The 70634-nt window shown below is 40.5% G+C and overlaps 1 protein-coding gene and 1 non-coding gene across 11 annotated transcripts; one reads left to right on the forward strand and one right to left on the reverse strand.

Moving 5' to 3' along the window:
* Nucleotides 1-1304: 1304 nt before the first annotated feature.
* ZFX (zinc finger protein X-linked) lies at nt 1305-56446 on the reverse strand. Of its 10 annotated transcripts, XM_081792815.1 has the most exons (9): nt 55763-56292; nt 38915-39066; nt 32895-32983; nt 29459-30028; nt 7776-7925; nt 7413-7556; nt 6892-7041; nt 6217-6357; nt 1305-5372 (listed from the first exon to the last, which is right to left on the reverse strand). In XM_081792815.1, exons 3-9 carry the CDS (start codon nt 32953-32955, stop codon nt 4189-4191), a joined length of 2400 nt encoding a protein of 799 aa, XP_081648941.1. In that variant the 5' UTR covers nt 32956-32983; nt 38915-39066; nt 55763-56292; the 3' UTR covers nt 1305-4188. The 10 variants fall into 10 exon arrangements, with proteins under 10 accessions (XP_081648941.1, XP_081648947.1, XP_081648942.1 ...); XM_081792821.1 differs by lacking the exons at nt 38915-39066; nt 55763-56292 and adding an exon at nt 56316-56446 and having other exon boundaries at nt 29459-29959; XM_081792816.1 differs by lacking the exons at nt 38915-39066; nt 55763-56292 and adding an exon at nt 56316-56445.
* Nucleotides 56447-68923: 12477 nt separating this feature from the next.
* LOC145714727 (U6 spliceosomal RNA) lies at nt 68924-69025 on the forward strand. The gene has a single exon (XR_014136944.1). It is a non-coding gene; the product is annotated as a U6 spliceosomal RNA (small nuclear RNA).
* Nucleotides 69026-70634: the final 1609 nt, after the last annotated feature.

Genomic DNA, 70634 nt, shown 5'->3' on the forward strand with positions numbered 1-70634 from the left:
GTGTGTGTGAGAGAGATCGCCTTGCCCTACCACACAAAATGTTGCACCAGGAATCCTTCCAGCTCCTCAAGTGCTCTAAAATGTTTTCCCCAACTTGAACGTGCATCAGAATCACTCAGAGGGCACAGTAAGACACAGATCACTGGGTCTCGAGCTCCGTTTCCCGATTCGGTGGGTGTGGTGCGCGGCTGAGAACTTTTATCCTTAACCAAGTCCCGAGTGATTATGATGCTGTCAGTGCTGCCAGACCACACTTCAAAAACCACTGCTCTAAAACATCACCCCTTTAGGATTTTGACCAGTCACGCTTTTCCCAGAGAACAGAGCAGTACATTATGCGACCGCTTGGGATCAGACTGGTAAGATGTTGGCTACCAGGCATTCCATTACCACTAAGTTTTTCACACGCCACGGTTTTGCGTGACTTATGGATCTGGACAGTGACACCATGTTCTCTTGACCATTTACCTCAAGTTCTAATTATTTACTATTTCAACTATCAGGCAAACACTTGTACCTACAATAGTTGGAAGATCTGAAGGATCTCGTCTCTAAAAAGAAAGATGGCTTGCGACGCCTGGGTGGCTGTCGGTCGGTTAAGCGTCCGACTACAGGTCAGGTCACGATCTCACGGCTCATGGGCTCTGTGCTGACAACTCGGAGCCTGCAGCCCGCTTCGGATTCTGTGTCTCCTCTCTCTGCTCCTCCCCTGCTCGTGCTCTGTCTCCCTCTCAAAAATAAACGTTAACAAAATTAAAATAAATAAAATAAAAAATAAAAATCAAAGACGGCTCAAATCCATCTGTCACTCTCTTTGAACTCCTGGTAGCTTTTACCTAACATCTGATTTTCACATGACAGTGGCCGTTCTCTAGTACCTTAGCGTCTACTAACTAAAGCACTCCAAACTTGACACAAAGGTGTCACTCGAGAGCAGGGCTTCTCTGCTGTGGAGGTGAGGACAACACCCAGGGATTAAATGTGCTGTGGGTTGATGCTGCAATGAACTTTAAGTGCTCTCAAAAACAACTTTATGCAGGGCAAATTCACGTCAGGGGAACCGGAGAATGCTAATAAAACAAATCCCTTATGAAGATAAAAGAAAAAAAAAAAAAAAGAACTTCAAGGACATGCTCATCAAAGGACTCACCAATCACCTCTTAAGTTCTCTGCTATATGACTTGCAAATTCGCAGGGCTCAACTAGTATGAGTATTTGCACTGAGTCACAAAATTCAAAGCAATCAAGCATTTTGCATTCCACTGTTACGTAAAAGGAATTAAGAAATGGGGAAATGAAAATAATCCACTGCTTTTGATGTTTATTAGGTTTACAAAAACTGTACATTTTTTTCCTTAAGAAAAAGCATTAACTTAGTACTGGTATCAAATAGACTAAACATCCATTAACAGGAAAATATTCTGATTTTTATTTTTGCACGTTATTCTCAAGTACACAATTACAATAATGTCACACATCCCTATATGATTTTCTTTTTATGTATTTTACTTTTTTTACAAAGTGTACAGAGGGAGGGACATACAATATTTAATAGGATATTTCTACAGAACAATAACTTATATTATGTCCTTGTAAAAATCTGTACCTCTTTAAAACATTTAACTGAAACATCCATTTTTTTTAGCTTTGCTAATCAAAATTGTTTTAAGAATTAAAACTAGGTTGTAACTAATGTCAGTACATAACAGTGACTACAAGTTCATTTTCTCTTTATACAGACAAATACATCTTATCATATTCACTTGACCAAACCCTTAAATACCTTTTAAAGGTTTCAATATTGTGCTTTAAAAAGAAAATAGCTGTGTATGATTCCAGACTATGTAAGAGAAATATAAAGTGTGTACAGTGTTGTGTTCTTTATCTTTCAGTTTATTTAAAAAAATATAGTTAAATGACCAATTCTTCATATTTTCTGTACTAATTTTACAGCATGTTTTAAAGTTAATAACTTTCCACTTTCACTTAAGTGTTTTCTTTTACATGACTTCTGGGAAAAAGAAATTAAGGGAGATTTTAAAGGTTCTCACAAAAAAACAGACAGAGCTTTCAAGAATAGTACTGCAGGGCAATGAATCACACAATTGTAAGTTACGCTTAAAAAAAAAAAAAAAAAAAAAGAATGTTTATGGGGCCAAGAGAGCACAGGAGCTCCCGCTGGGATAGGCCCATGCCTTGGCTTTAACTGGCATTCAGGTTGGAGTTCATACCAGCCTAAAGCACTTGATTTCCAAGTGGATGAAATCAATCTAGCACTTCAGAGGCTTGCCAAACACCAAATATTTAGATTTCTAACCCTATAAATAGAATTCTTGAATACAAGTATCAATGGCAAAGAGAAAGATGAAAGGTTAAACCCGAACAGCACAAAGGGGAAGGAGCACCATCATGAAGTGGCAAGGCAGCTATCAGGTGGGAAGCAAAGTCCTTACTAAATCTCCTACAGCGTGCCGGATACTCACATGCTGACATCCCATCTAAAGGACCCCAAAAACTGTTCTGCATTTTCCAAGATCCATCTTCGCATGATCCAATTCTAAGTAACTGACTTCAGTGTATGCGCTTCTGAACTGATTCAGAACTGTTTAAAAAATACCAACTCTCAAAGAAAAACAAAACCGTGAAAGACTTGGGGATGTTCCAAATAAGGCCTCAGATTTTCCTCACGCACTTAAACACACCTTTATCTTCTAACCAAAGCCAATTTGAGTGTTCAGGTTTTTAAAGTTTGCTAACTGTAACTAAGACGTAACAGAGCAGGCTGGACCTGCCAAGCGGAAGTCATCATTAGCACCCAATCTCTGGGACACGGAGCTGTGGCTTCCTTAATCCCCCTTCACTGGGTGACAGACACAGAGTTCCCTCAAGAGTTTCTCTGAGAGAACGGAGGGAGTTCTGCCTGGATGCTCATTAGCTTTTCAGAAAAATATAAAGGCATGGAGCTGAAGTTGTATGAAAACATTCTATCTAGAAACATCGTAACGTCTATTTTTCAATTACCAAAGATATTTAAAAGAAAATACCTTTAACTCTTTAAAAATACTAGTGTCCTTATTTTCCTTCTAATTCTTCACCTGAGTAGTCTCTCTGAAGAGCATGATTTACAAAATGCTCTCTCATGCATCCCTGCATCTTTCGTGTTATTGTAAATTTAATACTTTTCATTATAGATCTTAAACAACTACTACTGGGGTTGTGTGTATAAATATGTAAAATAAGCAATACACACAGATACATGTTCTCTATATATGTGCATATATATAATTCAGGGTACATTTACATATATAAAGTCGCAAAAGATCCTACAAGCCACGAATTACCTCAAGGAGATTCCAAAATGCAGTCCTCGATAATCTCATTTGTAACACACAACCATTCCGAGACAGAGCAGCACAGACGGAATAATCAAAATACAACATGATCAAGCCAAATTTGTCAAGGAAGTTTTCTAGAAGTCTGCTATGCTGACAAAAGATGTAAATACACCAAAGAAAGCCCCCCCCCCCCCCCCTGCAAAAAGTACAGCTTGTCTGCTCAACGAAATGAAAAGTAAAGACGAACCCAGCCACTGTTCTTTCCTCAGCAATGCCCGGGTGGCAAAAGCTCAAATGGAAACTTTCACTGTCATGTGGTCTGAGAAGAGCAAGCAAGACAAGTCAAGGACTTCCATGTTAGGATAATTAGACCTGACTGTAAAATCTCCCGTTTATGTTAATAGATGTCTCTGACAATTTTATTGTGAGAAATTCATGGGGAAAAAAAAAATGAGTCAACACGAATACTTTCAGAGTTACCAATCTAAAGTTACCTTAACTTTAAGTTAAATGGTCTTAGAAGAGTACCATCAAGGTAAGCAAGGTAAATATTTAAATAAATATAAAACTTGTAAGATAGAAAAATCCAGTATAGCATCAAGGATTACTTTATTAAAAGCAACTTATTTGTTGCTGCTTTCCCCCATTTATTAAACAAACTGAATAGAATTCAGAACACACTATTAAACAAAATGTAAAAAAAAAAACCAACAAAACTCAACTAGAAGCAATAATTCTATTTGTACACAGCATAAATCAATATACAGTATTGTATGTGAACGAGACTGACTGGCTTTAAAATGAGATTTCTGCTTCAAGGCCAACATCTCCATAAATGTCTGTAGAAGGACTATCAGGGCAGGCCAACCTCCTTATGATGTCGCATTATGTGCTGGTTCTTTTCTGAAGGTCGTCGGAACCCCTTCTTGCAGTACTCACAACGGTGAGGATAGTCTTTCGTATGAATGGAGATAACGTGCCGTTTAAAGCCCGAGGCGTCTGTAGTGCTATACTCACAGTACTCACACTGGTACACTTTCCTGCCACTGTGTGTCTTCATATGCTTTTTAAGCTCGTTCTGTTGCCTAAATCCCTTTCTACATCTCTTACACCGAAACGGAAGATCTTTTGTGTGAACTGAGAGAATATGGCGACTTAGAACAAATGGATCTGCAATCTTAAAGTCACAATGTCTACACTGGTGCATTTTTTTACCCTTGTGGGCAGCCACGTGTTTCTTGAGTTCAGAAGGCCTGTGAAAGCCTTTATCACACATGTCACACTTGTGGGGGTAGTCCTTCGTATGGACTGAAATTATGTGTCGTTTCAAGTCGCTCGAGTTCGAACTCTTGTGGTCACAGTGCAAACACTGGTGTGTTTTGCTTTCTTGGTGGATAAGAGCATGTTGCTGCACCTCTTTGGTATCTGAGAAAGTCAGAAGACAGATGTCACACTTGAATGGCATCTCTTTACTATGCTTAGTTTTTACATGCGTTTTCAAGTTAGAAGAGTCTGCAGACCTATATTCGCAGTACTGGCACTGGTACGGCTTCTCCCCAGTATGGATTCGCATGTGCTTCTTGAGCTCTGACGGGTGACGAAAACCTTTACCGCACTCCACGCAAATATGAGGAAAGTTCTTGCTGTGGACCGCCAAAAGGTGGCGATTCAGTAAGCCTTGTTCAGCTGTCTCGTATTCACAGAATTTACACTTGTGCATTTTGTTGGCTCCTTTCTCCTTATGCACCATTTTGTGAGTAAACAAAGCCCCAGCGTGAGAGAAATGCTTCCCACACTCATCGCATTCGATGGCCTTCTCGGCCTTGCTGGTCAGCTTGTGGCTCTCCAGGTGGTTGTGTAAACTTATCTTCTTGTTGGTAGTGTAATCACAGTCAGTACAGCGGTACTTCTTCTTGGTAAGGTGTTCGGGATGGTTTTTCATGTGCCTTTTCAAAAAACCTCTGGACTTAAATTTTTTCCCACAAATCATGCAGGGATAGACAGTCAAGGGATGTCCATCAGGGCCAATAATTATTGCTAAGAAAGGAAAAGAAAGGAACATGAGTGATCAAACCAAGTTCTGTTTTGGTTTCTTCAAGCATTCAAAGTGTGCGTTCTGAACATCATTAAGCAAGTGTTCCTACGTTAAGCTATTGGCTACTTAACATTCCTTCTGCCAGTTTTCAACGTAAGAGAGACAGCAACCTGGTCATAAAGAGAACCCTGGTCTGAAAACTTCATTCAGGCTGACTGTACCAACCTCAGTCCCTCCAGTTTGAAAAATCAATCAATAAATATGTGACTCCTACCAACTAACGACTGAAGCTATATCGCTCGGTAGAAAATTATTTTGAAAAATAAAGTGTCGTAATCACAATTCCTGCTTTGCCGATTCCAAAAAACGTAATTTTGTGTCAACTTACAGTAGAGCTTAAACCCACCTATGAGAAATTTCATATGCAAATTGCCATACACAAATAGACAGGAATAGGTCACATGAACTCGAGTACCCGTCCTCCTGCTCTATAAAGTATGCCTACTTTATGCTAACAGAATCAGATTCTTTGTAGTCATTGAGTTTTTAAAAGAGTTAATGCCTGCGACATATTTGAGGGATTTCTTCTCATTTCCACATAAAAATCACCCACGTTTTGAATTTTTTTCCCATCCATGTTCGATCCATTCCTTGTTTCTTTTTCTCCCAGGAAATCATTCATGAATATCACTGAATTCTTAAAATTATATTTTCAAATTCAGTACACAGAAGCTACAATGTGGTCTAGCAGCTAGAATGCCATCACAACACCTCCGTGGACACACGCTAGGGTTTCATCTGAGAGCTCGCAAAGCACGCTGCGCTGTGGAACTCATGTGCCCTCACCTGTTTGGTACTGCCTGGAATCAGGTCTTCTCCTTTTCTTTGGTTTTTGTTTAGCCAGTCTGCCGAGCCCAGCAGACTCATCTATGTGCAAGAGGGCACTTGCAGTGCCATTCCGGGTTTCAATTCCATCAGAATTATTACCTAACAATGCGCATTAAAAAACAAAATTATACAGTATTATAAATTATAAAAAATTAGGGATTCTTTATTAACTATAACAATGAAAAGTAAGCCATGATACTCATGAATGACAGAGAGTCCCCATTCTAGGTAATGGGTTGTATGACCACGTTCATTATAGTGAGACGGTAGGAAATGCCTAGCTTCCAGATCTAAAAAACACAGGTCAGCATTGTGCCCCATGGACTCCCCTGTCGTCTCCCCAAACTGCAAAGTCATGGGCCAGATACAATCAAGAGGAAAAGTTTCGGCTGGAAAGCCTGTGCACTTCTTGCAGTACTCCCTTCTACGTAATAAACACATGAAGGAAATTCCTGTTAGAAATAAAGACAAAAAGTAGACTTTATAATCTTCCTCTACTTGTGCTCAAATCAAATAACCCTTACAGGGCACTGGTATTTCGTATTTCGGAACCCTAGGACAACAGGCACCGTTTCCAGGCATGGAGTCATGTTCACGAGCCAACGGCGTCCAAGGAGCTGCTGAGCGACTTACCGTAAGCTGCCGCCCACGCTATTGGCATGAAGGTCTTGATTTCGTTGTCGTCCATCTGCTGCTCGTGCACGGCGGCGGCCGCCGCGGCAGCAGCGTCCTCCTCTCCCACGATCACTTCCATATAAACTTCATCAGCGATTTCAGCAACATCTGAATAGGAAGTGATATAAACCTTTGTGACCGTGTTTACAGAGATGGCAGGGGAGACGTCTGTACTCAGATTCGGTGAAGAGGCAGGTAGAAAGGCCCAAACGTTACACACCTAGAACACAGCTTCCACACAGTCGTGAGCGGTCAACAGATACTTGCTGAATGAACCCTCCTCCATTCCTTGGCTTTCACCCTAACCTGTTTTTAAAGCAACATTCGAAGTGTACGTAGAGTCGCTGATACTGCCCCTGGGATACGGCAGCATAATAATCTGTACAGTAACGCTACTCGTTTCCTTCAAATTCTGACCAGATTTAAAGAGGGCGCTACAGAAACAAAATTTTTCTCCCACAAAAAGGGCACCTACTTACTTAAATCTTCGTCTTCTTGCTGAGAGTCGTTGACAGTCATATAAACCATCTTTTCCCTTGGCACACGAATACTGCTATTCTGATCAAGTAATTCAACTCCGTGGTCATTCTCAGGTTCACTCTCCACAATGTCTACGGTGCCACCTATCAGGGAAGACGACAGCTCCGAGAATTTATCTGAAAACTTCATTTCCATCCGGGTGACTTACTACATTTTACAGACTTTTCTCCCCCTACATGGAAATCCTTGCTTAAAAGTTATCTTCCGAATAGGTTTCAAAGGTTCTCAATCCAGACCACCCAAAAGTCATCGGGTTGAAGCGGCTGATCGGGATGCAGGTTATGCTGAAACTTTCCTCTTACCTAAGTCATCCTCTCCAGGGTCGGCTTTAAAAATGTACACCTTGATGACTTCAGGGCAAGTGCCATCCACTTTACAAGGATCGATTTCCGACTCTGCATCCATGGTCATTCCAGAGGAACCATCGTGTTCTATTTTGCCAGCATCATCCACTGAAAACGCAGGGAATGCATTACAAATAACAATAGCAGATACTTAAATAAAACGTTACTGTTTTTAAAAGTCTTTTTTACGAATACAATCTCTAACATGAGTCATATGAAACTGGATAATTTTCCCTAGACAAGTAGACACGCGGGCACGGTGGGAAATGTGGCTGCCTGCTAAGCCAAAGCTGGGGTCACGGAGGGCCTTGTGCAACCAGGCAGAGGAGCTCAGAGACTTGACAGTGGTAGGCCAGAGGTTTCTCAATCGGGTCAGATGTCAGTATCTCTTAGGGAACTTAAAAACACAGGCCCCAGCCCAGAGGCACTACAGAATCAGAATCTAGGGGTGAAGCCAGGTATGTGGGCAGATTTAGAGATTCTGATCAGAGACTTTTAAGCAGAGCAGCGACAAGGGCACAGCACCATTTTTGCTACACCGCGCTGGCCTTTAGAAAAGTGGATGCAAAGGGATCAAGACAAAGCAAGGATACCACTTGTGAGTCTATAGCAATAAGGCAGGCAAAGGATGACGAGGCCTCGAATCAGGACAGAAGCAGATGGGGAAGAGGGCTGGACATGAGCCCTGTCTCAGAACTGAAACGGCAGGACTTAAGACCCAAAACTGAACATGACAGAGGAGCCAAGGATAACTATGGGGTTTCTGATTTAGGTGACTGAGTGACTGGAGGAGGAAACGTCAAGAAGGACCTCTCTTCCTGCATGATTAATTAATTTAAGGTCCGGGAGGTAACATCCCTAAAAGCTCTCAGAGCTGGTGCCTGCCCCTATCCTTTTACATTCCCAGCACCCTCTGCTTGTTTCTCGCAGAGTATGCAGTTCACTGTATTCACTCTCAGGGATCTTCCCCCATCCCTCCGACTGACAGAGCGGAACCTGCCATTTCATTATTCAGTCTTTCAGGACCGAGTCTGGTGATGGTGGATGCTCAGAATACTGATGAACCAATGATTCAGTCGACGAGATGTGTGAGGTCAGTTGCTGAATATTGGGAGTCTGAAAGGCTGAAGGCTGACACAGATTTGGAGCCACCAAGTCCGTGTCAACTAGCCCTGAGATCACACGGTGAGGACCTGCAGTGTGAGCGGAGAGGGGCAAGGATATCCTGAGGAACATCACGGTTTAAGGGAGGGACCAGAAGAGTTCACAAAGGAATCCGAGAAGGGAAAGCCGGAGAGGTTGGTGGAAGATCACAAAGGAAGCTAGGGAGTTATAAATTCCAAGAAGCCTAGTGAGGCCCATGGCAATAACGCAGCGTGCGCACGACTGAAGGAGGAAGGTCTGTACTGACCACAGCAACCCGGAAGTCACTCCTGCTCCCGGTGAAAAACAGTGTAGTGAAGGCTAGATGGGGTCAGATTAAAGTGGAAGGTGTGCATTTCTTCAAGAAGTCTCATTCTAAAACGGAGAACAAAGGGGCACTAACTAGAATGGGTTTCAGGGTCGAGGACTTTTCTGTTTAATTAATAAAAATACCCAAGCATATTCAGTCTGTGGGAGCAAGTACAAGAAGCTGAAGCCAGAGGACACGGCAAAACTTGTGGATCAAGATCTTAGAGGAAAAAGGGAAGATGAAACTGGAGGCAAAGATGAAGAAATTTCCCTTAGACTGGGGGAGCAACATGTTATCCTCTTGAAACTCGAGGCGGTAAACATGGATGCAAACGGTACGTTTGGGGGAAGGTACGTTAAGAGGGAAGGCTGTAGTGTCGGAAGCTGGAGGAGTTCAAGGCTGATGGCTCCAACTGTGGATATGAAACTGCAGGCAAGGGCTGCAGTTATCAGTGAGAAGATGGCAGACTGGGTGAAGAGCTTAGTAAGTTTGAGAAAATGAGCTGATCCGGGACAAGCTTCACAATATGAAGGTTCAAAGAGATCAGCTGGTTAAGCTCTTCGTGGTTTAAAAAAATAAAGAGGGGCACCTGGGTGCCTCAGTCGGTTAAACATCTGACTCTTGATTTTGGCTCAGGTCATGATGTCACTGTCCTGAGATGGAACCCTGAGCAGGGCTCTGCACTGGGCATGGGGCCTGCTTAGGATCCTCTCTCTCTGCCCACCACTCTCTAAAAACAAAAACAAAAGACAGCAACAAAAAAACTCCCAAAACCAAAACCACAAAAACAAAGAAAGGTTCCCTGAACTCTGCACATAACTACCTAAATTCCAGTATCTTGACTATGCTTTATAAAAATGGTTTGGAGGGAGAAAGATTTGGCATTAAGACCTTATTTCTGGCCTGGTATGTATTTACCCTTTTTCAAAGCTAAATATTTTTATGACATACCCAGCTGACTGAGCCAAGGCTATTTTCTTAAAGGGAGCTTTAGAATTTCAAACTGAGGTAGCATTAGAAGGATGAAGATCTCACCAAACTCATAGGAGAGTCCTGAGTAAATCTGTTACATCTTCAGAGAAATCATCTCTGAACCCTTTGATGCTGTTAACGAAGCTTGCCCTTCGTGTGTCAAAACTGATTTTAACAGGTACTGGAAAATCAAATGTCCTTGTGTTTACAAAAAACAAGGTCAGGCTGTTTTGCACAGGTTAGTTTGTTGGTATTCACAAGATAAGATGTTTGATGACTGAGAAATCTAATCATTTTGGAACTTGCAAAATGTCATGTATTTAATTTACCTATAATCCGGAGTAAAAGACCTTTCTGTTTGCTTTCATAAATGTGTGGGAAAACACATTTGAAATATACAGGCTCACCTGAGCCAAGCAAAGCTATTCTATTATCAAACAAAAGCAGAATTCACCTTCAGATTTTCACCTTGAGAATCTATCCCACTAACTCAACTTAGGAAATTATTCTGAATATGAAATATTACAGAAGTGATTTGTTAAAAATAAAAAAAAAAAAAAAAGGCCCACGTCGATGGTTCTGTTAACTACTCAAACTTTCCCTGTGATTTTAGAGCTACCATTAAAAATGCATTTCTAAAACCAGACAAAGGTGCCTTTGATAAAACTGAGTCATCATACGTATGATTTCTGCCTAAGTGCCTTCTTCTAATGTGGTAATGAAGGACTAGAGCTTTGGTACTAGGCCAAAAGAGAAGAGCATAATTTCTGGAAATTAAGACTACTTCTAATAATAACTACCATTGGCATGACATTTTGCTATTTCCTCATCATTTGTATGTACTGTTATTTTGATTCTTACCTTTTCCAGATAGAGAAAAAAAGACTCGGAGATGGCATGTGACTTGCCCAAAGTCAGTGAGCTAATGAGTGAGGGATGAGAGAAGAGGCGCCTATCTTTAGAACCCGGACCTTCATTTTCATCTTCTGATTCTTTTAAGACATGTATGTTTACTATATAAAATTTAGAATTACAACAAAACAAAATGCCAATAGTCCCACCAACCAGTTCCCATCACTATGTTAGTAGATTTTCTTGGCAGTTTTTCTAGTTTTGTTAAAGCAAAATTGGCATCACAGTTTCCTCAAGCCTTACATAAGAATAATCTTTACATCTCATCCGACATTTTAAACTTCAAAACTGAGAAACATGTGACTTATCGACAATCTCATTAGTAACAACAAAACTATAGCAAAATGTAGGCAGTATTTTATACTGCCTCAAAGGAGCGTCAGTAAAATCTCTCAGAGACCGAAAATCGAGGATGTTTATGTGCAATGTTAATAAATAGTATGGTGTCTAAAAACACAGTTCGTTAAGATTTCAGAAACCCAGTACTTTCTGGAAAAGAAAAATTACTGGGGTGGGCGGGGGAGTACACTACTTCAAGTCAACTGTTAAACGAATGTTGATCTAATTAAAAAAAATCCCCCAAACTAAACTGATAAACAATCTACATAGCAAGGAAGGATGGTGGTTGTGACGGAGAACGGGAACATTTATGGACCCTGGACCTCATGGCAAGCATGATGATAGGCCCTTAAAATGTCCCATTTACTCCTCACAAAAACCTTACGAAATAGGTAATACTGCTTTGTCATTCTCACCTAAGTTTCTAGACAAATTTCATTACGATATTTGCCAAAATAGAAAAACTTGTGATACTGGATTGCAGCGGAATTGCATTTTGTACAAATGAACATAAGAAAAAAAGATCTCTTCACCATTTGATCTCTCTCTTCCTACGTTTCCTACCAAATACCCCTAGACACAGCCCTTAGTCAGCTTCCCTAAAATGAAGATCCAGTCCCCTTACTCTCTAGCCTACAATGGCACCCCATTTCCTACCAAATAAATTACAAACTGCACAGTCTAGCCACTGACCTCTGAGCAAAGCAAAGTGCCTTCTGCCTTCAGTCTCATCTCCCCCAGGAGCCCCGAGACAACCTCAAGTGCCCTGAACTTAGACAATACGTTATTTTTCTATTTCCATTCCTTTATGCTTCTTGTTCTGTGCTATATATATAATTTCTTGTAGAAATTATACAGCTTACTATTTAAGAAAAGTATTTTTAAAATACAAAAGGAAATAGGGGCGTCTAGCTGGCTCAGTTGGAAGAGCATGTGACTCGTGATCTTGGGGTTCTGAGTTCAAGCCCCACGCTGGGTGTAGAGATTACTTAAAAATACAACCTTAAAAGGAAATAAAAATGTGACCAAATCCCACCACCTAGTGGGGCACCTGGGTGGATCACGTCAGTTAAGTGCCCTACTCTTGATCTCAGCTCAGGTCTTCATCTCAGGGTAGTAAGGTTGGGCTCTGCGCTGGGTGTGGAGCCTACTTAAAAAAAAAAAAAAAAAATCCTACCACCTAGTATTATCAATTTACAGATCATTCTTTAGACATTTCCCTATGCATATTTATAAATAAAAGGAAGAGCGAACGGATATTTTAATGAAAATTGGATACTGTAATATGCCCTTTTTTATTAAATTTTGGAGAGAGCGCGCACAGGACCAAGTGGAGGAGAGGGGCAGAGGGGGGTGGGGGAGGGAGGGAGGGAGGGAGGGGGAGAGAGAGAGAGAGAGAGAGAGAGAGAGAGAGAGAGAGAGAGAATATCCCAAGCAGGCTCCATGCTCAGAGCAGACCCCCACATGGGGCTCAATCTCACGACCCTGGGATCATGACCCCAGTCGAAATCAAGAGTCGGAGGTTCGAGGGACTAAGCCACCCAGGCGCCCTTTTAACGTGGCATTTTTAAATAAAAATTATTACAATTTACTTGAAATCAACACCAAGACAAATCTAATTCCACGGTCTATCCATTCCCTTGCTCTCCCATCCCTTGCCCTACCCCTTCCTTTCATTTCATCATAGTGGCTTGGCAGAACCACAATCTAGCCTAATTGCAATTTTCCTCTACGCCTCTCCACCAGCACCTATGCAGCTAAATCTGACCAGAAACACACATGCACTCTCCCATGCATGCACGCACTCTGGTTTCACTTTAAATTCATGACCCTGAACCTGAAGCAAACCTCTCCTGCTACCTTCCCTCCTGTTTTCTAAGTCTGTCTCCTCAAATCTCTAATTTCACCTCCCCATTCTCGCTCTCAGTTCATCTTCTTACTTCACTGAGAACTGAAACAACTGGAAGATCCACTAACAGATCTACCCACCTACCCGGAACTAAACCCGGCATGTTCCCATAGACAACTCACCTGTATTCCCAGCTAAAGCCTGCCCCCCTCTCCCCCACACCTTCTGCTGGATCACTTTTATCAGCATATAAACAAACTATTCTTTGTCCCCCTTTAAAGCAAAAACTCTGGATCCCATTTCTCTAATTCTTGTTATTCCATATCCTCTAAACTCACTTCAGCCGGGACCATGACTTGACCAGAAGTGTTCATCAAGGTCACCCGTTCTCTGCATTCATTTGACTCTACTTCACTTTCCTCACTTGGCTTCTAGGACACAAGCTCTCTGGTTTCCTCCTCCTTCACTGGCCATACCTCCTCAATCCTTTTCAGGGGCTTCCTCTTGGCCTCTTAATGTCGTAAACCTCAGGACTCAGTCTTGGGTCTTGGTTTATTTACAATCACTCCTTTGGCAATGTCACTGTTTTATAGCTTAAATTTCACCTATATGCCAACAACTCCCAATTTTGCATCTCCACTCTAGTCCTAACTCCCAAACTCAGATTTGTACGTGTCAAGTCTCTGCTCAAATGTCACCTTCTTAGCAAACCCTGGCCACATTTGCAACCCCAAATCCTCCTTATACTCTTTTCTTCTCCCATTAAGGTATCACTTATACCATATCACTTATTTATGTCAGTGTACCTCTGCTAGAATATAATCTCCAGGAGGGGAAGGCACGGACATCTGTTTCGTTCATTGATGTATCCCAAGTGCCTACAATACAGTCTGACATACAGTACAGATACAACATTCATTTCTTAAATATATGAATGCTGATCTTCGAGTAAATGTTTTGCCATTATACGAGTTCTTAACCTTCTAAAGATAATATACTACAAAAACATTTAGAGTCATATTTTGCTTATAATACATGAATCAATTTTAAAGCCAGTATCTGCTGTCATCCTACTATGAAAGATGTGGAAATTAACACACTGACATACCTCCACTTCCCAAATATTTTATAGCTTGGTACTAAGTGAATGCCAATACTCACTACCAATCCTTTTATCAGTTTCTCCATTCTACGGTTCTAGTGACTGACCCTTCAGTTTGCTAGATTCATTACCAAATAGGGTGGGCTGTCAAGAAGGGCTAATGGATACTACAGTTCCTGAGTTCTTGAATACATGAAAATGTCAGTCCGTGGCCTTTACTTGAAGAACAAATTGGCTGGCTATAAAATTCTTAAGTTACATTTTCTCAGAACTTTGTAGAGTTGTTCCACTGTCATCACACACTGAGTACTTCTGTGTGCATGTCATTATACTCTTTATCCTTAAAGTTCACTAAACGTCACTACTGATTATGACTTGCTAGTTTTATCATTCTGTTAATTCCTTGAAACAAGAAAGATCTGATCTTTATTTTAGGAAAATTCGCTAAAAGATTCTAATCTTTATGTTAGGAAAATTTCTTCCATTGTAAATATTTTTGTATTTCACTGGTTGTTCCCTTCTTTCAGAATTTCACTTGTGTCTGGCTCCTTTACCCGTCTCCCGTATCTAGCCATCTTCTCCACATTTTTGTATCCTTTTTTTCCTTAACCATTTCATTATTGTGATTTCCTAAAGCTGGGTCCTCTGCCCATGCTTATTTACTGAGATATATTTATTCTTATAGTTGCTTCTATGGTGGCTTTTATCTTGATCATATTTTTATTTTTCTCTTTAACTTCTTTCTGATTAGTTTACTTTCTATCTGCCTCATACTGTCTTGTAATATATTCTTTGAACTTCTGCATCACTTCTTTGACTTTTAAAAAAGAGAACATGTTTTTTGTAATTTCATTGAGCCTATACAGACCAGTGCTAACCAATAAAACGTTCTGCGATGATGGAAATGTTCTACATCCATATGTGCACTAGCCACATGTGATTATTGAGCACTTGAAATGTGGTTGGTGCAACTTAGGAACTGTATACTTAATTTTATTTAATTTTCACTTAATTAAACTTAATGAGCCACATGTGGCTAATGACTACCATATTGGAACACACAGGTTCAGACAGATGTTGGGGTATACACTTTCTGTGTTTGAAATTTCAGAGATTCTTCTTGCAATATATTAAATAGAAGTATTTCAGAGAGCTGAAGAACATGATTCTTTAGATTCAAAGGGCTCACCATGCATGAAAACATAATGCATGAAAAAGACCTACACCAAACTAAGCACAACTGTGTGGTATTTCATACCAGTAGGGATAAAGAGAAGGTCTTTAAAGCTTTCAGAAGAAAAAGAAACACCGACAAAAGAATGAGAGTCAAAATGGCATCAGGCTCCTAAACTGTAACACTGGATGCTAGGTGACAGTGAAACATGGCATCACACGATCTCGGGGAAAATTCTTTTTAACCTAGAAGTCTGTACCTAACCAAATGATCAGTCAAGTATAAGGTAGAATAAAACTTTTTTTAGTATACAATCTATACTCCTTAAGAAGTTATTTCAATATGTGGTCTATTACAATAAGAGAGTAAGTCAAGAACAAAGGTGGCATGGGGATCCAGAAAACAGTGGATTAATCTCAGGAAATGAGAAGGACATTTTCAGAAAAACGTCTGCATGACATTAAGCCTAGAAAGCAACTACTTCAGAATGGAGCTGAACGAGAAAAAGCTTCGAGAGGAAAATCACTGGGAGAAGGAGGACTCAAAGAAAAAAAACCTAAGAGGATGGAGAAGTAGGTCAAACTTAAGGATATATTTCTTAGAAGGCACAAACAATTCAGAAGGAAATCCCACGCTAGAGGACAGAATCAGTCTCTAAGACAGTCTAATTAAGTTTGAAACCTATAAACCTATGGACCAGTACCCACAGGGAAGACAAGGATTCAGTCACAAAATCCCAGCCTTCCAGAACTAGAAGCTACCTGTAAATCTTGGAACAGGTTAATGTGAAAGAAAAATAAAGACAATTTCACTTCCTAAATAATTTACTTCAAGGGACAGACAGTCTGAATACACAAATCTTTTCCCAAGTTTTAACAGGATCCCCAGGCGTGAATGTTAGGATTAACATCAAGGAGGGAAATCGGGCCTTTTAAGAAGAGCTGCAGTCAGTATTGCTGTGGAAGAAAGAAGGAATTTGGTTCTCTGAATCAAAAGCCTGTTCTAACTTACTCTGACAAGTCCAACAGTCTTACTACTTAATCACTTCAATTGTTAAACCTCTAAACCCAAAATCCAATCAAAAGAAAAAATTACAGAATAAAAGCTTGATACCATTCAACGAGTCCTAAGACTGCCTGTGTGGGCGGGTAGCTACTTAATTGGTAAAGATATCACAGATGGGCAGTTCCTCTTAAAAGGATACTTGAGCTCATAAGCAACCGTTAGGTCCCAGACACTGTGGTGAGTGGTGTCCCTCTCTTTTATCATGAGATCAATCACAACAGCCTGATGACAGGTGTTTTGTCCACCTTACGGATGGGAAACGAGAGCCCCTAAAAAACTAAGTAACTTGCAGGAAGCATTCTGCTGAGTAAGCAAATGTTCTTGTAGGTAAATACACTTAGAAGTTCACTTTTGGACCTCCCTTTCTTAGCTTCCTCCTCAGGAACCCTTTCTGGGGTTAAAATCCCATCTTATTTTTGTTATATAGCCTATAAAAGATTTCAGAGAATTAGTTACAGTCTGATCTCCTTTTTAATTCTTGAAACTTTCCTGGACAGGTTCAAAGGTTTAATGAAATTAGCCTTAATCTGTAGAAAGGGAATTAAAGGATCAGAGCCATTCAAGCGCCCGTCTTAAGTCACAGTGATCTCTAGCATGGTGTTGGAGATAGAACTAATGAAAAATATTTGCCAAAGTGCACTACTAAAATGGCACTAACTAAACCTAGTTAACCAAGAACTGGCTTCTTAATTCCATAAATTCAGGGGGGGAAAGAAAGGAATGACTATTACAATCCCACCCCGTGCCTGCCTGCCTTTGCCCAGGAATTCCCTGATGAGACAACAGGAAGGTCTCAAGTAAAGCCAGTCCTGAGTGAGTCCTGCCACCCTGGTTGATGCCACCAACGGGAGAGACTCTGTGTGGACAACAATGACCAGAGTTACTGACAGGCAGGCTCCATGCTGGGTGCCCGGTACATGGGATCTCTGATCAGCCCACAGGTCAGGTAGTAGGACTGCCATCTTACAAATAAAAAAAACCAAGGCCAAAGAGAAGTCCGTAATTTGCTCAAATTCCTACAGCTAGCGAGCAGCAGGGCTGGTGTCCATATGGAAGGATGGCTGGCTCTAAGCTGCAGGCACTGATTCCACTGCTTCTGAAGCACTGAAGAGCTTCTGGAAGATCCTCAAACGAAAGGCACGTTCTCTCTCTCCCTCTCTCCGCCTCTCTCTCTTCCCTCCCCAACCCCCATCATCCCACAAAGTAACCACAGATCTGTTCAAAGGGCAAGCTATTGGACAATTTTGTCTAGGCTGCAAGCAGATAAACAATAAATAGGAGTCAGGAGGCCAATCTGAAGCTCCAATTGCTTCTAAGGCTTTCAAGATACAGACTTTTCACCCAATGTGATTTTTGGTGGGGAGAGGGGAAGACAATATATTTGCCTTACTTGAGGGCTTTACAACTGATACAAATCTAACTGACATCCAGACTGAACAATAAACTGAAAACTCTTTAATTCCTTAATTTTGGTGATTTCTAAGTAAGTTTCAGAGTACCCACAGTAAAGACTATAGTTTTAGATGGATTAATAGCAATCTTTTTTTAATTTTATCAAAACAAGCTTAAAGCTTATTCAATATGTCTTCTTTATTTTTTTTTTAAGAAACATTTCTTTTTTTAATTTTTTTTTTTAACATTTATTTATTTTTGAGACAGAGAGAGAGCATGAACGGGGGAGGGTCAGAGAGAGGGAGACACAGAATCTGAAACAGGCTCCAGGCTCTGAGCTGTCAGCCCAGAGCCCGACGCGGGGCTTGAACTCCCGGACCGTGAGATCATGACCTGAGCCGAAGTCGGCCGCTTAACCGACTGAGCCACCCAGGCGCCTCTCAATATGTCTTCTTTAAATAAAACTTTTCTCACATTTCAGAAACATTCCCAGGAAGGTATGTATTTTTTTAAAATTCTAAAATATTATTCTGTGGCTTACCAAATGGTTTGAGAAACAAAAAAATGACAGAGTGCATATATAAAAATAATGGTAAGATACATAAACGTCCAGCCATCAGCCCACAGAACAAAGGAATAAACGACTATTTTACCGTCTCCTATGCTAATAGCCCTGAGAATCAGTAAATAAACCATCAGATTGCACTAATTCTCAGAGTTTGTGCATTAAACACGGAAGTTTGGATTTATTTCTTCACTCATTCCCGGAATCACTTTTTACTGGAAGTCCACCACGACCAAAAGTTGTACTTAAGTAGGAGCTAACATCAGACCAACTGGTCAAAACACCTAAACTAGGAGGTCAGGGGCACCAAAGGGACATCGATATGTAGCAGCCGGACAGATCTCCAACATGTCCACACATGCTCCTCCTCTGGTAATTGTTTTGCCATCTGCCTAGCTGCACAAGCCAGAAACCAGAGAGTGAGCTTTGAACACTCCCTCTTCCTCAAGCCTACATTTAGTCCAAATTCTACTCCCTAAATATGTCATGAACCAGTTTCTGCCAAAATCTATTGAGAGAACCTTATTTCAAAGTATTGTCACTGGTTTCTTACCTGAACTACTATCATCTCCCGTGGTGCAGTTTTTGTTTCTGATTTTACTCCTGTCTGCTTGCTGTCAACAATGCCAAGAGGATGATCTCTCTAAACAATCCACCTAACCATGTTGTTATTAATCTGCTTACAACCTTTTAACAGCTCCCCACATCAAAAAGGTAAAGCAGGCTTCTTAGTGCATTCAAAGGCCTTTATTTTGGGCCCTGCCTATTTTGCCAATCTTATTTCTCTCCATTTCCTACATTCTCTTTGCCAAAGTTGTCATTTGCACTCCAAAGAGTCTCTGAACACTCCAAGATCTTTCACATCTCCTTGCCTTTAAATATGCCCTCCTCCCTCCTCTGTGACATCCCTCCCTTAGTCACCCATTCATCCTTCAAAATGAGTTCACCTCAAATTATTTTTTAAAGATGTGATCATGACATTGTTTCATTTGCTTAAAAAACCCTTGTCTTTCAGATACATATACTGAAATACCTATGAATGGAATGGCGTGTGGAATTTGCTTCAGAACAAGATGGGAGGGAAGGAAATGCACAGGATTGGAGATGAAATATGTTGACTTATGTCTTCAACCAAGCTTTCACAGAACTTTGGTTATACACCATTATTATGGTTTATTATTATAAATAATGCTTTCATAGGGATGCCTGGGTGGCTCAGTCGGTTGAGCGGCTGACTTCAGCTCAGGTCATGATCTCGTGGTTCATGGGTTCGAGCCCCACGTCAGGCTCTGTGCTGACAGCTCAGGGCCTGGAGCCTGCTTCGAATTCTGTGTCTCCCTCTCTCTCTGCCACCACCACCCCCCCCGCCCCCGCCCCTAACACTCTAACATGAATAAACGTTTAAAAAAATAAATAAACAATGCTTTCATAGCATGTAGCTCACTCATCTACCAAAAATTCCCCCACTATCTTCTTCCCTTAGTGCTTCCAAAATATTTTGTACATTCAGTTGTGCATCTTTTCACAATCAACAGTAATGATCTGTTTCTGTTTGTCTTCCCTCCAGGACTGGACTCTAAATAGCCAGAGGCTTTCACTGCTTATCTCTAACAGCTACCAAGGTTCCTAGCTTATCGTGGCTGGTCAATAAATGTTTTTGAATGAATGAAGGCACAAGGAAAGTAAACATGGACAAGAGTAAAAATAATAGCTTATGCATGATTCCTTTTCCTCATTTAAACAAAGTTGAAAGAAAAGTAACATTTAGGTAGAAAACCAATGGAAGAGGGTTTGGAGGCTGTCTGCATGGTTTCTACCATGAGTTAACTAATAAACTGAGCCCTCTTGGGGCTCCTGGGTGGCTCAGTTGGTTGAGCGTCCAACTTCGGCTCAGGTCATGATCTCGCGGTTTGTGGGTTCGAGCCCCACGTTGGGCTCTGTGCTGACAGCTCAGAGCCTGGAGCTTGCTTCAGATTCTGTGTCTCCCTCTCCCTGCCCCTGCCCCCCACTCACACTCTGTCTCTCTCTCCTTCAAAAATAAATAAACATTTAAAAAAAATTTTTAATATAAAAAAAAGAAACTGGGCCCCCTAAATTATTGCTGAAATTGGGTATTCAATAATAAATTTTAACAATCACTGAATTCTGTTTGCCTCTTCCATCCACCAGTAAGCACTATTTAAGCCAAACGCTACCGCTCTGTATTAATACCTTTATATACAGACATATATAAATACACACACATACAAACATGAAGGAAGGCAATATGAGAGTGAAGGGTAGATAGACACTTTGAATAAAACACACTTGATTTCAAATCCTCCACCTAATGCCAGCTGGATGTGTAACTTTGGTCAAGTTACTGGAACTGTTCCTATTACCCAATCTGTAAAAAACAGTGATAATACCAACATTATAAGGCTGTGTGTAAAGAAAATAATATATACTAAGTACTGACACACAGATACTATCTATTGAAGGTTTACTATCACCTATTTTTATTGTTACCAACTTGTTAACAAATCTCCAACTAAATAATCTCTCTTGAACTAAAAAAGCTTAAATTAAAAAATATTTTTTTAAGTCGTCCAAATTGGCTTCATAACAATCAAACCGCAAATACAGTCATAAATATTCTCCCCCTGAAAAGTGAGCTTTATTAACAACAAACCTCACCAAACGAACTTAATTCCATCTTGTGACAGAAATGCAAATTGACTCCAGGGTCATTAGAAAATAGGTCTGATGGGCTTGAAAGCATTTTGCACACATTAGCACCTGAGCTCTTTCCTTGCAATACTAATCCAAATGCACGTCATTACACATATGCCACCAGACCAAAAGAGTTTAATAAGCATTAGTTAAGAACTAACCAATCTAATGACGTATTAACATTCAGCGTTTATACAAGCAGTTGCATATTGTAGAAAATAGTATTCTGAATACAACTTTATCTTAGTGAAAACATCTTTGGCCTTGAGAACATAAAAACAACTAAACTGGAGAGAACACAGCTATATATATTACTACTCCACACTCAGTGTCATCAAATACTTTTATTAAAGTTACGGCCTGCACAAAGTAAAATTTCCAATTTTATAATCAACATGTTAAAAGCGATGACATACTTTCATTTAACCAAACTAGTTTAAAGGGTTCTAGGCTTAAATTATTTGCTCGAGTTTTCTTAGTTTAGCTATTTTTAAACTGCTTAAAATAACTGAAAGTATGCATTTTATTAAAATGTACACGAGAAAAGAAGCATCATATAGGTTTACATTAGAAAATAAACTCTCTGGCCAACCGTCCAGTTTTTGGCAGGAAGGATCCGATGCTCCAGAGGCGTATTAGTTGTTTCCTTTGAAGTTACTATAAAAGACAGACAGACCCCAAGTACCCTTGTTTTCCATAAGAACACATAATGTCGCCATCACTTATTAATTTTGTTACACCTTTTATGACCGAATTAAGCATTTTTGCCTGAGCTTTAAAATTTAGACTTTAATATTTAGGGTAGTAAATTGTGCAAATTCACTACCCACTCTGACAACATGGAACTAACATAAGGGTAAACATACAGATCAATGAAACAGAGTTAAGAGTCCAAAAATTAATCCCTCACATTTACAATTATTTTTCAATAAGAGGGCCGGAAACATTCCATGGGGAAAGAACGGTCTTTTCAGCAAATGGTGCTGGGACAACTGAATATCCATATGCCAGAGAATGAAGTTAGCTCCTTATCTACCTCACACCATCAACCAAAATAAACTCAAAATGGACCTAAGGCCTAAAGATAAGAACCAAAGCTATAAAACTTTCTTAAAAGGAGACACAGGTGTAAATCTTCATAACCTTGGATTAGGCAACAGTTTCTTAAATATGACACCAAAAGCTTAAGCAACAAATAATATATATAATCGGACTTCATCAAAATGTAAGACTTTTGTTCATCCAAGGACACTATCGAGAAAGTGGAGGCTATTGGCAGAATGGGAGAAAACATTTGTAAATGATAGATCTTGTAAGAGATTTGTATCTAGAATATATAAAGAATTCTTTCAACTCAATAGTAAAAAGGCAACTCAATTTAAAAATGGGCAAGGCATCAGGGCACCTGGGTGGCTCCATTAAGTGTCTGACTTCGGCTCAGGTCATGATCTCACGGTTCCTGAGTTCGGGCTCCGCGTCAGGCTCTGTGCTGACAGCTCGGGGCCTGAAGCCTGCTTCAGATTCTGTGTCTCCATCTCTCTGCCCCTCCCTGGCTCATGCTCTCTCTCTCTCAAAAATAAATAAACATTAAAAAACTTTTTTTTTTTAAATGGGCAAGGTGGACATTTCTCCAAAGAACACGTACAAATGGCTAACAAGACCATGAAAAACTGCTCGACATCATTAGCCATCAGGAAAATGTAAATCAAAACTACAACAGGATATTGCTTCACATCCACAATGATGGCTATGATTTAAAAAAAAAAAAAAAAGACACTATTAACAAGTGCTACAAAGGGTGTGGAGACACTGGAACCCTCATACACTGCTGGTGGAAAAAAAAAAGTGCAGCCACTTCGGAAAACAGTCTGGCAGTTCCCTAAAAGGTTAAACATAAGAGTTACCATACGATCCAGGAATTCCACTCTTATATATATATATATACACACCCAAGAGAAATGAAAACATATGTCCACAAAAGTTTGTATGCAAATGTTAATATTACAGATAAAACAGCCGAAAAAGTAGAAACTTACAAATGGACTAAAACTTACACCCAGACAATGGAGTATTCTTCAGTTATAAGAAGGAATGAAGCACTGACACGTGCCACAACATGAACGTTGGAAACATTATGCTAAGTGAAAGAAACCAGTCTCAAAGACGATGCATTATAGGATTCCATTTACATGAAATATCCATAATATGCAAAGCTATCCAGGCAGAAAGGAGATGAGGGGTTGCATAGATTTGGGAGAGACAGGGAGAAAGGGTTGATGGGAATGATAGCTAAAGGGTATGGAGTTTCTCCTTGGGTAACAAAAATTTTTTTAAATTAGATGATGGCTGCACAAGTTAGTGAATACACTAACAACCACTGAAGTGCACTTTAAATGGGTGAAACTGTATGACATGTGTTACATGATGTTATATGTGTTAAAGCTGTTACCAAAGTTTATTTTAACACATATGTTGAATCTAGGATTAGAAAGGAATACCTAGCTCCTGGTCATCTTCTACCTAACTGTTCTAATTAAAAGACATGGGATATGTCAACAAGACCTAAAGAATGACTTCTTGTTGATCACGTTAATATAAGAGGCACCCAGAGAATATTTTGCTTCCTGCAGCTGTTGTAAGGCAGTGCCTGACTCATGATCACCAGATCTTCTCCAACTTTCCCTACTGTACAAACTGATGTTTAACAAAATAGCATCTTGACTATGCAGCTGCAAAGTGAAACTCTGGGAGGCTGAAGACCACTGCAAAGAAATAAGGGATGTCTGGCAGCTGTCTTGGATTAAAGGAGAACTGAAAACCAATTTGGTTAACAAGTCGATGACTCAACATTCCATCTCTCAGAGACCCAGAAAACTCAGTACCACCATATCTAACCTAACCAGAACCAAGTAAGAACCACTAGCTTTCGGGAGGGAAGAAATATTATTAACACCTTAGATATGGCATGGTACCCACAGACTTTCAGCTATAGTCTTTATATATTCAACAAATATTTATTTCATACCTATCTGCGTTGGGTTTAATGGAGAAGATACATAAATGGCCAAGATGCAGTGGATAGTTATTGTACTCAGGAAACAGATCATCAAATTTAAAAGCCATCTTAACATCTAGACTGCAAAGACGAGATAAAGAGATCATCCTGGCCTCAAAGGCAGCTCTACTGTGACAAAGGACATTTATGTCTATATACGCTATTATGACAATGTACATAATGAGAATTGCTACTTCATCATCATTTTATTTTTTATTTGTTTTATTTATTTTGAGACAGAGAACGAGCACACAAGCAGGGGAGGGGCAGAGAGAGCGAGAGAGAGAGAGAGAGGGAGAATGAGAATCCCAAACAGGCCCCACACTGTCATTGCAGAGCCTGACGCGAGGCTCAATTCCATGAACAATGAGATCATGACTTTAGCCGAAATCAACAGACGCTTAACCGACTGAGCCACCCAGGTGTCCCCATCATCATTTTAAATGAGACCTTCAGAGCCAAGAAATCTGCCAAGATGGAAACTAAAGACTTTATAAAGCTGTTTATTAAGCTCTTAGATCCAATGACTTACTGGAATTTTTGAAGAGTATTTAGTTTCTGGTCATGTTCTTTGACCCGTAAAGTGATGAATCAACATCACAGCAATTCATAGATACTACCATCTCTCACCATGTTATGAAAAGCATTAAAGTGGACTGCTAAAAATGGCATCTGTGCATTCTCTATCATGGAGAAAATCAGGCCATAGTTCCTCTATACGCTTACCACAAAGCTCTTGTCAATCATAAACTTCTGAAATCAATTTAGGTTTTAAGAGAAAATGCAGCACTGGGAGGCAGAAACAAGAGAAATGCTAATTAATTCTAAAGCATCCAATTGGTTTGATTCTGAAGCCAATAGTAAATTACATTTTTAACATGACCACACTTTGAAGGGAAAAGAGACGATGGTGTGGAAGGGAGGAAAAATGAGTCAAGAAGTGCCTGCGTAATAGAGAAGACAAAAGACACAAGCAAAAACAAAAACAAAGACGTCACCATCTCTAAATCCAATTTAAAAGCAATCAAACCATTTCATTATAGTAAAATAAGGAGATTAGGTAACGTGTGTGTGTGTGTGTGTGTGTGTGTGTGTGTTCTTTGTATTCTTTGAGCTTGGATGTGACATTCTATTTTAAAAGGAAAACAATAAATTATCACTATGTTCTTAAAATACATATTTATATACATATATAAAATATACAAAAATACACAACAATAGCAGTTTGTGTCCATCCTTAAGAAACCCAGGGCCTAGGGGGCGCCTGGGTGGCTCAGTCGGTTAAGCGTCCGACTTCAGCTCAGGTCACGATCTCGCGGTCCATGAGTTCGAGCCCCACGTCAGGCTCTGGGCTGATGGCTCAGAGCCTGGAGCCTGCTTCCGATTCTGTGTCTCCCTCTCTCTCTGCCCCTCTCCCATTCATGCTCTGTCTCTCTCTGTCCCAAAAATAAATAAACGTTAAAAATAAAAATTTAAAAAAAAGAAACCCAGGGCCTAAAAGAAAGAGAACTGTAAGGTTTTTAATGAAAATTTTACAAGTCTGGACTCCGTAATACAATGTAAGAATCTAGTATACTATGTCAATCATTACTAAAGCAACTCCTGTTTTTTTGTTTGGTTTGGTGTTATGACATTCTTGGAGGGATGAACTTCCTAGAAGAGCAATAAAGGCAAGAGACAGTGAGAGAATGCAGCTAAAGGTCATACCAACGCTATGCATTTCACTCCTGAGAAAACGAGTTTAAGTGCAAAGAGAAGTCAAGGAGAAAACCAGGAGGGCTTTTCTCCTGAATCTTTCATCTGGTCCTCTTCCCCTCATCAAGCACAATGAACCCAACTCCTTACTTTCTCCAGCCTTGCCTCTGGGTTGCCTGGTCTTGCAGAAGAAAATCTGGCAGTGATACTTAAAAAATGGCATTTTCATCCTAAATGCTGCATCTTACATACAAACTTCAGACTTCCAACCTCAGCGGGCCACTCAAGGCAGCGAGGCAATCTATCCTTTGAGTTCTTAAGCTTCCCGCCCTGGTCCCTCCCTGTAAGACTAAGGTTTTTCAACCCTTCGTCTCTCTTCTTCAGCTTTCCACCCAACCTCTGCAGGTCCTTCGTATCAGCAGGTAAATTTGCTACACAAAGAAAATAGCTCCCAACATTCGTTTTTTTTAAACATGCTATGTATTTAAAGGTTTTATTTTTAAGTAATCTCTACACCCAACGTGGGGCTTGAACTCACACCCCGAAGATCAAGAGTAGCAAGCTCCACCGACTGAGCCAGTCAGGTGCTCTGCTCCCAACATTCTAAAGCTTCTTTTACTGCCTCTGTCTCAGAGAAGGGGCCTCACCGAACAGCCCTCCACTGCTGCCCTGGACCTCATTCCCTTCCCCTTCTCTGGAACTGCTCCATCTGGTAGCCCTTCCCTTATCTTGAGTCTCTCTGTCCAACGGTTTGTGTCCTGCACCTGTAAGCCTATAAATATATGCTCAACACACTTTCACCATCCAGCCAAACATCAAAAGCTGTACTCCTGCCTCTTTTGTCCATTCACCGACCAAAATGGCCATTTATAGAAACTGCTTCACCTACTTCACTTCCACCAACTTCTCAATCCATTACAGCTCATCTCTTCCATCTCCACACCACTGGCCCATGCTTTATTGAAACTACTGTAATTGAGACACCAATGAATCTCCTAACTTCTCAACGAAACAGCTCCTCTCTCTCTTCTCAGCGACTGACACTTCCAGGAATTCTTTTCATCTTTAACAGTGTTAAAAACACTCTCTAAAGATTTTCCTCCTCCTTCTCTTCCCAAAACCTCCGGATTTTCATGGCCTCTTCTCTATCTACTTCTTAAATACCCAAAGGATCCATATTCGACACTCTTATTCTACAAGCACTCTCTGAGGAGGGCGCCTGGGTGGCTGAGTCAGTTGGATGTCTGACTCTTGATTTTGGTTCTGGTCATGATCTCGCAGTTTGTGGGATCGAGCCCCACATCGGGCTGTGCGCTGACAGTGCAGGGCCTGCTTGGAATTCTCTCTCTCCTCTATCTCTGCCCCTCCCCTGCACATGTGCACACGCACTCTCTCTCAAAATAAACGTTAAAAAAAAAAAAAAAAAGCACTCTGTGAGGAACCACCACCCATTTCCACATATATCTATATGCCGTTGTCCCAAATATCTTCCTGTAGCCACAAACTCTCTCAAAAGCACCAAGTTCATATCATCAACTGCCTAGGAGAAACATCCACCAGATTGTCCCCAGCAAGCAACTCAAACTTCTAACAGGTCCTAAATCATGATCTTCCCACCAAATCTCCTCCTGCTTTCAGGTAACAGTATGACCAGGCACCCAATTCCCCAAGGTAGAAACCTTAGGGTCGTCCATGAATTCCCTTCCTCCCTCAGATCCCCACCCCTATTCCGTCACCAAACTTCTCTCATTTCATTTACTTCCTAAACTCTCTTGAATCCAGTTCCCTCTTTCTGTCCCCATTCCTACGAAGGTACTTAGGATCTTCTTATCTCATAAACGAACCATTTCAACTACTCTCTACCGCCAGTCTCTCCCTCACCATATTCTTATTCTGTATAACTACCAAAATTATCTTGCTGAAATAAATTCAAACTTCAAACAGGCCACCGTATTTTTCCCTGTCAGACTGGCAAAAACTAAAACAGAAAATAATACCCTGTGCTGGTCATTTGTTTAAGGAAATGGACATTCTCATAAACTTGGTGGGGGAGTTATTATTAGGCAAAATATTGAGATACTATCACCAGACTTATAAATGTGTATACCCTTTGATCTCGCAATTCTATTTCTAAAAATTTGTTCTATCAAATTAACCAGAAAGTACACAAAGATATGTCCCCCTCCCACTCATGCCCTTCTTCACCTGGTAAAACTAGAGCTCATCCACGAGTTCAAAGGTCAGCCATTCCCTCTCGTGTCCACAGCAACTTAGTCACACCTCTGCATCACAGTGCAACCTATCTTTCTCTCCTGTAGTAAACTGTAAGCTAAGAACAACGGTTTTCGGTGTTTCTTTATCACCTATCCATATCTGCACTACTTACAACCACGTCTAACACACGGTAGGGGGCCCCAATGCACATGTGTTGAATGAAGGCATTTTCTTCCTCTTCACACAAAGAAGTCGGATTTCCAAAATCTGGAACTTTTAAAAGGTACGTCCTAAAATGCTGGTGGACTCCAATATATGCTTACGTTAAATTCCTGTACTATAACAGGTATTCAAGCAAAGCAAATAGTCTTGTGAATTTATATAAGCAAATAGTCTGTGAGTCTTTTTTTGTTTGAAGCTTAGTTCCTAAAGGCATGAGTATCCCCATACTGGGTCAGAACTGTGGTCTGTCCAACTGAGGATTTTCTCTCTGAAAATGGTACCAAGAAATATGTTGTAAGACACAGCTATCCTTCCCGACGTTAGGTTACAAATGTACAACTGTGTTCTATAATACCTGACTTTTCTTCAATAACCTACCATGAGTCCATCATACTTGAAATCATGTTTTGGAATCATTTAATGTTTCGATACTACACCAGAGCTCTTTTCCATGCTATCTGTTATATAAATAGCATTCTACATGTACGTAGAGTAAGTACATAAGTAGCACTCTACGTCCACATACAAGAATGTAAGGAGTTTGGTTACGCATGTTTTTCCAAGTTGAACTCCTTTTAAAAAGTTTCAAGAGGATTCCTAATCCTAATAAAGGCTTCTAACAGCCTAATCCCATCCTTCATGATTTCAGAAAGTTCAGTTCTACTCCTTTCCGTCCTTGTCTTTCTAGACTGAAGGAATCTCATCTTTCTATTGTGTCCTTACAGAGAAACGACTCTTTGCACTATTTCACTTCTCTTCATTTTGAGTTATGTTACAGGATCTAAACTGAAACAACAATGTAGTTAGGTCTATGAGATTTACTTCAATTTTCTAGAAGTCAAGAGAATTTCACCCCTGATGTAAATGAGGAAAGACAGCCTTCAAAATACCTTTGACAATCACTGTACCCCAAGACTTACAGGAAATCATAAGGTAGTCCTCACAGTTGCTTTTGTCATCATCTTGCTGGTCCACAGGGATCCCATTGGCATCTATGACTGCTTCAGAGCCACAATCTGCTACCAGTACTTCTTCGGAAACGACATCCGTTGTCAGAGGATCGGTGACAATTTCTGCTTCTACTACACTGTCATGAACGACATGTTCAACATGTCCAACATCAGACACATGTATGGATTCACTCGTCAAGACATGTTCTGGCATAGACATTGAGGCTGAAGTAATGTCGGAAGCCAAAACATCATCTGGGACCGTGCAATGTGCTAAAGAAACTTCTTCGGTTACATCTGAGTCCAGCACTTGCTCTGGAATGATGACCGTTTCAGATACATCTGCTTCTTCCATGATATCGGGGCAGTGGACATCTTCTATAACAACATCCTCGATAACATCTTGGATAACAACAGAGTCTGGGTCATCAGGAACAAAGTTATGCACAGTTATGTCTGAATCCACAACATCTGAAACAAAAACAGTCTCTTGTACTTCCACAACAATTTGATCACCATCCATGTGTGTAGCATCAGCTCCTTAAAAAAAAAAAAAAATTAAAACCACAAATTTCAGGTAGGTGTGCAAGTCTACCTCAAATAATGTAAATGTTATTCGATTTCTAGCAGTAAAACAGACTAGTTCCACAGTTTTCTCAAACATTAATGTAGATTAAAGAAGAGGGAATCTATTTTTGAATCATATCAGAACAGAAATTTTTAATACATGAACTTTTATTCTCATCCCAAATCAAGTTAAGATAAGGAAATACAGAAAAACTAAGCAACCGAGCCAGTCACACACAAAAAAATTCATGAAAGTCAAATTCTAGGCTCACTAAAGTTAAGCTCATATACACAGGTACTTAAGGGAAGATTATAAAAGTAAGTGATGTAACTTCTGGTGGCAAATACACCATTTCCCTTGATTATATGAGTTTTTCATTTCTTTTTCCTTCTTGCTCTCTTTCTCCTCAATATTTTTTCTTCTTTCCATCTCTCACAAGTATTTTTTAATCCATTTTTTGCCCTTTCTCCCCCTCTGTTCTGGAATAATATCTCACCAATAACCTTTATTTATGACTATGGAAATTTAGAAATTATCCTCTGAATCTAGGATATAAAAGGATTGGGGCATAAATGAAAATGACGGCCAGAAGGCCACAGTTAAGAAGAAAAGACAACTGGTTAAGGAATCTCTGTGGACAGATGAAATGCACACAAGCGCAGGTGCTCTGGAGTGATGGAGGCCAAGGTCAACTGGAGCGGTGCCTGCCCCCACTTCACCAGGGTATTCCAGCTCTATCCAGCCTCCTCCTGTCCCCCCCCGCCCCATACCCTAACTCCCCAGGCAGCTCCTCAGAATATAAGAAACCTTACTCTGCAGTTAAGGAATGAAGGTAGAAGGTTGAATCAATTGAAGCCCAGTGAGGTTAAATGACTTCACCAAGATCACACCGTTTGCACAGATTATGGTGCTCAAGAAATATTACTCTGAATGAATGCCACAAATGGGAATCGAAAACAGATATCCTTGCCAGAAACTAACATAAGATAAAAGAAAACAAATCCAGTATCTTGGATCCTAGTGTAGCAAAGTTTTATCAAAGTCTTACCTAAAACACCATTCTGTCGACTAGTGCTTCTGGATGGGACTCAGACCAGGCTGAGTCCAAGCAGCTGTCTAACTCAATGGCTGTGTGTCACTGGCCAGGCCCTCAAAGACACATGGCTTTGTTCAACCAACACAAATGACCGGCCAGGGCCAAAAGTACCATTAAAAATGTAAGAAATCTTAAAGCCAGTTAATATCCATTTTAATCACATCCAAAAATAATAAAACAAATATGTCTGCTTTAATTTCTATAGCACTTCTACAAAATGTTCCATACTCATTTGTTTCCCATATTTTCAATATTAGCACCAGCAACAGATCACTGTAACCTCCATTTTGCAGACATGAGGATGAGAGCATTTAGTGGCAAGAAGACTGGTTACAAAATCTAAATCAGAGAACAGAGTTTGGACACTGATTTGTTTTGTGACCTTGGGCAAGTCATTTAACCTCTGACTTTTGGTTTCCTCATCAATAAAATGAGGACAGTAGTATCTGGCATGCATACCTCACAGGACTGTTGTGATGATCAAATGGGAATATATGGGAAGTGTTCTGAAAAACTGTAATGAGAGGTTTCATTATTATTAGGACATGAAAACGGAGGCCCTGACTGATTAAGTGACTTGCTCAAAGGTAAACAAACACCCTAAGTGTTACCAACCAGGGCTAAAATGGAACAGCCCTTCAATCCACCACTTAGCCCATGACCCAGGCTTGTCTGTGGCAAGATTAAGCCAGTAGAGAGTGTACATTTTTCTCCAAAGAGCCTAGTCTCTCTTTAAAGCACAGTAATTATACTTCATGTTCTAATGAAGAATTATACCTCTGCACTGATCATTATCAAAGTGAAGTTACCAAATGTGAACTAAAAGACTATTCCAGGTTGTTCAGAGAAATACATATACCCCTGCTGGATTTAGAGACTTAAGAAAAGTTAAAGATTTAAAATCATTAATATTTAATTTCCTGATAAAGTTAATCACTATTTCTTTAACATACTGCACTATGATCATTTCAAGTCCAATGGAAAACCAGTCAACGTTTTATTTATAAGGGTAGCTAGCTAGTGTGATATAAAACCATTTTACATTATAAAACCTAGCAAAATCACTTTACAATGTTATACAGTTGGAATCATGGGTAATCTGAAACTGTGAATACATTTTTTTATAGTATTAGAACTTCATGAATTTATTATTCCTTACAGTTTGGAGCGTGAGGTAAGACTGTCTTCCTGAAGCAAAGGGCTCCTTTTGTCCCCTTTTGAGAGACAGGGTTGTAAAAGTAGGAAAGGGTCACAATGCGCAGGGCCTGAGGTTTATACGTTACCTGCTGGGTCATGAACGGAAAATGGAGAAATGACACAATCCACATGTTATCTTATGATGAGTGTTTTAACTGGTGGGCTAGACAAAAGAGACTAAGGGTAAGGAAAATAAAAGTTACCGCAAACTAAGAATGAGATGACGGAGGCCGTCCATGTGGCAGAAAGTAGAAGGAAGAGATGTAAGCAAGGGAGAAATAATAGGACTCAGTGCTGGAAATGGGCAAGAGATTAACTGAAGAGGACAATGACGTTTTGAGACCGCTGCTGTCAAAGACAAGAATAGGAGTGTTGGTTATGAGGGAGCCAGGTTTTTAATGAGGGGAATAAGAATGTGTTCCCCTTAACCAATGGAGGCCAAAAAGATACGTAAGTGTGAATATCAACGTAAGAGTCTAGCAATCCGTCCACTTGATAGCCAACTCTGAACGTGGTAGTTGGAAGCGGAACAACCCGAGTTATACCTGTTGCATCAAAAAACGAGTTTGGCTCTTGTGGTTGTAATTCAAGTCCATCTTCATCCATGGCCTTTGATTCTCATCAGTCACAGCTCCTAAAGCAGAAAAAAAGGAAACCAAGCATGACTTTTTTTGTATCACGTATCAAAATTTTCACTGTGATTTATTTCTGAAGCACTCAAAATTATGTGAGAGATGAACATCTATCAAAAATGTCTCTCTCTAAAACAAAAGGGAACTAACTTAACTGCTTGTCCAGTGACAAGGCAAGGCAGATGAACAAGTCAGCTGCGCCTGGTTTTTTTAACTGAGATACTCCTTACATACATCAAGTATATAAATCCTGATGAATTCTTACACATGCATAAACCTGTATAATCACTACACAACCCAGACCAAGATCTGGAACATTTCCAGTACCCCAACACTCTCGTCTCCTCTCAGTCCATATATACACCCCATATTCCCACAAGGGTAAAGAGGTTTATTAAAGTTCAACCAAAACACACTCTACAGCTTACTGGGGGGAAATTTCTGCACGATTTTCATACTGCTTCTCTATATTTAATGTAGTCTATCTTTCAACCAGTACATTAAACCACCATAAAAATCCAAAATGCGTAACTGTAGTAATAAACAGCCTTTGGGAATTCTGCTTAACTTACATTGACCTCTCTCTCTCTTTTTTTTAAGTTTATTTATTGACTTTGCGAGACACAGAGAGAGAGACAGCATGAGTGGAGGGAGGGAAAGAGAAAGAGGGAGAGAAAGAATCCCAAGCAGCTCCACGCTATTAGCGCAGAGCCCCACTCGGGGCTTGATCTCACGAACCTCGAGATCATGACCTGAGCAGAAATCAGGACTCGGTGGCTTAACCAACTGAGCCACCCAGGAGCCCCCTACATTGACCTCTCTTAACTGACCGTCCAATCTAGGTAAGTAAATTTCCACAGTGTATTTATACTCTCCTGGCCAGAGTTGACTGGCACTAGCTACAAAATGGTAAAAGTAAGTTCATCTTTGAGCACCATAAAATCAAAGTCCTATCCCTGAGAATCTGAAACCATGAGCAAGGGTCAATCAGTCTTCTCCCCACTACCATCACCCACCCTTGCTGTAACACAGGGGCTTGAGAAAGGCCATTTCCAACTACTGCTTAGCCTAGTGAGATCACATTTACAAATAAAAAATAAACGGAATCCAGTGAATGCCCTGAGAAACAAAGTAGAAGGACCAGGGAGGGGAAGTTTACCAAAAGCTTTCTAGCTCCTGGTTCTAGACTTTTCCGAAGCACAGCTACAGGACCTTGTCTGCCTGGGGTTTTTGCAAGACATCCCAGTAACCTTAATGTTCCCTTTTCTACTTAAGCCCAAACCTACAACAATAAAAAACTTAACCAATTAAAGAATACACTATCTAGCACTAATCGCTAATCAGGGATTGTGGTCTACTCATATTCTAAGTATTACAGAAACCTCCTCCCCCACTGATTTCCTTATCTCTCTACTTTCCCTTTCTAATCAACCTAAATGGTACTATTAGACATCTTTCTTTTACCTTTATCATTTTTCACTGATGATGTAAGTGGTGAAAGCTTCTTACTAAAATTTCAAATAACAGAAACAAGAGCCCTTTTTCTTTTTTTTAATTTAAGTGTATTTATTTTAGTACTCTCTACACCCAACGTGGGGCTCAAACTCATGACCCCAAGATCAAGAGTCGCATGCTCTTCCAACGGAGCCAGCCAGATGCTCCAAGAGTCATTTTTCTAAAGCATCAGCTAGATGACGTCATTCCTTGGTTCAAAAATGTTTAATGGCTCCCTGCTGCTTCCAAATAAAGTTCACACTCTTGCCATCTTCTAAATTCCATACCTAAACAATCTTTCCCTCATTCTGTCCCCTACCTTCAAGTACCTCGCATGCATGCACGCACGCGCGCGCGCGCACACACACACACACACACACACACACACACACACTTCAGCCAAACAAAAATGTCCAGTGTCCTCATAAGACCCCAGCTCTACACTGAGCTCAGGGTTTCTTCTACCTAGAACACCTTTCCCCCAAATCCTTTCCCTCACAAAAAAAGAAAAAGCTGAGGGGCACCTGGGTGGGTTAAGCGTCCGACTTCAGCTCAGGTCATGATCGCATGGTTGGTGGGTTCGAGCCCTGCGTCTGGCTCCACGCTGACAGCTCAGAGCCTGGAGCCGGCCATGGATTCTGGGTCTCCCCCTCTCTCTGCCCCTCCCTCACTCACACTCAGTCTTTCTCTGCCTCTTGAAAATAAACATTAAAAAAAGTTTTTTTTTTTTTTAAAGAAAAAGCTGAAAATAATCTTTCCCTCCTCTGAATTTCTACGGCACTTTTACCATTTTTCTCTGATTTTACCTGTTTGCCATAAATAACTATTTACTTATATAGATCTTATTTTCAGACGCTAAACTTACATATAAATATTTCTTATTTATATACCCATGAGAAACTCAAATAACATTAATGTAATAAATTAATTTTCAACATATCAACTCTGAGAACCTTTCTATTCATTTTCAAGGAAGGACATGTTTCATGTTATTTATTCAAAATGCTTCAAATTAAAAAGAACAACAGGGGCGCCTAGGTGGCTCAGTTGGTCAAGCATCCGACTTCGGCTCAGGTCACGATCTCACAGTTCGTGGGTTCGGGCCCTGTGTCCGGCTCTGTGCTGACAGCTCAGAGCCCGGAGCCTGCTTCAGATTCTGTGTCCCCCTCTCTCTCTACTCCTCCCCTGCTCAGTCTCTCTCTCAAAAATAAGCAAACATTAAAAACAAATTTCTTGAAAACAACAAAACAATCTTCAACTCTGAAAAATGGAAACTTGTACATGCTTTGAAAAAGTTGTCAACTGCTCTCTCCCCATTAAAATCACCCCGGCCATATGCTTTCTCTTCTTCCCAATTTAATAATGTAATTACAAAATGATAAAGTGTAAATTAATCTTCTAAACATAATGCTATACTACTACTCGAAATGAATCCAATTAAGAGGGCAATAAATAGCATTTGTTAAGGTATTAAGGGCCCTCCTACCAATTTCCCTACATAAACCCACCCCATCAGCTCTAAGGATTCTCAAGCTGCACACGAACTCCTGTGCTGGGTATTCATCCTCCTGGGCTTTTCTCTCAGAGTCTGACAGATAATCAATCCCCCAGGTTCTGAAGCTCTCTCCTTCCTCAGTGTTCTTTCCACCCTCCCGGCCACTGGCTACTCTGCCTTCTGGCTCCTCACCGCAGCCTTGCCCAGCCCTCTGCCTTCCACTTTTATGCCACCATCTCAACTACCATTTACACAGAGGTGAGTCCTCAAGTCCACATACTAAGGGCAGCACCTAACACTCCCACCAGACCCTCTGCGGACTATTTTCACCAGGATAGGACCCTGCTTTCTCCTGACATGACCGCTATGGCCTTTTCCTTCCTCCCTGCTTAAATTCAGTCAGGTTGTCAGACCTTCATTTCTTCTCCACAACCTCTCAGGAATCTGTGCCTGTCTTTTTATTCCCACTGTCACCACTCACTCTCAGCTTCCTATTTCCCGATCCCCCCCCAGGGGATGAAAGCCCTGCTTTGTATCAGGGCACTCCCTTGCTCAGAAAGCTTCGCACTTCCCCCATATGAAAGGTGCTCTAAAATACTAACCCTAGCTACCACAACAGACTTATGCGTTATTTATTCCCATCATTTTATATCATATCCGTTTCTCTTTACTTATGTTGAGAGAGAGAGAGAGAGTGAGCACGCACCCTCCCCCCACCAAAAGAGCTGGGGAGGGGCAGAGGGAGGAAGAGAGAATCTCAGGCAAGCTCCACACGCTGTCAGAAGGGAGCCTGATGTGGTTCTCGAACCCACAAACCCGAGCTGAAGTCAAGAGCCGGATGATCAACTGACTGAACCACCCAGGCGCCCCTCCATTTATTTTCTAACAGATACTCTGGCCCAAATGGAGGGTAATCCACTCACCTTATTTTGACTTAGGTAAGCAGTAATTGTTTAAACAGTTTTGACTGCTTCATTTTCCTTCTATTTTGCCATTACAAAAACTCCAATGAGGAAAAAACGTGTTTTTACTTCTAAGCAGAGATGACTGTCCTTCAACTGTGTAACCCCTATGTGGTTAGAAGTAATTCTCTCTGACAACCAGAATGAAACCAACGTTCTTAGAACAGAACCTACTCAGAAGAGTTCTCAGGACTGTGATAAAGTCTAAGAGTAGGGAACAGGCACAAATAATGTAACTGAAATTGTTCCTACCTTTGCTGCAAGAACCAAGCCCAGAGATCACTTGAATTTGGAGAATTCAAACCAGAATAGTTCACAGAACCAAGACTAACAACTTGGAGACATACTAACATTTTGTCTGATTATCAAATGTCCTCAAAATACTTCTGGGACCCCACTCTACCTCAAGCTCAGTAAAATATTCCCTTCCCAGTTGCAGAAGTCATGATCCTAAACATGGTGTGGAAGAATTCACAATAGAAAAACATACAGTTTTAAGGGAAATCATGGGTTGAGAGAAACTCAGGAAATTCACAAAAACTTTTTTATTCCTTAAAATAAAACAATAAAAATACCATACCAAGTTAATAGGTATAGCAAGGGCATTTATCGATCTTAAATTAGTGATAATGAATATAGGACATTTCCCTTGTGGATCTCTTGATGCCTAGACACTTTGATGATCTCCCTCGTGGGCAGGTTAAAAGGGTGCTTACATGTAACTTCGCTTTTTGCAGCTAATACACATACAGTAATTACTTTTCTGCTTTCGGCCTCCCAGAAACTCACTGCCTTTTAATTTTATGACTCAACTCTAGTCCCTCTCCCTAAGTCAAACTCAGAGAACCAGTTGTACTTACATATTGGAGATGAAATTGCTCAAGCTGCAGGAAAGGCAAAAACCTGATCTGTCTCTAAAAGAATTATTATTATTATTATTATTTAAGTAAACTCTACCCACAACGTGGGGCTCGAACTCCTGACCCTGAGTTCAAAAGTCACATGCTCTATCAACTGAGCCAGCCAGGTACCCCTAACAGAATTTTTCTTAGAGTGAAAGTGGAACTGGTGAAAATTTACATTTCAATCTTCTCTCTTAAGTTACATTTCTTTCCAATTTTTCCCCCATGTTGTTTGATGTTGGCCATTTCTTCAGATACCTAATTTTCTTTTTTTTAATATTTATTGATTTTGACAGAGTTCGTTCATGTGAGTGGGGAAGGGGCAGAGGGACAAAGAATCCCAAGCCGGCTCCTGTCAGTTCAGAGCCAGACAAAGGGCTCCATCTTTCGAACTGAACTCTAAGATCATGACCTGAGCTAAAATCAAGAGATGGACACTTAACCAACTGAGCCACCCACATGTCCCTGGATACCTAATTTTCACGTGTGGAATTCTATTTCACTTCTCTTACCAACTCAACCTTTAAATTTGTCTCTATGCTAGCCACTCGTAAATTCATCAAGTCCTCTATTTTCACTGCTACCTCTCTAACAAGCTCTGGTGTCTTATATCCAGAACCCAACAGGCCCTTCCAATCAAAAGACTTGAACCCTTCTAAGGTGCGTCTGGCTGGCTCAGTCATAAGAGCATGCAAGTCTTGATCTCAGGGTTGTGAGGTCAAGCCCCATGTTGGGCATAAAGATTACTTGGGGGGGGGGGGGGGGGAAGGCTCGAGTTTTTCTTGAACTCAAGGAATTTTCTTCTGTTGTTTCTATACTTTCTTCCATTTTCTCTGTTCATTCATATTAGAATTTCTACTGTAGGATGCAAGGACTCCTAAAACTAGCCTCCATGTTACCTTAATTTTCCTCTCATATATTCTTTGTACTACATTCTCAGAACCCCTCAACTCTTTCTTCTAAGCTAACTACTTTGATTTTCACTCTATCTACTGAATTTTATCTAAAAGGTCATATTTTAATATCAAAATAAACTTTTTCACAGCAATCTTTTCTCTTTTAGTGGATACAGTATCTTACCAAATGTCTCTGAAGATTTAAAGTTAATTCTGTATTCTATATTAAACTGTCTCCTCTGCTGTCTCATTATTCAGTCAGTTGGATTTGGTGCCTCTCTTTCAGGCTGCTGATTTTCCTCAAAAGCATGATTCTTCTAGGTTGTCCATTCATATCTGTAGATGAAGATCTAAATCAGTTACATTCTGATAGCTAGGTTATATTTACCCAGCTCAAGTAAGAATCTTCGCTTGCAATGAACCTAAATTATGACCACATTTAGAGGTCTAGAGTCTAGAAGAAGGAGTCCAAGGAAGACAAAGCAGCCATGCAACCAGCCAGGCTTTTTTTTAACGGTGGGCAAGTATCCCATCTTCCAGGTACTGGAGGTCCGCCATCCCTCAGGATAGCCACAAGCTACCTAAAGCACTGTTCCTTTTTCCCCACAGGACCTACTTTGGAATTTCCTATGGACGACTTTGCAAATCAGAAAGTTGAATTTCTGGCATTCTCTCAGGAGGAAACCCACACTAGAAGACATCTATACTAATAGGTAAATGACTTAGCTTTTCATACCTTTAATTATCTGGCTGTGCCCAAGGCTTGCTCCTTCTCCTAGGACATGCCTGCTTTTGACACTGGGGATAATGCAGAATATAATTTTTGGATGGTCCTTCCAACTTTCTGAACAAGGCCACTAAGCTCTCTAGGGTTTTGCCATGAATTGATTCCCAAGTGCTTTATTCAACCAGAAATTTATCATACTTTGGTTTGCAAGTAGCATACCTATCAGGTTCTTTTGTTTCCCTGAATTTATTTTTCTATTTCTTCCTCAATGTGATTTTGAAAGGGCAAAAAAAGTAAATTGTATGTTCTCTATCTTGAATTTAAAGTCATTATGAATTTGTATCAAATAAAACAGCATGCAAATATATAAAAACAAAAAACTATGAGACAGAAAACAAAAATCAACAGTAGTGACAAATTACAACTCTTATCGACCCCTGACAGATCAAATACTCAAAAACTAAGGAAAGAGATGTATATAATTAACAATATTAATGTAATAGCTTCATTTCACATTCCATTCCTGAAGAAGAGAATACTTTGTTTTCAAACAACCTTGCCCACCCTCTATGACAAGAAGAGGAGAAAATGCATGCTGTTGTAAATTGCAGAGCCCAGGCCTTCCGTGTCCTGTCCTACTTGGAACTTTTGTACACTTGCTCAAAATTTCAATGCCAAGGTTTTGTTTCAGACTAGTTGTTTCCATAGAATCATTTTGAGCCAATAAATTTCAGTTTTGTTTAAAGTCTAAGAGTTTGAACTTTCAACATCTATTAAAATTTGATCCTAAAATGACAAGCCTTCTTACCGCCTTATTTTTCCAAAGCCCTTATTCGTGCTCAGACTAAGAGTTGCCAAAGTACTTTCTGAACCTAGTTGCATTGATGTGCTATCCACACTAAGCACTAGTTTTTAAATGCCTTTGCCTGTAAGACTGTAGCCTGACGTGAGGAAATGCATATACCTTCTAACTAGTTTTCCGTACATAAAGCGGTACAGTGTCCTTAAATAAACACTGCCATTTAACACATTCAATAATTCATCAACCCATGCTCATTACACAACAATCTACTGTATGGGGTGGAAGGGGATGGGCAAAATAGGGGAAGGGAAGTAAAAGGTACAAGCTTTCAGTTATAAAATAAGTTAAGACATGAGGGGTACAACGTCCAACATAGGGAATTCAGTCAATAATATTAAATAACTTTGTACAGTGACAGATGGTAGGTAGATTTATCTTGGTGATTACTTCATAAGGTATATACATGTTGAGTCACTGTATTTTAATACACTGAATATATTATACTACATATACTGAATACACTGCAATATACGTAACACAGTAGAACTAATATAACACTGTCAATTATACTTCAATTTAAAAATAACTTATAAAAACCCTTTTCTTTGGATCGCTCTTCTTGATTTTGTCATGAAAAGCATTTTTAAAATAGTTTATTAACCTTTGCTGAGATTTTGAACAGGAATTCAATTCACATATTTCCTCGAATTAAGTATTCTGCCTTTAGGTGCAGGTGTACTGGAGTCGAATGTGTCAAACACTTGATGTGATCAAAGGATAAGACAGTTTTCTGACATGATATGAAGTGGAAATTAATTTAAACTATATTGTACATGGAATAGTTAAACTAAATAAAACGGTAGGGGGGACTTTTTTTAAAGGTTAATTTCTGTCAAATGCAGTTCATGAAGAAAGGCTTGTATTATCAGAAACTGTTTCCTCCACTTTTCCTTTTTCTTGCACCTGACATTTCCCCCCAAACTGGGCATTTAATACCCCTTTGAACTAACTGATCATTCCCAAAGTTGTTAACTGAGTAAGTGCTTTTCTTACCAAACTCCTTCTTAATGAGTAATGTCTCCTTATGTTAGAAAAATCTTTCTGATAATGCATTAGAATTTGGGTTTTTTTGGATTAAAGCAGTCTTACTTTCATTTTACTTCATTCAAGCTAACAAGGGCTTTTCTTAGTTTTCTATTAACTAGTTGTATAAATCATGTATCACCGCTTCATAGTTTTATTTTTTGAGAGAGAGCGAGCACGCACGTGCGCAAGCCAGGGACAGGCAGAAAGAAAGAAAGAAAGAAAGAAAGAAAGAAAGAAAGAAAGAAAAGAAAAGAAAGAAAAGAAAGAGAAAGAAAGAAAAGAAAAGAAAGAGAGAAAGCGGGGGGGGGGGGGGGGGGGGAGGATCCCAAGCAGGTTCTGCACTGTCAGCACACAGCCCAATGTGGGGCTCAAATTCAAACTCACCAACTGTGAGATCAAGACCTAGGCCGAAACCAAGAGTCAGAAGTTTAACCAACTAAGCCACCCAGGTGCCCCTACAGCTTCATAGTTTTTAAGCTATTTTTAATAAACTATGAAACTCTTTAAAATTACAGCAACTTGACTAATATGGACTCTACTCTTTCCCTCACCTGAATGATCACATGCTTGTTAATTGCTTTTCCTAAATACATTACCTTGGTCTGTGAGGTTCTGTAAACTCAGCAATGATACTAACAAATGTTCACAGTACATGTTAAACACTGGCAAGAATATAACACCAAGCTTTTCAACAACTATAACAAAAAAAATTTTTAAATTGACAGTCGCAGAATCAGGGAATACTGATCTTTTGTCAATGCAATCAATAGTATGTTTTGCACCCATAACATACTAAATTCCTTAATAATTAAAAAAAGAGAGAGGGAGAGAGACCAGGCTAGACACCACAGGCACTGGTTTGCAATACACCTACTTTTTTCTCATTTATTTTTTTTTTTTACAAACCCCTGTGTTGCAGGAACACCCGCTTCTTATATGACTAAGAATGACATGCTCCACTGAGTATCAGCTCCAGGTTAAGTATCAGCAACATTAATTCCATGATCATTCTCTGGAACAAAGTTAGGGAGCCAGCTAATTGATACTCCCCACCCAAAGGAACCCAAACCTGGCTCTTTCCAGGAGTATAGGGAGATAGTAAAATACTACTAAATAATTATCTAAAGCAGGGAGTGGGGACTGAAAGCACAAACATACATCATTTGAAATGATAAAGAAGAAAAACACAAAGAAAATGAAAATTTTCTAAGAAAATCTTCTATAATTCCAAGCTACCATATTGAGGGGAAATATGTTATCGTTAATAAAGGAAAACCCAATCACCATGAAATTAAGGAGAAAACAACTTTAATTTTTTTTTAACATTTATTTTTGAGAGACAGAGAGAGACAGAGAATGAGCAGGGAAGGGGCAGAGAGAGGGAGACACAGAAGATGAGGCAGGCTCCAGGCTCCGAGCTGTCAACACAGAGGCAATGCGGGGCTTGAACCCACGAACCGTGAGATCGTGACCTGAGCTGAAGTCAGACGTTTAACCGACTGAGCCACCCAAGTGCCCCTAGGAAAAAAAAATTTTTTAGTTTTTTTTTTTAAGTTTATTTATTTATTTTGACAGAGAAAGAGCACAAGCAGGGGAGGGGCAGAGAGAAGGAGATAGGATCCCAAGCAGGCTCTGCACCATCAGCACAGAGCCCGACGTGGGGCTCAAACCCACGAACTGTGAGATCATGACCTGGGCCGAGATCAAGAGTCAGACGCTTAACCGACTGAGCCACCCAGGCACCATCCCCCCCAAAGAATTTTTTAATAAAGGAGAGTTGTCTCTTACCCTTTCAAAAAGCTCTAGGTTTTCCCCAAAGCTATCTGAGCTATGCCAGGACAGAGGAGAAAAGCTTTCTTGATTCCTTTTACAAAATTTTACCATTTTTAAAACCCCTAACAAAAATAATGTAATCAAACTACAAATTTGATTAATTATGAATCTCAAGTGAAGTGTTTGTAAATGTGATCCATCTTGTAAAAAATATGTATGCGCTCACTCATGCACATGCACCTTGACAAAGCATGGTTAGTCTAGAATTCAAAGACAGAGCCAAATAATGGCCTGAATTAACAAGTTAAAAAAGGAAAAACCTAATTTTCTCAACAGATGCCAAAAAGTTGAAATTCAACATCCATTTCTGTTGTTGTTATTTTGTTTTTGGTAGTATTCTCTCCAGGTTTCGACAGGGTAGAAATAATTTTAAACAATGAGTTAGGATGCCTCCTTTTTTTGTCCCTTTTTCATTTCCCATACTCTGAGAACATCTATTTTTTTTATTTAAGGCTATTCAGTCAAATTGGAATAGAAAAACATTTTAACAGTTAAAAAATACAATAGGAATGAAATACAAATACATGCTACAACATGGATGATCCCTGGAAAGAATATGCTAAGTCAAAGAGGCCAAACACAAAAAAAACACATAATAAATGTCAAGAATAGGCAAATACATAAAAATGGAAAGTAGATTAGTGGCTGTCAGGGGTTGGGGGTGGGGGTAGTGATTGCTAATGTACACAAAGTTTCTTTTGGGGGTGATAAAACGTCCTAAAATTAGTGATGATTTCACACCTTTGAATTTAATAAAAACCACCCAACTGTACATTTTTAAAGGGTGAATCTTATAACAATTTTATAAATTATAAACCACAAAGGAGTATATGCAAATCTTAAACTAGTTCATGTTACATGTGTTTTTGGATAAGAGAATGATGTATCAATTTATACAAAAAGGCATGGATTAAAACTAAGGTAGAACACTAAAAGTATTTCTTCTAAAGTCAATTAAGACAAGGATACCCATTATCACTCTTATTAAGATTATATGGGAACTTATAACCAATATGATTAGGTAAGATAATAAAATGCAAAATATAATTATTATTTGAAAGAATTAGACTTATTTATACATGATCTATCTAGGAAATCCAAAAGAATCAACTGAAAAATTACTATCAGTATGATTTCATAAACTGTGCTGGTACAAAATTAATATACTTGAAGACAAAAGCTTTTAAATCCCATTGATAAAAATACTTGAAAACTCTAACTGGGGTTAAAAAACACAAATAGGGGCGCCTGGGTGGCTCAGTCTGTTAAGCGTCTGACTCTTGGTTTCCTCTCAGGTCATGATCTTGTGGTTCATGGCTTCGAGCCCGACAGCAGGCTCTGCACTGACAGTGCGAAGCCTGCTTAGGATTCTCTCCCTCTCTCTCTCTGCCCCTCCCCCACTCACACTCACTCTCTCAAAAAAAATAAAGAAGATGTTTCCATTTAAAAAAACACAGATGGGGTGCCTGGGTGGCTCAGTCGGTTAAGTGTCCGACTTCGGCTCAGGTCATGATCTCGCAGGTTATGAGTTCGAGCCCCGCGTCGGGCTCTGTGCTGACAGCTCAGAGCCTGGAGCCTGCTTCAGATTCTGTGTCTCCCTCTCTCTCCTTTCCTTCCCCACTCACACTCTGTCTCTCTCTCTCTCAAAAATAAACATTAAAAAATTTTAAAAAATAAAATAAAATAAAAAATAAATTAAAAAACACAGATATATAAAGAAACCAATCTTGCTCTTCAAATCTACAACTACATTGTCAGCTAATCTTTGACAGAACAGGAAAGGATATCCAATGGGAAAAAGATAGTCTTTTCAACAAATGGTGTTGAGAAAACTGGACAGCAACATCCAGAAGAATGAAACAGGACCACTTTCTTATGCCAAACCCAAAAAGAAATGCAAAATAGATAAAAGACCTAAATGTGAGACCTGAAATCACAAAAATCCTAAAGGACAACACAGGCAGTAGTACCTCTCTGACATGGGCCACAGCAACTTCTTTCTAGATATATCTTCTGAGGCAAGAGAAACAAAAGCAAAATTAAACTGTAGAGACTTCATCAAAATAAAAAGTTCTACACGGCAAAGGAAACAATCAGCAAAGCTAAAAGGCAACCCATGGAATGGGAGAAGATATCTGCAAGTGACATACTTAATAAAGGATTAGTATCCATAATATATAAAAAACTTATACAACTCAACACCCAAAAAACAAATAACCCAATTTAAAAATGAGTAGAAGACATGAAGACACTTTTCCAAAGATGACCCACAGATAGCCAACAGACCCATGAAAAGATGCTCAACATCATTCATCACCAGGAAAATACAAATCAACACCACAATGAGATAGCACCTCACACCTGTCAGAATGGCTAAAATCAGTAACACAAGAAACAACAGGTACTGGTGACAACGTGGAGAAAGGGGAACCCTTCTGCACTGTTGGTGGGAATGCAAACTGGTATAGCCACTCTGGAAAACAGTATGGAGGTTCCTCAAAAAGTTAAAAACAGAACTACCCTATGATCCAGCAATCACATTCGTGAGTACTTACCCGAATACAAAAATACTAATTCAAAGGGATACATGTATTCCCATGTTTACAGCAGCATTATCTACAATAACCAAATTATGCAAACAGCTCAAGTGTCCACTGACTGATGAATAAAGATGTGGTGAATATATATACAAGGGAATATTACTAAGTCATAAAAAAGAATGAAATCTTGACATTCGCAATGACATGAACAGAGCTAGAGAGTATATGCTGAGCAAAATAAGTCAGAGAAAGACAAATACCATATGATTTCATTCATATTTAAGAATTTAAGAAATGAAACAAATGGGGGGGTGGTGAGGCAAACAAGAAACAGACTCTTAACTATTCGACCAAACTAATGATTACCAAAGGGAAGGTGGGTGGAGGGGTGGGTTAAATAGGTGATTGGGGATTAAGGAGCACACTTGTTGTGATAAGCACTAGGTGTTGTATGGATTTGTATGGAAAATTACTGTATTATACACCTGAAATACTATATTCTATTATTTAACCAACCGGAATTTAAATAAAAACTTTTAAAAAATCTTGCTTTTCAGTATGATGAGTCAATAGTATCAATTTTCCCTTAATTAACCTCTACATTCAATCCAAATCCCAATACACTTCTGTTGTAAATCAGGTGACCTTATATATGTAGGTCTACTTTCAGACTACTCTATTCCACTGATCAATCTAGCTTTGTGCCCACTGTTTTAATCACTATAACTTTATAATAAACTTCGATATATAGTAGGGTAAGTCTTCCAACTTTTTATTCAAGATTGTCTTTGCTATCCCTGGCCCTTAACATTTCCATATAAATTTGAGAACTGGTATATCCAAAAAGAAAAAAAAAAAAAAAAAGTCCTGTTGGTATTTTGATTGGAATTCCATCAAATCTCTACATATCATAACTGATGTCTTTATATAATATTGACACTTCTCATCCATAAACTCTGTTATTTCCCATTATTTTAATTCTTCATTAAGTTCTTAGTAAGGCATTTTACTAAAGATCTTAGTATGTTTTTATTTATAGTATTATTTATTTACTTTTGAGACAAAGAGAGAACACGAACAGGGGAGAGGCAGAGAGATACAGCAAGACAGAGAATCCCAACCAGGAGATCGACGGCACAGAGCCCAACGTGGGGCTCAAACTCACAAACCGTGAGATCACAACCTGAGCCGAAACCAAGAGTTAGACGCTTAACAGACTGAGCCACCCAGGTAGCCCAGTATGTTTTTATTTAAATTCCAGTTAACATACAGTGCAGTGTTAGTTTCAGGTGCACGATACAGTGATTCAACACTTCCATACAACACATGCTACTTCACCACAAGTGCACTCCTTAATCCCCATCATCTATTTAACCCATCCCCTCAGGTAACTATCAGTTTGTTCTCTACAGTTTAGAGTCTGTTTCTTGGTTTGCCTCTCTTTCTCTCTTTCCCCTTTGCTTATTTGTTTTGTTTCTTAAATTCCACTTATGAGTTAGATCATATGGTATCTGTCTTTGACGGACTTATTTCACTTAGCATAATACTCTCTAGCTCCATCCATGTCGTTGCAAATGGCAAGATTTCATTCTCTTTTTTTACAGCTGAGTGATAGGTACTGGCTTTTAAATTTGATTTTCAAATTGTTTATTGTTAGTATAGACAAATACAATTAATTTTTGCATATCGATCAATGCTCCCCAATTATAATGCAGTAAAATCAGAAATGTCCCACGATAAAACAGGGGAAAAAAGAATCCCATAAATTTGAAAACAAAGTTCTAAAAAATTCAGTGGGCAATAAGAAAATTATGAAAATCACAATATATTTAGAATTAAATAATAAAAATTAATTCACGTCAAAATCACAGCATCTGGTTATAGTTCAGAGGGAAATTTATAGTCTTAAAGGCATATAAGAGCACAGATTAAATATTAATGAGCTAAATCTTCAACTTAAAAATTTAAGATATCAGAATAAATGCAAATAAAATAGAGTGAAAGAAATATTAATCATATTGGCAGGAAGAGCAAGGATCAATAAAAGAACTATTTGGAAAGCCTTAATAATACAATCAAGTTACTGGTAGTACTGATCAGAAAGAAAAGAAATAAATGAAATTAATATTTTAAAGTCATTAGAGAAGCCTATATTTTATACCAATATATTGGAAAATGTGTATTTTTCTGGAATATTGTTCATTTTGTATAAATAAACAAAAAAAAGAAAAGCCAAAGTGACTTACCACCATGAAAGTATTACTATATTAAAAACCAAATCAGAAAAGACAAAGGTTTCACACATGAATTCTAACTTTCAAGAAACATAGTATCTCTATTAAATACAACTTGTTTCAAAAAAATAATTCATCTTATCAAGTTAGCATAACCTTGTTATCAAAACAAAACAAAGACTACATCAAAAAAGACAGGTACATGGCAATGACAAAGGGATGCCAATATCCAGGGAATCCAAAGACAGTTTAAAACAGGAAATCCATTAATGCAATTTATCACACCGATAGATGCGGCAAAGGCACTAAAAAAATCAACTCCTGTTCGTGACGAAAACTCTGAAATGATAAGAAGATAAACTAATAAATAATAACTAGCCCGTCCAAAAACAAATCAATACGGTATGGTATTTGATGATAAAATATTAGAAGCACTCCATTAAAGTACCTAGACAAGGATGCCTGCTACCAATGCTTCCATTCAACACTGTGCTAAAAGCATCAGTCAATGCAGTTCCAAGAAAAATAAAAAAAAGAGACACGAGGCAGAAAAGTCATGGAAAAGAAGAAACAAAACCTTCATTATTCACATACAACTACTTAGAAAATATAAAAGAATTAGAAACTATCATTACTCACACATTTCAGTGAATCTAAAGATACTACCAACAAGAAGTTGCATCCTTGTTTTACATACAAAAAAAAAAAAACCCTGACAAACTGATGCCGTACTTTGTTATTTAGAATGTTCAATTTAGATTGAGGCCATTCTTTTAGACTTAGACATATTTTATCAGATCCTGCACATACATAGAAAAGTAGAAGCAAAAAGAAATTGGTAGGGTATTCCTAAAACTTCACATTCAGGGTCCTACCATGGATTGCTCTTCTACTCAAAGCCAGTCAGTCTTTCTCAACAATAACGCCCTCTGTCAAAAAAGCGTTGGTGATACAGCACTTCTTAAAATGCTCCATTATTATCTATAGGATATTCTTTCCAGTCAGACATCCATTTCGCCATTTATTCTGCCTTCAGTTGTACTGTCTGGCATGAAATAACACCACAGGGTACACGCTCATTTAAGTGGGGACAAAATGAAGAGTCCTGACCAAGTATGTGCACGTGTAGGCAATAACAACTGCATCGGACGACTGCTCGAACAAGAGTGTTTATATGGTGATCTACATCTACTAAAAACCTATTTTGATTTCAGAAATGCTAAAATGTAGAGGGGAAAAGGGCATCTCATAATCTATAAAACATAGTAAGAGAGAAGATCAGCAAGGTTACATGATCAATACATTTAAGTCTGCAGTGTTCGCTATGCATTAGCAGTAACTAAATAAAAATATTAATTAGTAACAAAATCCTATTCACAATAAGAACTGTGTAGTATCTAGCAAAAAAAAAAAATCAAAAGTTGTGCAAGAGTTTTATGAAAATCACCAGACCATGCTCAGATTCAAATCATCCCATTTCCACTACTTAGCATATATGTATCTATACATTTACTCTATAAATTTGATGGAACTACAAAAATCCAATAGTTTTTCACAGACATTGACAAACGGACCCAAAAATAAACAAAGGAAAGAGCTTTAAAATTTCTGAAGAAAAAGAACCTATTATAAAGAAAAAAGAAAAAAAGATTTAGTTATAAAGCTATCATTATTAAATCAGAGTGGCAGAGTCAAACAGACCAATGAAACCAGAAGAGACAAACGAAAAACGGATGTGTCTACATGAGACTACAATAAATCTCAGGAGTTTCATTACGAATCAGGGGACAGAAAGGCTCAACGAATCCATATTAAAAAGATAAAATTAGATTCCTACATCACACAATAGAGAAAAAAAATTCCAGAAGAATTAATGACCTAAATCTGAAAAGCACAGCATGGGTATGACTTCAGGGTAAGGGAACAATTTCTTACAGATACAAAAAACATAAGCCATAAACGAAAAAAAACCTGAGAAGACTACCTTCACCTTAGGAAGTCCTACACAAACAAGCTAAAAAAAAGCCACAGACTAGGAAATGGTATTTTCAGGATGTATAATTACAAATCATTAGTATTCAAAGAGGAAAAAGACTATCCATCAACCGATGAGAAAAAGGAAACAATCCAATAGAAAAATGGACCAAAGGTACGCACAAGCAAGTCACAGAATATTCAAATGCCCGATAAATACGGGGGGCAAAAAGCTCAGCCTCGATAGTAATCTAAGAAATGCAAAATGAAAACAGCAACGAGACACAATTTATACTCAACAGATTGGAAAAACTTGCAAAGGCTAATCTTTTGGCAGTAGTCTGGAGAAATACAGGCTCACATGCAGCTGGTGGGAGTGTCAGATGGAACACAATTTGATGATTAGGCAATTCCCAGTAAAGTTGACAAACGCACACTTTTGAATGTAGCAATTCTACATCTATAATCTCCAGAGAGAAGAACCCTGTATAAGGATGCTCACAGCAGCAACGTTTGAAACTGTACAAAACTACAAACGACATAAAGGTCCCTCCGTAAGAATAGATAAATAAAGCACAGTGTATTTATACATTGAAATATATGAACCAGACTGGTAGCTTTCAAACTTCTTGGTCTCAGGACCCTTTTTACACTCTTAAAAAATGAGGACCCCAAAGAGGTTTCCTTTATGTGGGTTCTAGCTATAGATATTTACATTAGAGATTAAATCTGAAATTTAAAAAATATTTATGAATTCATAAAAAATAACAAGCCAACGGTATATAAACATAACATTTAAAAATAGCTGTTTTTCAAAACCAAAAAATTAGTGAAGAGTAGCATTATTTTACATTTCTGCAAAGCTCTTTAAAATAGGCTTAATAGAGAACAGCTGGATTCCCATAACTGCTTCTGTGTTCAACCTATTATGACATCATGTGTCGTGCAGCCTCTGTACAGCACTTGTGCGGTGCACACAAGAACGCAGCCAGAACAATCTCAAGGATCCCTGGGAATTCCTACAGCACACTTTGAGAACTGCTGAACTAGATCCACGTACAAAATGGATAAACCTCAAAAACGGTGTTAAGTGAAAAAAAATCCATGAAATGACACACACAGTATGATACCATTTATGTAAAGTTAAAACACAAAAAGCTATACCTGATACTGGGTTTGGTACATATATATCGGGACAATCGTTACTTCTGGCAAAGAAAAGACAGGAATGGGATGGACACTCTTTAAACGGATCTGTGAGATTTTCTTTCTTCAAACAAACAAAAAAGTTATGAAGCAAATATGTAATAAAATATTTAAGATCTGTTAAATCTGAGTGACACTTGCTTTTCAGTAGTTCTGAAATTTTTCACAATTTAAAATTTTTAAATATATTTTTTTAAATCCTAATGGCTGTATATCCACTCCCCAGCTAGTTTTCCTTAAGTGTTTACACTTTAATAAATGTTACAAGATACCTGGATTTTTATAAAAAAGTTGTTTGGAAAAATAATCTGACAGGAATAAGAATAGACTGGCCATATTAACCGAACAGTTAAGGAGCGGGGGTTACCCAGCTCATGTGGTGTGCCTTAATATGTATACTCCTTGTGGTCAAGGGACACATGGACTAGATGCTTTAATACTTGAAAACTAATCAACTACAAAGTTTTCTGCACCCAATAACCGAGATAATTGTTTTTAGAGGCAATGACCATGTGCCAGGTACTGCTGGAGGAGAAGAATAAAAGAGAACCTATCTCTACATTCAGAGTTTAGGGAAAAAATGACAAAAATATAAACACACAGTTAAAATATAATAGCGTTAAGTAAATTTAATGCTAAATTAAAGATGTCCACACTGCTATATGAGCTAGAGAAGAATGAGCCGGGAGAAACGACAGTGCAATTAACAAAAAGCAAGCTAGACAGCAAGACTTGTTTGAAGGACTCTGGGCTAAGAAAAAGAAAGAAACAGAAGATTTTCTATAAACAGTCTAGACATCTACAATATACCAGATAAATCTGGTTTCAGCCACGTTGAGACAATAACATACCTGGGTAGGAGATGGTCAGCAGGCAACTGGAAATGCTAGATGAGAAACACGGTAAAGAACACTGAAAACAGGGGCGAAGATTCAAGAAAAAGGACAGAGGATCGACCTTGAGGGAAATCCCAAAACAGAACACAGAGAGAGCACAGACAGAGAATTTCTGAAACAAAGAACACTTTTATTTGATACACCCGATGACATGCTGTGTAAGTTTCTCAATTTCGGAAATAGTGGATTTAGGAATAAGTGCGATGAATAGAAATAAAAGCAATGGCGAAAGGAACAAGAAGACAAGCGAGGTTTTTTAACATGAGCAAACCTAGGAATGTTTCTAAGGAGAGGGAAAGGCACCAGCAGAGTTAGAGGGCAATGATGCAAGCGAGCAGCAGAATCACGGACAGAGCCCCGAGGACAGGCCTGAAGGAGGCCAATTCTTCCTGCAGCGAAAGAATGCGAGGAAAGCCTAGGTAGAGACAAGAGGAAGAGCATGCAGTGGAAAGGAAGGAAACTCAGATGCTTAGATCAGACTGTTGTCTATCTTTCTGGTTTAAGTCAGAGATTAGATAATCTCTGCAGAGGCTGAGGGGTTTCAGGACGAGTTGAAGAGTTTAAGAATAAAAAAAGTCTTGAATCGCCAGTGTGCACAAACACAAATAACACAAGTCGTCAGTGACAACTACGATCCCAGATGGGGTTAAAGAGGAAGCATTTACAAAGAGCAACGTTGACAGAATTTTTTTTGTAATGCTCTGCGGGCACGTTTTTAAAAAAGGAACCTTGTACCTATCTGAAATATACACATAAATTAAAGACTAACACCTCATTTACCCAAAATGGTTGGGTAATAAGGTATTACACCAGTTTTCCAGATCAAGGTCTACCCTTTTAGGCAAAAACATTTTCTATTTAATAGTTTCCAATAGAAATCCTTCTGAACTACGTTATTATCTGTCTTTTTAACCATGCAACTTGAATCTCCTTAATCTTAACCATCCACTCATGCTGTCCTGGAACACCTACTGCTGCTGTACTGTGTGCGCAGCTACACAATTTTCTCTTTTTTAGAGCTCTTCCACGTCTTTCCCAGCTGTCCAGACATAAAGCAACCAATTCTTCTTCTAAGTTTATGTTTATCCTTACCACCTCAACAACCGCAGCCCACTTGCTTAGCAACTTGCTTCTTGTTGGCCTCCTACAACGCACTGTTTCTCCAACTTTTCTAAACCATGGCCCCTTATGATAAACACGAGAATCTTCAGTTCCCTCCCGTCCTCTCACGGAGCATCACTGCTATGACCTCTTGCAGTCCAGGAAAAACAAAAAACTGAAATAACTTTCTAGTGAATACTTATGCTACCTACAGATTTATATCATAAAATTCTAGGAAACACATTCCGCACGTGTGCATCTAGGACAGTCAGATATTAATCAAAACATGAGAAGGCTTGGCTTAGCAAACAGTCCAAGTCCCATATCCAACAAAAGGGTAGTTACTCTCACCAAGGGGAAGAACAGGGGTTGCAAAAGGCCATCTGAAGGCTGCTGCCTTTTTAGTAATCTTTCCTCTAACCTAACTTTTCAAACCGACTTCTTAAAAAAATTACCATGAGAATACTTACAGGTTCATTGCTAACCTTCGTCAAGAAACCCAGAGCACTAGTGCTGCAATTCTCAACCCCGGTATGTGAAAAGTTAGAAACCTCTCACTCTTGTTTACTACAGAAATTGTAACTCAGAGCAAGAAGTTATTTGGAGCCAGAAGTGAGGACAGAAAAGAGGAGCAGCTGTTTAGTACAAACGGATCAGTTAAAAAGTAGCAAAACTGGCTGGCTTAACTTCTGAAGTCCGGATAATCATTCAGGCAGTGAGAACAATGATCCACTTGCTACTCTCATTATTTCCCAACCTGGAAAACTTTTCCTAGTCCAGTGGAGCCGCTAAGTGAACACAAAGCCCAGCTCAGGTGTGTCACCACCCTACCTGAGGGCTTTCCTGCCTCCCCTGTCATATAAGCCCCTCCACCTGGCAAGCAAGTCCTTCCACCTTTTCTAGCCGGGATTCCCACCACCCCCCCTACCTTCACCATCTACTCCTGCCAAAACTTCCCCCCTCCCCAAATTCTTGCTCTTTTGCGAAGAAACTTCACCCTTGAAATGCCCTTTCCCCACCCCCACCTGTGCCTAACAAAGTCCTACCCATCCTTAAGTAACCTCAAAACGTCACCTACTTGAGGAACCCTTTCCTCATGCTCTAAACGGAAACCCTGCCTTCCTCTGGAACCCCAGTAATCGGTTGCACCTTTTACGCCAGCACTTCAGTGCATTTCACCTCGTCCCATCCGCCTCTGAACAACGAACTTCTTGCAGCCACCGTCTGCATTACAAGAACCTTTCTAATCTTTCTTATCACTCAGCAGCACAGTGCATCACTAACACTGGGTTCTGAGTTTACGGGGGAGTTGTGCAGTATGCAATCAAACGCCCTTTAAGGGACGAGATGCCACTTAAAATTTTTCAAATTAAATAAACTAACACACAGGACAAGCACATGAACGATACTGCACCAAGAAAATTTTAAAAACCTGTGTCCTTCTTGCTCCTCAAAAAAAGTTCACACCAACAGATCACTAATTGCTTAGACGCCCCCTGTGAAGAAAGTGGTTTTCAAATAAGCGAGTTGCAAAGACTCCTTAAGAAACTTATTCCTCCGTTTTCGTGCTGTGCAATTTACACTCTTCCCCCTACTGGATAAAACAGTTGTGAGAACTCATTTCCTATCAAATTTTATCTTTATTCCTTTATTCAGATACTCGAGAAAACATTTGAGCGTTGGAAAACAACCGCATCGAGGGCACCATGATAGCCACGTATGACATGGCGTGAAAATAAAATGTCGTGGAGTTCCATTTGCCGTAGTGAGCCCAGATGCCTGAGCTGCCACCCGTCCCGACGGCCCCCCGGGTGGCTACAGGAGGAGAAAGGCGCGGGGCCAGGAACGCTGAGGGACGAGATGGCCGCCTGCGGCAGCTCGGTTAAAATGCAGCGGAAGCAGCAACCAGTCACGGGGCTGCGGCAGGCAGGGCAGCAAGGTGGCGCTGCCGCCGAGCGCCTAGAGCCTGAGCGCCCATCATGGCGGCAAGGGCAATGGCCGCTGTGGGGAGCGAGCACGCCCCCTCCGCGCGCACACGCTGCCGTGCCGGGCCTCGGGGGCCCGTCACCGGAGCCGCCGCCGCCGCCGCCGCCGCCCGCTCTCCGACACCCCCTCACGGGCTGTAGCGGAATTTTCTCTTCAGACGCCGCCTTCAAGATGGCGGCTCCCCCTCCCGACAACCCCCTCAATCGTCCCCTGCAGCAGGCGCCGAGCCGCCGCCATCTTGTCCCCCGTCCCTCCCCCCCTCGCCGATATTTACATAGCGAAAATCGGCCCGGCCGGCCTGCGGCCTTCACCTCACGCCTGCAGCCTTCGCCTCCTTGCCAGGCCTCGCCCCCGCGCGGTGCCCCAGGCAGGCCGCGGCGCCGACCCGACGCCCCTCCGCCGCCTCCCGGGCCACCGGGCGACCCTCCCCCAACCTCCGCCCGTTCACGGAGCGCGCCTCCGCCGCCGCTCGGGGCAGCCGGGCTCCTCCCCGGGCCTAACTGCGGCCTCCTCGGGGCCTGCTCGGCGCCACGCGCCGCACCGCCCGGCCTAGCGCGGAAGGGCGCCTCGCGGGCCGCCGACCAGGCCGGGACCAGGCCGCTGCGCGCGCGCTAGGCCCCACGGCCGCGGCGGCGCCCGGAACTCACCGGACGGGCGTGCGGGCGGTCGGCGACGGTGGCGGGTGCTGCAGGCCGGCCTTTCTCTGGAGCACTGGGCCGGGCTCCGGCTGGTGGGGCGGGCGGAGGGAGGGAGGAGGGGCCGAGCTCGGAGCTGACAAAAAGCGGCCCAGCTCCCCGGCACGGGCCCGCCGTCAGCACGTCACGTCACCGCCCGGGAGAGAGACCCAGGAAAATGCGGAAGGGTAGATAGGCCCCCTCCTCCGCCCGGTGTGTCCCCCTGGCGCCCCGGGTCGGCGCCGCTCACGCTCCGCGACAGGGGAGCCCAGTGGCCTCGCTGCGGCGGGGTCTCCGGCGGCCGGAGTCTCCGTGACAGCGCCCCCCTTCTTTCCACCTCCTCCGCGCTCCCGCCCGCCGCCGCTACACACGCGCCGCTGCCGCCGCCTCGGCCGTAAAGCCTGCGCGGGGCCGCGGTCCGCCGACCCCGCCGAGAGGCAGGCGGCCCGCACCCGACCCGGCCTAGCCGCCCCCCACCATCTCCCGCGGGCCTCGGCCGCCCCCCGGGCCCTCCCCGGGGACCTACCGCCTCTCCGCGCCCGTCTTGGCCGAGGCGCCTGCTCGAGTTGTTTGCAGGCCCTCAGACCCCCGCCCGCAGTAAATGTGTTTTCTTCATCCCTGTGGCTGGAGAAGATAAATTTAGCAACCCCCGCCGTCCCCTGCCTTCGCTTAAAAAAAAAAAAAAAAAACAACTCTTTGAAATAAAATGAAAATAGGCTTGCCAGTCTAAATGGGTGTGTGGGCACGAGGAGGGGGAGAAGGGTTATCTCCAGCTACTACCAAGCCGTCTATTTTTTTTTTTTTTAAACAAGCATTCAGTCAAAGGACCTAGCTGGTGTTATTAGTTTGCGGGAAAAAAGGATGAGGAAAAGGGTTACCTTTTGAAACTGGTTTCGCACATTGCAATGAACAGGAATTTTTAATGTATATTTTCTATATATCTGTATTTCAGAGTTTGGGAGCCTATGAAATGTAAGTCTTGTGTAATTGTTTCATAAATAATGAGTTTTCCACAGTCTTAATATAGAGAGGTAGTAGAATTGGGTATGGATATTTTTTACAAACTACTTAAGCGCTTAAAGTTTAAAAAGATTTAGGAGAAAAAGAAAACTATATATTTGATTAAACAAGGGTTTATCAACTCCAAGAATGTCTATTTTGTGTTTTCATTAGTTTAAATTTTTATGCTCTTTCCATTCTGAACTTGGGACCCAAACTATGTTTACAAGTTACTAGTTAAACGTTAAACAGTGTAATCCTTACGTTAATCCAGAATGTGACATGTTTTCTTCAGTTCACTAAATGTTCGACAAAGAGATTTTTAAACAATAAAGAACACAAAAGTTATCAAACAAATAGCATATTGGTGTGAAGCCTCTTTAAATACAGAGGCCATGTATTTTAGGTTCCTGTCATAACTTTCTAAAACTCCCACAATGCAAGTTGTCCATTCCCTCAGACATTTTACCATTATAAAATCCTTTCAAGAAGAAAAAAACAAAGGTATAATAACAATAAATCTCTTTGAGAACGTACTGGAAGGCAATTTTCCTCTCCAGGCTTTACCTTTGGTTTTTCTGAAGAGATAAAATATCCTTTCAAAAATGGTGAATGACAGCGTGTCTTCACCATTTATAGAAAATTGTATTAGGTTGTGATACAGACTGTATTCACAGAAAGGTAAATAAAACTAATATTTTTTCAAGTAAGAAAATGAGAAATATCTGTACACACTAATACAATTTCAAAAAAGGGTTGATAACCAGTGTTTAAGTACTTTCCAAGGGAGTCCATTAAATGCTATGGTATGTCAAGAATGGGGTCTCATCATCGTGAGAACAGCAGCATGAACACAAAAATCTAATGTCAGCATTCTTGTTAGTTCTTCCATAATCACCATCAAATGCTTCTAAGAACGCCAGTATAAAGCACTTCAGAAAGGAGTATCAAGGAGGGTAAATAAAAAAGAGGTTTCCTCCATTTAAAAGTCCAGAAGTAGTTTAGGTCTTCACACTTTTCAAGAGCCCTTTCAAACATAAGACACTGTTAACTTTGATGGGAAACAAGGAAAGACTGCCCTAGTTCTATTAATTATAGTAGATAAAACTTTACTGCAGTACAACAAATATTCTGTAGATGATTGTACAGATGAGCTCAACTCTTTTTGAGTTGTCAAAAAAGGGAAAGTAATTTGTACTTCAAATCCATTTATGGAAGGCCATAAAGATGTGTATGATAAAAATCATTTTCCTAGAAATACACTCAATATAAAACACTCATGATAAAGTGAAGGAGCAAAGAAGGTATAAGCAGCAGAGATCAGAAATTGTTCAATGTTATTATAACATACATAGTTTGTGGAAATGTTCACAATAAGACCCGCAGGACACCTAAGAGCACTGAAAGCATTTGGTAATCAAGCAGTGAGTGGTGAAGGACTTGACACCTTGCACTTGAATGACAGCCTATCTTGCACTGATACTTTTGTTCAATGTTTTGGTATTTGGGACCTATAGAATTCTGGACACAGGGAGTAAAAATACGTGGTGCTTGCCCTGGGGGAACTGCAAACAAGGAAGCTGTGTGTGGCAGAATAAAAACATTCTTAAGTGCTTTCATTTTCTCACTTAAATAAACACACAATAGAGGGAAATTTTATTTAGGTAGATGGAGAGCAGAATATTTCAAAGACGTATGCTGTGAATACAGAATAGATGGTTTCAATGCAGTCACATGGATTTTGGTTATGTGCTACAATTTATTTGTTCCTTCAGAGCTGTTAATGTATATCAGATAGTTAAAAGCATCTACTCAAGGTTTTGACAGTGTTTTAATAACTTAACTAAAATCCCTGACATGTTTATAGGTCCTGGAGCCAAAAATAATACAAGGCCTTTCAATCACTTTTCCCAAGAAAGATTAGTCGAAAAGAAGCCATTAAAAAAAAAGAAGAACAAGAAGAAAAGCTGTTGATTTTCACTCCACATCACTGACTGATAGAAATCCAAATAGGAAACAATAAATTATTGGCTTAGAAAATAGAGACCTTCTTGAATAAAGTTGTAGTAACTCATTATTTTATATCCCAAAGGTTGAAAAATATTTACTTTCCCCTAGAGAGGCCCTGGTTTTATTGAACCAAGCATGCCCTATAAAAATGAACCATTTATCTGATACTTGATACTTAAGTCATACTTATCTTAACATGAGCAAGTTGCATCACGTTGGAATTCAGCTGGCTATAATTAATGTCAAGTAAGAATTTTTAATCTGAGCCTTTAAGCCACACACCCTCTCCAAGGGAAATAATTTTAAAATAAACAGTGACTGACAATTAGGTGATTTTCAAACAGTATTTTTTTCACACAAGTCATTAGTTGAATAAGACATTGCTTAATTACTGAAAGTCACCAATAGCCAAATTCTCATGGATTATAAATCACAGAACACTGCAAACAAATTAGCTCCACTACAAAGGTGAAAATCAATATGTGAGGCCCAGAAACAATGACCCGTCTGGTGCCCAGACTGGAGCCTCGATATACAATTTTCCACTAAAGGAACCAAGGTTTCTGGGAGAAATGACTGATTCCTGGGCTGAATCAGAAAAGTACAAAGTGAACTAGGAATATCTCCTCATAACAGAAAGCAAGGAAAGAAAATGTCAGAGCTTACTAGGGGTGTGTCAAAAGGTCTCGGGGGGCCAATTTAAAGAGGCTCTAGTTGGCTAAAGATGAAAATATTTGAATGTCAAAATAATAACTGCTATAGGGGCACCTGGGTGGCTCAGTTGGTTAAGCATCCAAATCTTGGTTTCGGCTCAGGCCATGATCTCACGGTTTGTGAGTTCCAGCCCCATGTCGGGCTCTGTGCTGACAGTGCAGAGCCTGCTTAGGATTCTCTTTCTCTCTCTCTCTCTCTCTCTCTCTGCCTTTCTCTCTCTCTCTCTCTCTCTCAAAATAAATAAACTTTAAAAATTAAAAAAAAAAAAGAATAACTGCTACGGAATGAAACACATCAAGTATGTTTGTGAGTTTATAATCAGACTTTAAAAATGATCAATTGCACAGCTTTGTGAATGTACTAGAAACTAGTGAACTATACAATTTAAAAGATTGAATTATATACCATGTGTATTATATTTTGAATTTTTAAAAATGATCACCTTTGGAGAGTGGTAGAGAACCAACTCATTGTTTTGCAAAAGTAAAGGGAAAGATGAAGCACTTATCCTAGATGAACTTTCCTCAGGCTAAACAAATAGCTGATAAAGGGAATTTTCTTTTAATAATTCTGCTAATATATGAAAAAGACTTGATGGAATTAGAATGTCACCATTTTGCAACCCCTAATGAATTCATGGATCTAGGCAATGACCATCAATGGCTGCTAACCAGAGTGACAACTAGACATATGCCTCATGACGAAAGTACACAAAGCCAGCACCTAAAAAAATCATACCTGAACCTGATCAACTCTTCAGTTCTAGTTGCCAATTTATAGGTAATACAGGGAACAGAGAAACATATCGATGAAACCTCAGGGATGCAATCAACAAAATTCAGATGGTGAGAAACACTAGAGGACCTGCTTTCTTCAACAAATAAATTATAGCAAAAAATTTAAGAGGAAACCAGTAATAGATAATAAAAGACTTAAAAGAAATTATTAATGGGGGCATCTGGGTGGCTCAGTCGGTAAAGCGTCCGACTTCCGCTCGGGTCATGATCCGGTTTGTGAGTTCGAGTCTCGAGGCAGGCTCTGTGCTGACAGCTCAGAGCCTGGAGCCTACTTCAGATTCTGTGTCTCCCCTCTCTCTGCCCCTCCCATGCTCACGCTGTGTCCGTCTCTGTCTCGCAATAATAAATAAATGTTAAAAAAATTTTTTTTAATAAAAAAATTATTAATGAAATGTACTGTATGAACTTTATTTCAATCTTGATTCAAACAAACGAGTGTACAAAAATGATGAGACGATTAGAGAAATGTGAACACTGGATTATTGTCAATGTGAACTGGATATATACTGATATAAACAAATTACGTTAGGTGTAATGATGATGTGATTATATCTTCAAAAGGGTCCTTACCTTTTAGAGATAAATTATCAAAATATTTACAGATAATATGATATGCTACTGAGGAAAGACCTATACTCTGAAAACTATAAAGCACTGATAAAAGAAACTGAAGATGTCACAAATGGAAAGATATATTGTGCTTATGGACTGGCAGAATTAATACTGTTCAAAAGTCCATACTACCCAAAGCAATGGGTAGTATGGGATTCAATGCAAGCTCTATCAAAATACCAAAGCATTCTTCATGGAACTAGAACAAATAATCCTAAAATTCGTATAAAACTACAAAAGATTCTGAATAGCCAACGCAATTTTGAGAAAGAGGAACAAAGCTGGAAGTATCACCATCTCAGACTTCAAACTATACCACAAAGCTACAGTAATCAAAATCAAAACAGTACAGTACTGGCACAAAAAAAAAGACACATAGATCAGTGGAACAGGAGAGAGAGCCCACAAATAAACCATTCTTATAAGGTCAATTAACCTAAGACAAACGAGGCAAGCATATAAAATGAGGAAAAGAAAATCTCTTCAATAAACGGTGCTGGGGAAAATGAATAGCTACATGCAAAAGAATGAACTGGACCACATTTTTATGCCATACACAAAAATAAACTCAAAATAGACCAAAGACTGGGGCGCCTGGGTAGCTCAGTTGGTTGAGCATCCAACTTTGGCTCAGGTCACGAACTCGTGGTTCATGAGTTCAAGCCCCACGTCAGGCTCTGTGCTGACAGCTCAGAGGCCTGGAGCCTGCTTCGGATTCTGTGTCTCCCTCTCTCTCTGCCCTTCCGCTGCTCATGCTCTCTCTCTCCCTCCCTCAAAAAATAAACATAAAAAAAATTTTTTTTAATGGACCAAAGACTTAAACATGAGACCTAAAATGATAAAACTCCTAAAAGAAAATATAGGCAAAAATCTCTTTCACATCAGCCTTCTCAAAATATTTATAGATATGTCTCCTGAGGCAAGGGAAGCATAAGCAAAAATAAACTCTTGGGACTACAACAAAATAAGATTTTGCACAGCAAAGAAAACCTTCAACAAAATAAAAAGGCAACAGAATGAATGGGAGAAAATATTTGATATTTGATATATCTGATAAAGAGTTAATATCAGGGGCGCCTGGATGGCTCAGTCGGTTAAGCGGCCGACTTCGGCTCAGGTCACGATCTCGCAGTCCGTGAGTTCGAGCCCCGCGTCAGGCTCTGTGCTGACAGCTCAGAGCCTGGAGCCTGTTTCAGATTCTGTGTCTTCCTCTCTCTGACCCTCCCCCATTCGTGCTCTGTCTCTCTCTGTCTCAAAAATAAATAAATGTTAAAAAAAAAATTTAAAAAAAGAGTTAATATCAAAATATATAAAGAACTTATACAACTTAACACCAAAAAACAAACAAACAAAAAGCAACCAAACAATGTGATTTAAAAAGGGGCAGAGAAACTGAGCACACATTTTTCCAAAGAAGACATACAGATGGCCAGCAGCCGCATGAAAAGATGCTTCACATCACTAATCATCAGAGAAATGCAAATTAAAACACAATGAGATACCTTATATCTGTCAGAATGGCTAGTATCAAAGAGACAAGAAACGACAAATATTGGTGAGGATGTGGAGAGAAGGGAACCCTTTTGTGCCCTGTTGGTGGGAATGTGAATTAGTGCAACCACCGTGGCAAACAGTATGGAGGTTTCCCCAAAAATTAAAAATAGAAATACCATACGATCCAGTAATTCTACTTCTGGGTACTTACCAAAAGAAAACAAAGATACTAATTTGCAAAGATATATGCACCTCTATATTTATTGCAGCATTATCTTCTTTAATTTTTAAAAAACATTTCCTTTATTCAAAAAAATTTTTTTAATGTTTATTTTTGAGAGAGAGAGAGAGAGAGACCACAAGCATGCATGAGCAGGGGAGGGGAGGGGCAGAGAGAGAGGGAGACAGAGGATCAGAAGTGAGCTCTGCTCTGATAGCACAGAGCCCAACACAGGGCTCAAACCCACCAACCCTGAGATCATGACCTGAGACACAGTCAGACGCTTAACTGACTGAGCCAACAGGCGACCCTATTTATTTTTTTAAGTAAGTTCTGTGCTCAACATGGGACTTGAACTCACGACCCCAAGATCAAGAGTCGCATGTTCCACCGACTGAGTCAGCCAGGCGTCTCTGCAACATTATTTATAATAGTCAAGAGATGGACTCAACCTAAGTGTCAATTGATAGATGAAAGGATGAAGAAGATGTGGGAATGGAATGGAATATTACGCAGCCATACAAAAGAATGAGCGCTTACCACTGCAGCAACAAGGACGGACCTAGAGGCTATTGTGTTAAGTGAAATGAGTCAGACAGAGAAAAATAAATACTGTATGATTTCATTTATATGTGGAATCTAAAAAACAAAACAAATGAATAAATAAGCAGTCAGAAAACAGAAAGAGACTCATAAATAACAGAGAACAAACTAGTAGTTGCCAGAGAGGAGGTGGGTGGGGGCATGGGTGTGATAGGTGAAGGAGATTAAGAGGCAAAACTTCCAGTTATAAAATAAGTCACAAAGATGAAAAGTACAGCATAGGGAATATAGTCAATAATCCTGTAATAACATGGAAAGGTGACAGATGGTGATTACACTTATTGTGGTGAGCATTTGATAATGTACAAACTTGCCGAATCACTATGTTGTACACCTAAAACTAATGTAATATTGTGTGTCAATTGTACTTCGATAAAATGATATGCATTATTCTCTTTGTGTATATACTTGAAATTTTCTGTAGCGAGTTAAAAAAAAAATATGGGGCGCCTGGGTGCCTCGGTTGGATAAGCATCCGACTTCGGCTCAGGTCATGATCTCACGGTTCATGAGTTCGAGCCCCGCCTCGGGCTCTGTGCTGACAGCTCAGAGCCTGGAGCCTGCTTCAGATTCTGTGTCTCCCTCTCTCTCTGCCCCTCCCCTGCTCGAGCTCTGCCTCTATCTCAAAAATAAAATAAAGATTTAAAATTAATCGATTAATTAAAAAAAAATAAACATACAAAGAAAAAATTACCTTCACATTTCAAAGAATCTTTGGAGCGGGGCAAGTATTACAGATACTTGTTGCTTCCCTTGTTGCTTTTCTGTGGACCTTATAACAGCACTTATTTTTAAAAACCATCAGCATAATTAAACAATGAAATCAACTAAACCACATATGATTAAGAAAACAGCCCTGGTTTTCAAACTTGCAAGCAGTATCTTGCTAAAGATGTGGGCTGCTGGCTCTCAATTCCTAGAAATTCTAATTTTTAGTAGGTATCGTATAGGGCTGAGGAATCTGCAGTTTAACCAGGAGCCTGGGTGATACATAGACAATTGGGCCACACACCAATATACTTTAAGAAACATTAGTACCTCTGGTAAATGCCTCTTTGCCCACATTTATAAGAGTTTTTCTTGGATTATAAAGAAGTAAAATTGCTGGATATGGCACATTTTCAATATTACTATCCAAAATGAATGTACTAATACATATTGCTTCCAGTAGGAGGAGAGAATTCCCAATTCCCCGTTTCTTAGCCAACTCTTGATGTGCTCATACTTTCTAGTTTTTGCCAAGAACATAACTACCTTACAGAATGATCTTTCAGTTAGCAACATTTGCTAAAGCAGCTCTTGAAAAATCTGCCACATTTTGAACAAAGGCTCCTTTTCAATGACATGATGACTTTTCACCCCAAAATTCGTTAACTAAATATGCTAAAAGAAGTGATAATTCAACATTACAGTTTAAGGCAAAAGTATTCTCACCAATTACAAGACATAAGAATTCCTCAGCAGAGAATCTCATATGGAACAAATTTGAATTGTGCTCTATGTTTACATGAACCACAAATGTTTTTTGCTTGTTTTTGAACACAGACATCAAGCAAATAGAAACAAACATCCCAAATTGAGAACAAAACAGGAAGAAGCAGCTGGCAGAAATGTGGAAAGTTTCATAACTCTTGAAAAGGTGAAGGGAGCCGAGGACACGGTAGGAATGTGACGGAGTAAAATTAAGGTTGCAATGAAGTGTGAATTGTGCACGTAAGACTCAGGCGATGGGCAACGGAGTCCCCAGTTTATGGTCATGAAACTTCACATGAAAATGCAGTAAGAAGTAGTCAGAGCCTGACATGATCTGGTCTGGTGAGGAGTTGGGAAGGTTTTCCCCGTAAAGAAAGACCCCGTGAGTAGCCAGAAAACAAACGGATTATGAATCAAAGGGTTACCGAGTCCCGTGCTCTGGAGCACAGCCTCTGCAACTTTAAGGCGCACGCAACCCCCACCCCGCACCCCCCCCCCCCAGCCCCCACCACCGGGGGCGTCGTGAACGTGCTGTTCCGCTGCAGCAGCGGGGCCAGGACCTCCCGGAGGCTCTGCATTTCCAGCAAGCCCCTAGGCCGGGCCTCTGGGCTGAGCAGCGGGGGTTCCTGGGATCGCCCGCGCGGTAGGTGGCTCCTCGCGCTGACCGCTCAAGCGTGTCGCTGAGAAGTCGTGTGCCGCTGCCAGAAGGACAGTGGGCCGGGCGAGGGGCAGAAACTCATTCCCTAAGCGGCCGGGCCGGGGGCGGCCGGTGCCTTGTAGGCCCTTCCAGGGCCTCAGGGCCCAGGAGGCTGGGAGGAAGCCCTCCGGAGATCAATACCGGCACCCACGTCCCCGCCCCCGGGAACTCAACGTTCCGAGGTGGGGAGGGATGGTAGAGACGGGGAACACAGACCGTCGCCCACAGGCAGGTGCTCGCCGCTCCTAGCCAAGAGGCGCAATAACGAAAGCTCGTCGGGGAACCAAGGTTTTCCTAAACTTGGGGAAGATCTCTCTCTCTCTCTCTCTCTCTCCCTCTCTCTCTCTCTGTGCAGGCTGAAAGAGCTCCCCGCACTTCGGGGAAAATCACCTACCCACGCACAGACACAGTTGGCAACAATCTGTAACCACAACTTGGAACTACAAAAAGCCCCGCAACCACTGAGGCGGGAGGAAACCGTCGTTCGCTGAGGGCTCAGCCCGTGTTCTGCACGCTACTCGCGGCTCTACTGAATTCTCTCCCCTAAACCTCACGGCTTCCAACCAAGCCGCGCGCGGCGCCCGCCTTGACGTCGACTGGCCTCGGGAACCCTGAGCGAGTCTGGCGGGAGCCGCCTCCGCTGTCCTCCAGCCCTTGCCGGAGCAGACGGGCGCCTCTGGGCTCCCCGCGGCCCAGTCACCCTGGACGAAAGAGAGTGTGTCTTCCGGTCTCGCCGCGGAACCGCTCGCTCGGTTGTCTCTCTGCCGCGTGCGTGCCCTCGGGTCGGTGGCGGAGGCCGAGAGGCCGGAGTGAGATGACTGGCCAGAGGCTGAGGCCGCTACGGTTAGAAGCCCTGGCAGAATGAAAAGGTCGGAGTGAGGGAAAACGAGCCGATGGAAGGGAGGAAGGATGGCTTGGCCAGCATGTGCAAAGGGCCCAAGGCGGGGAGGCCTAGGACTTGCCCCGCTTTACACACGATGCGGGCAAGGACTGCAGAGGTCAAGTAACTTGCCCAGAGTCACACATCCAGAGCTCTCCACCGCTAGGCTAGAAGGCAACAAAGTCAGTTTGATGTCAGGCTTCTCTGCAACATCAGTCTTCGGAAGAAAATGGACCAACAGCTAGGGTTTTTAGAGAACAGGGTTATACCGGAGGATTCCTACTCGCGGCCAAATGGTCTTTCGCAGTAATGGCTGGCAAATCCTAAGCACACGCTGGCAGGCACTCTTCTAAGTTTTAAGAGGGCCTCTGCATTACTACACCTGATCTGCCAGAGGGGATGATGACACATGTTGCAAGAGGGTAACTGGGTAGGGATAGTGGCCCGTACCCTTCTTACCGTTCTTCTCTGGATATGGAACCTCTGCCCTGTGAGCAAGCTGGAGCGGGAGTGATCAGGTCCCAGGACTACGGCCAGCGGCGCATGCAATAGAACTTCTGTCCCACAGTGGAGGCTGGACAGGGGATGGAATCTCTCTAATTCTCCTTAAACCTACCTGGATATATAGGTTCTGCAACACCGTTGGAGGTGATGAGAGATGCTGGTGGCCCGCCTTTCCTGGAGGGAAACCGTAGTCCTAGATTGGGAGCTGGGAGGAAATGGAGCCCCATCTTTTTGGCTGCATCTTACAAAAGTAGACATTCCATCACATTGATCTGGGAAGTAGGAAACAGTTTGTGGCACAAATGTCACAGACTCCCAATTAAGTAACAAGTTCATTGCTGAAGTTTTACTAGTAGTAGATTTTCTTGGATAAATGTTTCTCTATTTGCCATATGTGCTTAGGACAATTCCAGAGACTTTAAATGGTTGAGTTTTTTAAACAATTTTCACCAGTTAAATGGTTGTTTCACTGGGGAAAGTGTCCACCAACCTCACCCACCCCCCCCCCCCCCCCACCGTTGTGGAAGTCTGGACCTCAATCAGGTTTTTTTTTAAGGTGCAAAATAAGTTTATTTGATAGTATTATATAAACTCATGAGTCAAACACATTCCATGTGTGTCAATCCACTGCCGTTTTTAAATTTTATTTAAATTTTATTTTTTTAATTTTTTAATGTTTATTTTTGAGAGAGAGAGAGGAGAGATGGAGTGTGATCAGGGGAGAAGGAGACAGAGAGGGAGACACAGAATCTGAAGCAGGCTCTAGGCTCTGAGCTGTCAGCACAGAGCCTGGCACAGGGCTCGAACTCATGAACTGCAAGGTCATGACTTGAGCTGAAGTGAGATGCTTAACCAACTGAGCCACCCAGGTGCCCTTATTTTTATTAGAAAGAGAGAGAGAGAGAGAGAGCAAGCAGGGGAGAGGGGCAGAGGGAAAGAGAGAGAGAGAGAGACAGAGAATTTTAAGCAGCTCTAAGCTCAGCGCAGAGCCTGACATGAGGCTCAATCCCACGACCCTGGGATCATGACCTGAGCTAAAATCAAAAGTTGGATGCTTGGGGCACCTAGGTGGCTCAGTTGGTTGAAAGTCCGACTTCAGCTCAGGTCGTGATCTCAAAGTTTGTGAGTTTGAGCCCCACATCGGGCTCACTGCTGTCAGCCTGTCGGCACTGAGCCTGCTTCAGATCTTCTGTCCCCCTCTCTCTGCCCCTCCCCTGCTTGTGCTCTCCCCCCAAATAAATGAATATTAAAAAAAAAGAGTTGGATGCTCAACCAACTGAGCCACCCAGATGCCCCCCCCCCCACACTGCAATTACTTTTATTGATGCTCAAATTATCCTATGACTAGGGGGAACTTCTTTATTTTTTTTTAATTTTTTTTTCTATTTTTTTTTCAATATATGAAGTTTATTGTCAAATTGGTTTCTATACAACACCCAGTGCTCATCCCAAAAGGTGCCCTCCTCAATACCCATCACCCACCCTCCCCTCCCTCCCACCCCCCATCAACCCTCAGTTTGTTCTCAGTTTTTAAGAGTCTCTTATGCTTTGGCTCTCTCCCACTCTAACCTCTTTTTTTTTTTTTTCCTTCCCCTCCCCCATGGGTTTCTGTTAAGTTTCTCAGGATCCACATAAAAGTGAAACCATATGGTATCTGTCTTTCTCTGTATGGCTTATTTCACTTAGCATCACACTCTCCAGTTCCATCCATGTTGCTACAAAGGGCCGTATTTCATTCCTTCTCACTGCCACCTAGTACTCCATTGTGTATATAAACCACAATTTCTTTATCCATTCATCAGTTGATGGACATTTAGGCTCTTTCCATAATTTGGCTATTGTCGAGAGTGCTGCTATAAACATTGGGGTACAAGTGCCCCTATGCATCAGTACTCCTGTATCCCTTGGGTAAATTCCTAGCAGTGCTATTGCTGGGTCATAGGGTAGGTCTATTTTTAATTTTTTGAGGAACCTCCACACTGTTTTCCAGAGTGGCTGCACCAATTTGCATTCCCACCAACAGTGCAAGAGGGTTCAGGGGGAACTTCTTTAAGTTGGCTCCTGAGTCCTTTTGATATGACCCTAACAGTTGTTGACAGCTTTCTTACTGTCAAAATACTGTGTACTTTCTGTTCACTTTGGCAGTACAAATACTAAAATTGGAATGATACAGAGATAAACATGGCCCCTGTGCAATGATGACACACAAATTCATGAAGCATTCCATATTTTTACAAACCATGATTTCAGTCATAAGTCGAACCTAAAAAACAAAACAAATGAACAAAGAAAAAAAGAGAGACAAGCCAAAACATGGACTTTTAACTATAGAGAACAAATTGATGGTTACTAGAGGGGAGGTGGCTGAGGGGATAGGTTAAATAGGTGAAGGGGATTAAGAATACACTTATTTTGAGAGCACCTGGGCGCCCCAGTCAGTTAAGCATCCAGCTCTGGATTTCGGCTCAGGTCATGATCTCACTGAGCATCAGGCTCCGTGCTGGGTGTGGAGCCTGCTTGGGACTCTCCCTCTCTCCCCTTCTCCCTCTCCCTCTCCTTCTCTCTCTCCCTCTCTCTCTCTCTCTCTCTCTCCCTCCCTCCCTCCCTCTGCTGCTCCCCAGCTCATGCACATGCTCACTCATGCACACACTCTTTCTCTCTCACGCACAAAAAAAGAGTACACTTATTTTGGTGAGCACTGAGTAATGTACAGAATTGTTGCATCACTATATTGTACACTTGAAACTAATATAACTGTATGTTAACTATACTGGAATTAAAATACAGTTCATACATACAGTTCAAAATACATACATACATACTGTGTACATTACCCACAGAATGCTTTTGAAAAACTGAAAAGTCACACTTACCAGTATCAAAAGGAGTATATATGGCTTCCAAAGAAATGAAGAAGATAAAAGCAAACACTCAAAAGGGAAAAAGAAATTTAAAATTCATAAAAAAAATTTAAAAATAAGGAAACATTAAAAATAGCATAAATATATGACATTTATAATAAAAAATGTATTAGTGATCATGATAAATATAATAGAATCTACTCCCCTATTAAAAATTAAAATTCAGGGGCGCCTGGGTGGCTCAGTCAGTTAAGCATCCGACTTTGGCTCAGGTCATGATCTGACAGTTCATGAGTTCAAGCTTCACATCAGGCTCTGTGCTGACAGCTTGGAGCCTGGAGCCTTCTTCGGATTCTGTGTCTCCTTCTCTCTCTGCCCCTCCCCCACTTGCACTCTGTCTCTCTCTGAGTCTCAAAAGTAAATAAAATGTTTAAAAAATATTTTTTAATTAAGATTCATAGGGGTGATTGGCAACTCAGTCAGTAGAGCATGTGACTGTTGATCTTGGGGTTGTAAGTTTGAGTCTCATGTTGGGTGTAGAGATTATTTAAAAGTAAAATCTTGGGGCACCTGGGTGGCTCAGTCGGTTAGGCATACAACTTCAGCTCAGGTCATGATCTCGCGGTACATGGGTTGGAGCCCCATGTCGGACTCTATGCTGACAGCTCAGAGCCTGGGGGCTGCTTCAGATTCTGTGTCTCCCTCTCTCTCTGCCCCTCCCCTGCTCTCATTCTGTCTCTCTCTCAAAAAATAAATAATGAACATTAAAAACAATTTTAAGTAAAATCTTAAAAAATAAAAAGATAAAAATAAATAAAAATTAGGATTCACAAATTGGATTAAGAATTCTATTTTATGTTATTTAAATGAAACACAAAATGAAACAAAAATAGTAATGTAAAGGAAGGGGAAATATAGAAAAGAAATGCAAATTTAGAGGAATCAAAGATGTACTTACATTAGTACAATTTGACATTAAAA

This window comes from Panthera onca, chromosome X (assembly GCF_046562875.1).
Source record: "Panthera onca isolate mPanOnc1 chromosome X, mPanOnc1 haplotype 2, whole genome shotgun sequence".
Classification (NCBI taxonomy): Eukaryota; Metazoa; Chordata; class Mammalia; order Carnivora; family Felidae; genus Panthera; species Panthera onca.

Coding starts and splice junctions, on each gene's coding strand:
- ZFX (XM_081792816.1), bottom strand. CDS start 32,955: ATGGATGAAGATGGACTTGAATTACAACCACAAGAGCCAAACTCGTTT. Junction 7,557..7,775: donor CCCTGGAGAGGATGACTTAG/GTAAGAGGAAAG, acceptor CTTCCCTGATAG/GTGGCACCGTAGACATTGTG. Junction 7,042..7,412: donor GCAAGAAGACGAAGATTTAA/GTAAGTAGGTGC, acceptor CTTCCTATTCAG/ATGTTGCTGAAATCGCTGAT.